This window comes from Triturus cristatus, chromosome 7, assembly GCF_964204655.1.
Source record: "Triturus cristatus chromosome 7, aTriCri1.1, whole genome shotgun sequence".
In the NCBI taxonomy this organism is placed as follows: Eukaryota; Metazoa; Chordata; class Amphibia; order Caudata; family Salamandridae; genus Triturus; species Triturus cristatus.
Genome location: NC_140590.1, coordinates 1,047,518,168 through 1,047,590,256, shown reverse-complemented (window position 1 = coordinate 1,047,590,256; position 72,089 = coordinate 1,047,518,168). Strand labels below are relative to the sequence as shown.

The 72,089-nt window shown below is 43.3% G+C and overlaps 1 protein-coding gene across 1 annotated transcript; it reads right to left on the bottom strand.

Moving 5' to 3' along the window:
* Positions 1-12,047: 12,047 nt before the first annotated feature.
* PLAC8L1 (PLAC8 like 1) lies at positions 12,048-58,577 on the bottom strand. The gene is made up of 4 exons (XM_085615033.1): positions 58,438-58,577; positions 40,871-41,013; positions 14,638-14,687; positions 12,048-12,191 (listed from the first exon to the last, which is right to left on the bottom strand). Exons 1-4 carry the CDS (start codon positions 58,575-58,577, stop codon positions 12,048-12,050), a joined length of 477 nt encoding a protein of 158 aa, XP_085471159.1.
* Between the last annotated feature and the right edge of the window lie 13,512 nt (positions 58,578-72,089).

The following is a 72,089-nucleotide window of genomic DNA, read 5'->3' as shown; positions in this document are numbered from 1 at the left end:
TGTCCCATATCACCTTACAGCATACAATTCTAACCTCTCCTTTCCTTGACTAGCTGCTAAAACAAAAACATTACTATTCCTACGAGAAAGCTTCTCCACCTGCAAAGAAAACATGAGATAGTACAAATTCACAGTGCACATGAAATTTAACGTTCATTCAGAAAGAGAACTACCAAGGACTGGTATTTCAGGCCTACATCTTGAGGTAACATAAGAATGTATTTCAAGCATTCATGTTACATAAATTGAGTTTAGCACAACTACATTATAATTCTGCTAATGCGGATTATCAAACTAAAATGAAGCATTAGTTTAAACCACAACTAAAACATTATGAATGTAACACAGGTTTGTTCAGATGAGTAATTCCAGATGTCATGTCTATTTAGTATGTTATTTTGTTCATCGTCTAGATAATTGCTAAAATATGGCATGTAAATGCATTAACATGGTTTACATTTCTAACACACATGTTTGCATGAAACATGATTATATGTGGGTGCGCTTGACATGTGATTATGATGCACCCCATCTAGTGTCCAAGTTTACAGCTACTTTTTACTTATTCACAGGGGCCATCGATTGACCCAGTAACTGGCAGAAAGGCCAGCCAGCATCACTAAAAGACTCAAAGCACTGCCCTACTCCATCACACCACTTGGATCACTAGATCATTTTCTGTTATACAAAATGAATACAGTTGACCAGCTACTCCTCACACCATTTTTTAGGCTGAAAGAAAAAGAGAAAATGCAGATTAAAACTTTAGGACCAGATAAGCCTGAAATCAAGCTTGAACAATCTACAAAAGATCGTGGAAAAGATTACACTAGAAAATTCACTACTACATGGTATACAAAGAAAATGTGGTTTACTGCTAGCACTACTAAACATTCGCTGTTCTGCTTTCCCTGCTTACTATTTGGTGGTGAAGTACCATGGACAAAAACAGGAGTTACAGATTTGAAGCATCTCTCTGAAAAAATAAAGAAGCACGAATCATGTAAATCTCATCTAGATAGCTCAATAAAGCTTGCCATGTTTGGAAGAATGAATATTGCTTCACAGCTGGATGACAGCTATCGCATTGGAATAAGGAATCATGACCTAGAAGTTGATAAAAACAGGTACATTTTATCTAAATTGATTGACTGTGTGCTTTTTTGTGGTGCTTTTGAACTGGCATTACGTGGTCACGATGAGCAGGAAGGCTCTCCAAATAAAGGAATCTTTAGAGGCCTAGTTGAATTTGTTGCCAGCTTAGACAGTGCAATGGACACTCACTTAAAATCAGCAACAGTTTTTAAAGGTACTTCCAAAACCATCCAGAACAAACTCCTGGACTGTATGTTGGAAGTAACAAGAGACGTCATAATACAGCAGCTACGAAGCTCTGAATTTGTGGCCATTCATGCGGATGATACTACTGATGTTTCCACACAGACTCAGTCCGTACTGGTTTTCCGCTATGTTAATGCAAGAAATAAAGTTCTTGAGAGATTCTATTGTTTTAATCAACTAAAAGATTCATCTGCTCATACAATTGCCACAACTTTGCTTTAGGAACTTAATAATATTTTCCCAGAGACCAGTGACAAAAAAAAAGTAATTGCTCAAAGCTATGATGGAGCTAGTGTGATGAGTGGCGGCTCTGGGGGAGTCCAGAAAACGTTAGAGATGTTTACCCCAATGCACATTATGTGCATTGCTATGCTCATCAACTTAATTTGATTATGGAGCAAGCAGTATCAAGGATCTCAAAAGTAAAACATGTTTTTGCTATTCTGGGTGGCTTTCCTGCTTTTTTCTCACGATCTCCAAAAAGATCTGAAGTTCTCCAAGACATCGTTTCTAGAAGACTCCCAAGAGGGGCTACAACTCACTGGAATTTCCACATACGCACTGTCAATATGATCTATGAGTACAGAGAAGACTTGAAAAAATGCTTTAGGGCCATTGAAAGTAGCGGTCAGTTTGAATCAGTTGCTGTACGCGAGGCCCATGGATTCACCAGAACATTGGAAGACAGAGTTTCTTTTCTTCCTTTTTTTATTTCATGACATAATGCCCCATGTGGACATTTTGTATAACCAGCTACAAAAGAAGGCCATAGATGCCTTATATGTGCAAACAAAAACAACAGATTTTGTCACCCACATCACCCATGTAAGGGCATCTGTTGACAATCTTGATGCTAGATTGCCGGTGGAATCTGTGTTTTCAAGCCACAGAACTGATATAAAGGTCTTGGTCCAAGTTGCCAAAGAAGTCTGTGATACTATCATTGTCCACGCCAAAGAACGCTTTGAATTTACCAAACATCTTGTCAGTGCTACTTTACTCCAAAGTGACCACTTTGAAAAATATGACAAATCATTTCCAAATCAAATACTCAATGAAACTATAAAGGCATATCCCATGCTAAACAAAGAAAAATTGAACTCTGAACTATCAATCATATATGGGAGGCATGAATCACGAGGAGCTACTGGTGCCATTCCCTTATTCGGTTTATTTGTTGAAAACAATCTACAAGAACCATTTTCAGAGACTATGAATCTGTTGAAGATTCTGATCACCATACCCATGACCACAGCAGAGGCCGAGCGGTGTTTTTCAACTCTAAAGAGAATAAAAACATTCTTAAGGAACACTATGATAGAGACTCGTCTGAATGCATTGGCCATGTTGTCTATGGAACAGGAACTTATCAGAGACATTCCAGAATTTAATAAGCGTACTATAGAGAAGTTTGTCACTCTTAAAGATCGCCGTGCAAAATGTCTGTACAAAAAGTGAACATGGTTGACACCCAATAACCTTTTTGGAGGGGGCTTGACTCATACAGCTAAATCACAATGACACATTTTCAGCATTTTCCTAGTGCTTTACAAATCACAATCAGTTGCTGTTATAAGCTTTTTGTATTCCTCAAAAAGATTTGAGCACTTTTCATTTTTCCGTCTTTTGGGTTTGCATAGTTATTTTTCTGTGTGTGTGGTCTTTATTTGCCGATGCTGCTTAAAAGTTTACATTTTATAAATTACTGTTGCTCGTTAAATATTATTGTTCCAATATAAAGAGTGGAAACCAAGCTTTGCCACTTTAACATATTTGTGTTTATTTAACAATATTTTTTTAACCATGTTAACCACTTGTTGTGGTTTTATTTATTTGTTAATGCCAAATTAAAGTTTACATTTTATACTTCACTTTTCTTTTGTACTTTACGGACCTCATTTATGAGGACCCTTGCGCTGCCGCAATGTCTCTTTTTGTGATGTTCCGTGGTGCAGGATTTTTATTTACGAGGCAGCACTAAGCCACTTTTTTTGGCTTAATGCTGCCTCGTAAATATGTTCCCCTTTCACGCAGTTTTCTGCGTGCAATGTGTGTTGCTGGGGGCGTTCCCAGCAACATCCATGGCTTTTTGACACTGCCCCAGATTTACGAGAAATCGGTAATCTGAAGCAGCACCAAAAACTTACAGAGGTACAACGCGGAGAAATCTCTTTATTTCGCCTCATTTTTCTTTTTTCTATGCATATTGCCTTCTGCAGCACACAGGGAAAGAGGAAAACGTCTCTTGTAATTGCCCGCAATGCAGGCACCAGTGCACCATGGTGCAACAGTGCCTGCATTGGCGCACAGCAGCTTATTGTGTGCCGGTGCAGGGGAAAGGACAGGAATGCGCCGTATCTGCTGATAGATACGGTACATTTGTGCCCTTTTTCTTTTGCTGTAGGGCAGGGCAGCAGGAAGGCCTACTGTTCTGCCCTACAGCAAAACCTCATAAATGAGGCCCTAAATGCAAACTACTTTCTTCACTGATTTAAATTTTTTTTCTTGTAATGCTCTACATTTATATGTTTTATTATTTATGTTTCAATTTAAAAATTAAACTTATTGTGTTAACTCCTTTTTCTCTATTGTAAAGTTTGAAACACTTTATAAACCATATCTGTCTTTTTCAGTATATCTTTGCTTTCCACCCAAAATCTTGTCGTCAGGTTTGTATGTTTTGCACCTCAATTTCTGTTATGTGGACTTTCTCTCAGTGTACATTTATAGTATATAAATGCTATATTTTACAAAATAAACACAGTTTGCTGAAATATAATTTCTGTTTGTCTGGCTAATCTTAAAAAAATCAAGGATGAACTGCAATCCTGGGATGGATCTCTTTCGCCATCTAATTTTCAAAGTATTTGCAATGTACAGTCTTACCAATGGTGTGAGCCTTGATGACTTCATTAACCAATACAGTAAAGAGGAAGAGATGTGTTACAGGTAGAAAACACTTAGGAGGCCTCTTCCCATTGGCTGTGTGTGCTTGGCTTGGGGGTCGTTTTGCAAGCAGACCAGTTAGAGGATTGGGCACATTTTTGATATGTTTGTAATGTTTACTTCACACTTGTGCTTTAAAATGCTATATTTGGATCCCGTTTTTGCAAAAATTTACAGTAAATATGTGGTGTAAAACCCACCATTTGAATACATTTTTTGCTAAATTTTTGTGCGGGGGGAAACCCCCACGCACCCTCCTTTTTTCAGTTCGGGCTCGCTCGCTTCGCTCGCTCGCGCATTGTACAAGGTTACAAATTTTTCGCCTCACCAGTTTCAAAATCCACCAGCCGCCCCTGCATAAATGTGTTCCTAATTCATTCCAATAGAGGCAGAAAGGCACACTAAACAGGCGGTAGAAAATCTCAGAGACACGTGGGCTGATCCAAGATGTGAGTGACAGCATCTTAAGCCAAGGGCTCAATGTTCTGGAGGAAAAGAAGATAACGGCTTAAAGAGACTGACCTAACAATATAACATGTTCACCATGATTGGCACACATGCCATACACGTCAACCTGTCAGTTGGCTAATTAATCACCGCTATTGCCTTTGACCAGAAAATTGATGCAGAATAACTAAATGGCTGAAGTATCATTATCTCCAACTGAGAGGGAGACAGCAATTTTGTCACCACTATATAGGATTTTTTTTAATTAACACATAATTAGAGTAATCAATTGTACTGAGTTAATTTGGATTCTCTACTAAAAACCATCCGAGTCAGTTTTACACCATGCTACATCCAACATGTATATGTGCTTTATTTACAGCTCTATGCCAGTATGTCATCAGTACAAATATTGTCTAACCGATATACCGTATCCTATCTATTATTTAAAAGACTATCCCCACATTGGGTGTAGATTTTCTATTATAGCTACATTTGAGCCATCATTATGTACACGAGTTTTAGGACACACGCTCTTTCTGACATCTTATATCTTGGTTGCAATATTCTGGTGCTTTACATTCAGTTATGGTCAGCCAGCTCTTTCCCAGCGGTAGGACAAATGATGAATTATTCTAATCAAGATTTTGGAATAAATTAAGTAAACAGCAGCTTAGAGATAAGCTAGTACTGTGAAATAAATGCAGTGAGCTATTCACATGGGCAAGCTAATGGCACTGCAAAATGTTTAACAAATACTTACTGTTTTCAGTGAGATAAATGTGGCACTTCCAACAAAAATTAAATTAATCCAAATAAAGTGACTCGAAGCTATTTTACCTTCTTTATTGTTCTTAAACCAATTGTAGAACCTACAGAGTAAAACATGGCTGTAATACGTCGCGAACTGGTCGAACATTTAAAAAAAATCGCAACACTATAAAGTGACACAATACACTTCGATTACTAAAATACAATTGACTCAAATTCTACTAGCACGCTGTGTGTAATATGAAAAAGACAACTATAATTGACAATGATAGAAAGGCATGCTAGGTGCACATTTTTTATTGTTTTTTTGAGTTTTATATAGCGCGAACTTGACCCTGTATCAGGTATCAGAGCGCTTTACATAGCACCAGTTGTGTTACATGAGGACGCATTCATTTTTTTAAAATTAGGCACGGGGAAATTAAGTGATTTGCCCAAAATCACAGGATGTTCAGCGTCATTGCCTTGACTCGAACCCGGTTCCCAGATTCCAGGTCGACCGCCCTAGCCGTTAGGCCAACTCCTCTCCCCAAACACACATGAAAATGTGTGTTGGTTTGGACCAAGGTATGTCTCTCAATTATCAGCACTTTTAATTAAAGTGGACCTTTTTAAATGACTGCTTCAAAAAGTGCCCTTTTGAGGCAAACCAACATTAAATGAACGTGCGACTGTGAGGATATATTCCCACTGTGTTGCACGCGTTATATCAGAATAGTACCACATCCACTACATTGTGTGCCATTACATCGTCAAAGTAAGTAGATGTGGAGTCAAGAATAGTAAATATATGCTTAGGTAAGACTAGTGGTCTATGAGTAGTGGATGCGATCTTATTGTAGCTTGACATTATCAACCTCCATATAGTGTCATACAACTGACTGTGAGGTTTCAGTCTGTTGTGAGCTCTGGAAAGCACGTGACTACATCGAATGCCTATGAATGTGCCCGATAAAGTCTTTTCTTACTTACAAGAAAGACTACTATGGGGCCTGCAACTAGTAATCCTTAACTCTTAGGTGCTATCATTAGGAAAATGTATGTAATTAATATAATGAGTTGTAAATGCATAATGCAATCCTTACCAAAATGGTTGTTGGGAGAAGGGTTTTCAGATCAAAGGCCCCAGGCTTTGAGGTTGAAGATCTTCCAGCCCCATGAGGCATGGTAAAGGGCTAATCATCTCACGGCGCCTGTGATGCACCCCTTGTCTTATGCCTGGAATGTCACCATCTGAAAAAAAGCTAGCCCACCTGTCAATGGGAAATTGGGCTCTTCTAACCGGAGGTTTGTTGAGTCCTATTCCTAAGAGTTTGCTAAGCGGAGTTCTGGGAGCAGTGGCAATGTTGGAAGGACAGTGCAGGTCTAAGGCACTAACCTCCTAGGATCAGGAAATGAGGTGGTGTTTCCATTCAGAGTCTGGCAGGCTTTGCCCGAAAGAACTGGGGTACTAATGGAAAGTATCTTCCTCCGGCTAGCTATATGTGCCTACTCTAGATTCCCTTGAATGAGAATGGAGATCTTCTGTTGTTTTTGTATGCTGTGTAACTTTTTGTATCAGGTCTCCTGCATATCCTGTACATCTGTGCCTTCTTTATGTTTTCTTTGAGTTGTTGCCATGCCCTCTAAAGACTAGTCACGGGTTCCACAAATCTATCAGTGGATGTAGGCTAAGAAAGCTAGGTTTTATGCACATAAATGACATAGTCCTTTTCTGACACCGACACATAAAAAAAGGTAAGCCCTTCGTTGGGCAAGTTTCCTTTAGTATCTTCCGAAAACAATGGCAAATAAGGCTTTTGGGTGGAATCACCAAATTCAAAATAAATACAACACATATCACTGTGACCAAAACTATGAAAATGTCATATGTGCAATATACCTTTTTGAGATTTTTGAGATAAGAAATCGTGGAATCATATACGATAGCATTATTGTTGGGTAACTGTGAATAACGTGCAATGTCTTTCACCAAGGTGTCTCTGCATGACATCACATTGAAAAGAGTGAGGTGTCCTGGAAGTCCCTCAGAACCCCGACCCCAAGGTTGCTAACATACAGTTGGCATTATCATACAGGATTTGGCAGAGACGATGTAGTAAAAGAGGAGGTTTTTCTAATAAGGCACACAAATTAAGTTTTAAATAGTACATTAACTGCCACTTGCTATACAAGTTACATGTTGCCTAACACTCGTTTAGTTTTCTACTGCTACTACACAATCCAAAAAGGAGCTTGTGCAGGTAAACAGGGGCACATGGCTTATAGTCTTTTCATGTTCTTGATGTCTACCATGGTAGGGGACACAGACGCATTTCCAGACTTGGCACGCTGCATGTTCCCGATAGTGGGCACCCAAAAACACAGAAGGAACCGCTAGAGCTCATTTGGAAATGTATAGGTGCAGTATGCAGGAAAAAGATGCCCCATCACCTAAAAACACAGGAGATTAGGTTTTGGACATGTTTTCTTGTTCAGTATTTACAATCTTCTTTGCAGTTACAAGAGAAAGCTCTCCTTCACTGTGTACGACCTCTGCAAATATACAATAATCCACTTTAAAGGTCTCCTTGGGGGGTTGTCCGTTTGGTAGGTGGCGCTTCCTGTTTGAATGCTGTGAACGAGCCAGCACCTCACCTCTAAAGTAATGCAATACTTTAGCTTGGAAGCCACAGCACTAGTCTGGAAAACCCCAGTTTTTAGTTCATAATTTTTATATAGGGCACGCGCAAAGTGAACAAGTTTGACATAGGGGAATATGGGATGTGGCTAGTGATCCTAGGTGATATAGTCTGACTTATTTTTTTTCAGTTGGGGCTGAACTATTCAACTGAGGGAAAACACTTGCATCATTGGAGTGTACTTTTTTTTAGATTCTTTCTAAATCTTTGCTTGCGTCAGAGAGAAAATGTGACTTCAAGGGTGATTCAAGTTAGGGGTTGGAGACGGAGTATCATGGTATGGTTCAGGTCTGCTTTGAATACACATTGGCATCACTACATGTGTTACTCATAAACTTGCTGCAGTAGAGACACTGGGTACCAAAGGTCTCCACAGATGTACTGGAGAGAAAAGAACACAGCTTTCATGTTCTTTCAATCTTTGGCCAAGTACTTAACAGAACACAAAGAAACATCAATTTTGAACCAACTCTAATGAATATTGGTGAAAATTCTGGACGGATTTTAAGTGACAGTTACAGAATTGTGTACTATACAGACAGCAACAGATACTTTTACGAAGATGATACCTTGATTAAATGCTTCTAGCTGCCTGCTTTCAGGATTGCAAAGGATCCCTTGCAGGGCCGGACTGGCCGTAGCGGGCACCGGGCAATCCCCCGGTGCGCCGCACGGGTGGGGGCCGGTTTTGGGCCCCTGGGGGCCGTTTTTGTTACAGGGCCGTTTTTGCAGCATAGCTGCACAATCGGCCCTGTAACAAAATCAGCCGAAAACCGGCCCTGGCAAAGAGCTCGGCGGCACCCCCAACCCCCCGCGGGGAGGGGGGGGGGGGGGGGTCGAGCACTTTGCCAGGGCCGGTTTTGGTTCCCAGTCCGGCCCTGATCCCTTGTGAGGAAGGTGCTACATTTTGCAGACCTCATTCCAGTGCCTCACCAACTTGGGTCATTATCTGACATCTATGCATCTCAGACACCTTGAGAACACATCTGATTTTTTTGTTCAAGAAAAGATACAGCCACTCACGAGGGCAGTAGTTACTGTGCACGATGTTCCAAGACATCCGTCTCATACTGTACACTGATTTAAACTGAAACTCGGCCAGCCAGGTGTTTGGCCACATTCTGTCTTCTAGCTTTGGTTTGAGATGTCCCAGGTCTCCTGCTATGTCCAGTCTAATTAGCCCAGTCTAATTCAATCCAACTAAATATCACCACATGGTACATTAATGTCCATCTAAAAAGGTAATTTCAAACAGTTAAATGTTGACTAAATTATCCATTCAGAAATTGACGAAACATCCGCAAAGGTACTCTTAGAGGTTTAAGAGAGCTGGTGATCCTGACGAAAACAAGAATGAGGAAACTCCAATCTCTGTCCGTTGCCCTGAAATACTCATTATTTTAAGCAGGCACCTTAAATTCCGAGTAGCATAAACCTCAGAACAAAATCCTCTTCAGATGCAAACTAAAAACACACTTACTTCAACAGTAGCGCCTCCTGCTACCCCTCCGCAGCAAACCTTGCATATGCCTGCCCCTCTTGCACAAGCTGACCTTCAGCCTGCACAAGGTTGCAAATGTACAGCAAAATTAAGTAACTGTTGTACTTGTACTCTGGCCATATCATCATCCGCTGTATCTTTGTAACTATAATTCCAAGGACAGATCCCATGTTATTAATGTAATTGTATCTCTCTTGTGAATATGTAACCATACTGAGACTCTCCCCTGTATGTGTGTCCTGTCATACTTGTTGTATGTCCAGTAATGCTCTAAGAGGGAATCCCCCTCTCACATGTAAAGCACCTTAGCGAGTGCTACACATTTCTCAAAATTACACAACCACTTAAATCTAAGTAATTTGCACGTACACACTTTGGTCCTAAGGAAAGCCAGTTTTAATCATAAGGGCCTGGCTGAAACATGTAGACCACACCTGGATGTAGGAAACCCTAATTAACATTCCTATAATATCCAACAGCCTTTTTTAATGCTAGCAGTGACCCAGTTATTAAAATATAATTTACCCTCGGGTACTGGGATCCCTGCATAGCTTTCAAATTGTCACCTTCACGTCACTACACTGCACACTCAGATACATACCTGCTCCGCTGTATCCAGGCGTCGAAGCACACCCGGGACACACTCGGTGTCACTGGGTGGGCCCGATGATGAAGCATGCCACCAACTAGGTTGGTGGGTGAGGGCTTCATGAACAAACAAAATGGTTTGTACCCTGCCTTACAGTCTTGAGTCTATGTAAATTCACAAATAGGCTAGTCCTTTTTGATCTCACATTAATGTAATTGTAACTGTTGTTTTGTTCACCAGCCAAGGGCCAGGGTTAGTGATTGTAACTGCGACCCTCAGCCCATGAAGGTGGGGCTCTCAAATCTCAAAAAAGAAGTTTGTTTATTCAGTAGTCACTCAAAAAAATAAACAGAAACAACCGTAAGTGCATAAATCCACATGTGCACCTCAGAGTCTTGGGGCCAGATGTAGATAATCCATAAATACCGAATTCTTAATACCGAATTTTACCGATTCGGTATTAAGAAATCGGTATTTCTTATGTAGCTAATGAATCGGTAAAAAATACTGATTCCTTAATATTCCTTATTACCGAATCGGTAATACCGATTCGGTAATAAGGAATACCTACCCATTCATTCCTATGGACTTGGAGGCCCATAGGAATGAATGTAAAGCCATTCTGTATTAGCGATTCGGTATTACCGAATCGGTAATACCGGGAGGTATTTCAAGGGTGCCAGGGTGTCCAAAGGACACCCTGTTGCACCCCTGAAATGTGCCTGTGTGCACATGAGGAGCACATACATGCCCTAAGGACATGAATGTGTGCCACATGGCACTTAAAAGAAAATTCGAAAGTGAATTTCTAAAGGAATTCGTTAATTACCACCAACTTGAAGTTGGTGGTAATTAACAAATTATTAAAGCACATAAGCACTCTTTTATGTGCTTTCTACATTGCATTTACCGATTCGGTAAATACAGATTTGTTATTTACCGAATCATCACCTACATTAGGAATGGCTAAATACCGGTCGGTAACCCTGAAATTTACCGAATTTCGGGGTTACCGACCGGTATTTGGCCACCTACATCGGGCCCTTGATCTTTACTGGCGTAGATCCAACAGTCACCAAATTGCCTTCTAGACTTTTATTTCCGAACTAGCAATAGGTGGAAAGGGGCAAGCAAAGGAGTGTGATAACTATCATAATGAGGCACCTATAAGAAATTTGGTACCTAGCAAATGTACAAATTTCCGTCACAGGCTATTGCTTTTTATAGACCAGTCAGCCAATGCAAAGGCCAGTACCATCAGAAAAAAACCTGATAGTTTCATCTAGTATAATTTGCATCCTCAGTCCTTGACGTTCAGTTAAGTGAGCATCACATGTCAATAAAGGTTGGCCTACACAAGGCACCTACAAAGTGTACCAAAGAGACCACGGTCTATTGTCATATTGATCCACTGTCCAATTTTATTTAATCTTTTCTTGTGTTGATTCAGTGGCTACTAGTAGTACAGGAAGAAGTGGCATGAAAAGCCCAATTATAATAGGACAATGTTGCAATTTGAGAGAGTTCACAAACGGCCTGATGAAGGAGGAAAATTGGAGAATATTGTGCACAATGCAAACCACAACAAAGATAAATAACCGTTGATCTACCAGGAACCCAGATAAACAGAAGTCCGTACAAATTCCTTCTCTTCATTCATCGGTAAGTACCACAGACAGTGATAAAATATAGTTTTTTTTAAAAACATAGCCATTCTCTAACAAGAAAGGGTTCTATATCTGTCATTCTCCCTGCTGTCGATGTCTTTTTTTTACGCTGAAGGGTCTTTCATGCAAAGTGTAGGGTCCATTTGGTAGAGCTGGGTGGTGGTCCTTCGTGGCAGCTCACGGGCCATTTGACACACAGCACAAGGACAGCAACACAAAACTGTTGCCCAGTCCTCACACAACGTTCCCTAGAGAGAACAACAGGTACATATTACTTAATTGTATAGAAACTCTTCACTTACTACATCAGTCCTTGCGCAAATCGAGCTTAGAAAACGAACAAATTTTTCAAGTGATTCATTTATACATAACTTTGAATACCACGTTTGTGGTCAATTGTATTCTGTGTCACGTTAAAGAATAAAATCAGAGTGCAAGACTGAAACTGAGAATCCTGGATTGCTGCTACAGTAATTTGCATAACAAGCGTTTCTTGGACATACTGTAGGATTGGGTCTGTTTAGGCTGAGTTTCTGTGAAGATGAGTGTCTTATTTTGAAAATGTAAACCCGACGTACATTTTAACCTCGTGGAAATGTAGCTTGTGAATTAGTACATTTATAAAAGTGTTTTTTTTCTCAATTTACATAGTGCAGATGGTGAAAAGAAACCGTTGTGAACATGGCCTCAAACTCCGAGAAATAACATCCATAGCAAATAAACTTAACTTAAATTTGCGGATTTCTCCAAATGCAATTTCACTGCCTTCTGAGGAGAATCTGCTAGGAGTGAATAGAAAAAGGGCAGCCACGCAGAGTGCTTTAAACACTCATGCAGTCCGGAACTGAGGGTATTTAAAAAATGTTTGCAACTGCAAGATCGATAATACCGCAGACAAAAACGTAAAACGTGTTTTCCATGATAGAAAAGTGTATGGAACAGACCCATCTATATTCCATCAGAGTGGCAGGGCAGAAAAAATATTTTGGCTGTGGAATGTTTTTTTTTTAAGTTATGTGTGCACATACAAACTACTTCCCCCTTACAACCTGTACAAATAAGTACTGAGTCATAGGAAAAAGAATGAGAATCTATAATGTACATACATTCGATGCCCATACAAATTTTTGTAACTCTCAAATAGTCAGAAATTTGGAAAACCACACAAATTATAGGAGGAAACCTATGATGCTAAGATTCCCAATGTATGCTATTTGTATTTTGTTTGTGAATCTGCAACACTAACATTCTTGTGTTTACTAGGATTACTATCTTGCCTTTCCCTTTGATTTAGAAAAAAAAGGATACACAAAAAAAGATTATTAGTCCCATCCACAAGGGCATCTTAATACTAAAGCCTCAGAGGCATCCTGAAACCTGTGGGCCAGTCAGTTTGGGCCAACTTTAAAGGGTGGTGAAAACCTGTACACTTACAACTTTATGGGTATTCCAAAACACTTTGCAAGTAGTTTCCACCTTTAAAATGTTTGTCATTGTATCCCTGTTAAGGATAGGAAATAATCTATTTAAAGGATGGAAAAAGGAAGGTTCGAGTTTTGGAGAAGAGATTTCTCTATTACAAAATTATTTCTCCATTGAGAAACAAGAAAGGTTAAGCAAGCCCAAATATATGCCAGCATTACTTTTCATTAGACAAAAATATTGCACACTTGTGAGTATTCCTGGAATCTACAACAGTTTGCAGAAGTACTTCTAAAATGCTTTATAAATTCCAAAAATTCAGAAATGTACTAGAAATGTAAGCGTGTGTGAGTATATTTCTGGCTTGATTTGCATGCTGGAACTTATGTGAGAAATTTTGAATAAGCAGTAGCAATTTTAACTAGGTGAAATGCATTCTTAAAATTATATTTTTTAATGGAAGTGTGTACATCTTAAGAAAGGTGAAGTCATATCCAAAATTCTCGGCAAGAAATGTTGTGATGTTCTCTCCTAAATAGATAACTAATGCAGAGACTTTTTAAGGCATTGGCAAAGTGGGCAATTGCCCAGGGCCTCCACCTTCCAAAGGGCCCCTGTGAATGTGAACTTTGTTGCTAGTTCACCTCTTTCTGTTTGTCTTTCTTGTGCTATGACGTGGGAGTTAATATTGTTCAGTATTATGGTGCTTGCATTAGTAGAAAGTGGATAATATAATTCAAAGCTGTTCCGAAATGGGGCCCTAAAATATTTCTTGCCCGGGACCCCCAAATTGCTTAAAATGACACTGAACTTATCTCTTAACTTTCAAACCACCTCTTTGTCAACTCTTTTATGAGTGAAATCAAAACTTGGCTAAGTTGATACAGTTCATATAATTTAGATCCATTGGACAACTGTTATGCGTCCTCTAAATTTACAAGAAACAACAAATATTTTCCCAGATATTGAATTTCATCCCAGAAGTCTAGTTCCTATGAAATTTGGAACCCTTTTTTGTATTGAAGACCTTCACCAATTATTCAAAAAAACTCAATATATGGCAAGCTAATAAACACAGTTGTTTTCCAATAACACCACTTATCTAGGACTTATTCACCTCAACGCAGCATGATAACATCGAAATACAATTCTGGCAAACGTATATATTGATGAGACAGTTATTACTTTGTGACATGTAATTACAAATCCAAGATATGTATCTTTTTCTTCAAACAAGCTATGCTTTCTACGAGAAGAAAATAAAAATCTTACCCGAATTCTGTATCGCTCTCTGATTCCTGTTCTCAGTGCCAGAGTAGAACCTGGTAGCAACGGCAAACACAAACATTCCTCATGATGCCTCGCAAGTTTACTTTCTAGACACAAAAGGCAAAATGTACCACATATACCTGTTGATGGTCATAAAAACATGAAATGTAACCTCTGGCGCCTGCCATCAATGCACAATAAGCGGAAAATGAATTTACAAAGAAGAACAGATAATATAAACAAACAATGACCACCAGAACTTTCTAGACTGCCCACTTCCATACTACTGTCGACCCATATAGTATCATGTAGGGAGCCAAAAATAATAATCAATGGTATTTGTGCCCCATTTTAGCACTGTGTTGATCACCAATGGTTCAGTAAAGGCACTGTTGCAGTCTGTTTGTCTATTGGCTTTCATTTGGGGGTAAAACTGAGTGCAAGATGGCACAAATGTAGTAATAGCTAGGCACAAAAACTATTTGTGTTTGTGACTCCCTCATTTCGTGCAGCCTGCGAAGACATTCACAAAAAGTCAGTGAACACCAAGGATGTACTCTGAGCCAGAATAGTTGTGCCACATGAACCAAGATCTACCTCAGTGAGAAGTCCTAACAAGGGGTTGCTTGTGTTCCCTTCTGCAGAAGGCCTCACCTAGCTGTTCAGGATGGACTGGACTAGTGACCATGCTGCAGAGCATGATCCCTACTGATTTGCAAAGGTGGACGTCTGTCTGGAGTGGCACAGTAGGCAAAAGATAATGGGTAGGAATGCTACCCAGAGTGATTACAAGTGGTGTAGACGATTTGCAAGCTATCCTCTTATCATTTTTTGTGTGTTTGCCAGACAGTTGTTACTTCAGATTGTTTTACAGTACTGCAGATGAGTGCCATCATGGCCAACACACAAAGGTATATACACATTGTGCACAGTATGCTGAAACAAGTACACAGTTTATGACATTTTTGCTATTCACATACCTTCCATTGGTACTTATATATATGTTTGTTGTATAGGGCACACAGATGCATGATATCCCCATGCAATGTCTCAACATTATGATTGCTCAGAGTTGGAAAGATTTTGGAATTGCACATTTGTTCTACCTGCACTATACTTTCTTGTAATAAATACATTATACACCCATTCTTCCATACATCCTTCTAAACTGGACTTACTAGTTGGTTTTCCTATACTTTCTGTATTACTGATACAGGATCAATTTGTGTTTAAGTAAGGCACTACGATACATGTAGGGTGCGCGCATGCCTACATGTTTCCGAATGTGAAAAAGATACTTTTTTGGTGTGTGTCTGTATTTGTGTGTAAATCACGTGCTTCTAAAATAATGCTCATTAATGCTCCTGAATTACCCCTTTGTCACTGGAGCTTAGTATAAAAGTATTCCAACTTTTCCAAAGTATAATTTAACAATGGGAAAAAAGTATTGTAGAAAGGCCTCAAAGTGATCTCCAGATTTCCACTTGCTTTCACAATATTTTTTCCTTCATTAAATTAAATGCCTTTATCATATCTCTGCCTCTTACATTTACTCCATTATGCACATGTTGAATTTCTCGAGCCTCTCCGTATTGGCCGTGTTGTTTTAACTTACTTCTATGGTGAAAAATTGATTGTTAAACTGGTCAATACCTGTTATCAATTTCCCCAAATCCTAAATTTGCTTATCTCGCTCCATATGTTTTCATAGATGATTTCCCAATGCTCTCTCCACACTTGTAGGGTGTATTTTCGCAACTCCTTTTTCACTCTAAGATGTCAGATGGCAGATGTTTATTAAGTCTGGCCAAAGTGAAACTCTCTGTCAGTCTACCACGTGCACAACGAAAGGTGCTTTCTGCAAAAGCATACGGAAATGTGTGCTATACAACGTTTTTCTGGGGTCCTGTTAAGCATTCGCCCTTCACTTGCAAACATCATGGCCTGCAATTAGATTGAATGTTGCACCTTTAAGCTGTGCCTGCATCACAGGTATACTTACTCGGCAGATCATTTTGAATCCTAGGGGCCCAGATTCCTATCTATACATTGTTTCAACACTAACACACTGCTTTCTAGGCATACTAGAGCAATACAACACATTGCACCATGATGACACTAACCCACAATATTTCATATTCTAGAAGCACTAACCTACCACACTGCACCGAAGCAGAGGGACATTAACACAGGGTATTGCATCCAAGACTTACTACTGCCCCACCACACCGCACTACAACTAAGGCACACCAGCTCACCACACAACAGCATATTATATGGACATTGTTCTGTATGCTATGGACACGAGCACTGGAAGAAGAATCAGAGAACATTGTTACAAACACTGTCCAGCCACTAAGACCACACAAGCTGCTCCACACCATCTCCAAATGTCCGGGGAAACATGGATCCTTTGGAGAACCGGCAAGGAAATTGTCCTCCATTAACTAGGGCCCAACCTAGGAATCCCAAAGAGGACACTTACCTGCAGCCATAAAAAACACCAGATTAGAATTTTCAAGATGTGAATGTTTTGTGATGCCAACCAACAATGCTTATTGTTTACCTAATTCACGTAAGGAAGAAGATACGAGATGGCTCATCAAAGGGTAACCGATCAGCAGAAGAACTGACAAGACCACACAGGCCAGACCTAGACTTTCTACCCAATCATAGATCTCTGCGTCCCAGTTAGACCATGAACAAGAGTAAGCAAACACCCAACATTTAACAGCCAGTAAACACCCCTTGTATTAAACCAATGAAAGAAAATGTGGAGGTGGTACGCCACCAAAATATGTGCACAGAAAACTATTTGTTGCTCAAAATACATGATCCGAAGAGCAACCATTGAGCCAGTGGAGGATAGGGATACAGCATTAGAAGTAGGTCATGCATGGTCACATTCCCAACAGAGAATGAAAACAGACATACATAGAAAGATGAAAATGGTCTGCCAACTCAAAGCAGGCCCTAACCCGCATAGACAGAGATGTTCCACACATTCGCAAGCCTGTGCGGGCACAAATTGCAAACCTTGCCAGGACCGTTCCTTAGATCCCTCCTTCCATTCAGCCTATATTGCCACATACAGCTGCAGCGGAGAGCACATCCAAATCTGCAACCAGGAAAGGGAACATAAAAGCCTCATGGCATCTAGTGGCCATTCAGAAATCTATTCTGGATTTCCTAGCACGCACCCCTACCAGTGAGGAAAGTAAGAAATAAAGAGCTAACCCTCTCTCCTACTATCTGGTATCCTGTGTTTATGTTATATTATTCATACTCTTCCAGTATTAAATTGTAATTGCATTTATATAGCGCTTACTACCCCTGACAAGGCGTCAAAGTGCTTTAGGGTGAGTAGCATGCTACTCCTGAACCCTAAAAGGATTAGTGGTGAAACAGTATAGGGAAATATGAAATTAATTTGAGTGATGGGCAGGTGATATCATCGTACCGCTGTTATTCTCTGTAAAGCAGTCACTATCGCTGTGGTGAGGTCCCCTCTAAAAATGATGATACGTTGGGCCTCGGTGACAAAACCAGGTGTACGGCCCTGAAAGGTCATAGCAGTATAGTAGAAAGAGGTTTGGGTCAACTCTTGCCTATTTTAGAACTTCTGACAACTCCGCTTCTTGGATTTGGCTATGGAGCCATTAGCTGCTTTGTGAGAGGATGTGCCACCTGTCAGAGCTCAACTGGGCAGGAGTCCTCCCACAACCGTCAAGGAAAAAGATCTTAGTTTAGATTTGTTTCATTTTATTTTTTTATCAAATCAGTAATTTAGAAAAGCAGTGGAACGAACAACTGCCAAATCGCCTAATTTGAACCAACCGAACTCCTGACCCTGGCCATGCTGATATGGTCTGTGTGAGGGTAATGCTTGCAGGACTTGCATGTGAGCGCCTGGCACAGGGGTGGAAGACCAATGCTGGTTCACAGTGTGTATCATTTCTATTCCAGTCTGTTCATCTTAATGTAGTATTGCATTACTTGCCAAACAGGGGTTACATTTCTCAGGGTTGCATTTGTAATTTTTATTGTGTATTTGTTGAATGACAGGTAATAGTGCAGTTCTGCAGAAATTTCTGGAATAACGCAGCCAGCGCTTAGATTTTCAAAGAATTGGTGCAGTTTTGCTCATGTCGGAGTGACAAACACCAAGGCTGCAGGATGCCTCCTCGCGCCTCTTTCATTCACCACAAGGTGCTCATTGTCCCTTTGTCTCACTCTTGCAGGTTCACGCTTTGGTAATTTCTTTCTTCTTTCTCTTCCTCTCCTTGTGCGTGTATTTCTCTCTCTTTCTCTGGGTCAAAGCCAAACGAGGAAAAATAAGTGCTGGTCCTCAATAATGAGTGCTGGTGGGCCCCACCTGCAAACATCAGCTCAAATTAAGCACTGCACGCAGCATTCAGGTTCTATGAAGTCGCAAATGACATGTTTGTGTGTTTGGAGAGTGGAAAAGGTGAAAGATTGGCACGGTAGACAGAAGTGCAGTTGTGACGAAAAGGTGTCCAGGGCCTCTCTTGAAATAGGTATGATTTCTGGAACATCCAGAAGTGTTCTAGTGATGTTAAAGAAGAAAGTTGGACCCTAGGATGAATGAATCCCAGCACCCTGTTATACCGCCATAAAAAAATTGTTGTCCAGAGATGTTAATTTTTGATTTGTGTTTTGAATCATTAGAGAAGTAATTTAGCTTGGGTAAACATTGGTGATCCGGGCTGAATTTTTCTGGGCAACATTTAAAAAAATGGTGGATGTGTTGCAGTGATGATGTAATATTTCAGGAACAATTAAACCTAAATTCTTTATTTTGGTGTCAAAATATAGGTTTTAGGGAAGTAGCCTTATAGAGACAGAAAATAACTCCTCAGAGTTTCCAAAATGGCAGCTATAATAGAGGAAGAAGAGACATATAGAAATTAAACAAATAATAATGCTTTTTAAACCTTTTATGTACACACCAAACAATGTTTATGATCTGGATATGAAAAAAAAAATAATGTTTATCACTCCTGTTTTAGACACATTTTCATAATTCACTTTATTTATTTGTTTCACCAATTGCTCGTGGTACATTTTTTTCCTGCAGCTACTTCATTGGTACAGTCTTGAAAAAGCACCAGTGTTTTAATTAATGCAATTATTTCACATGTAATAGCTCACGTAACATCCAAGGGTATAGTCAGTGCATGGAAAAGGGCACATTGGTGTTGTCGCTGGCGGCAAGAGCTCAGCGCAAATGGGTCCTTTCGTGGTCACGCAGAGCCCAAAACTTCAGGATTTCACCCTTTTTCTTAGAGAAGTGCACTCTGTTTCAGTATTTAATTTGTAAAAAAAATAAGTGGCAGGGCCCTTGTAAGGAAGCCACTGCAGCCTGCACAACCCCATTGCTGTGCCAAAGCTGCCAGTAACAGTACAAACACAACTACTAACCATCACACTCCAACAAATGTAACAGTTAAGACTATTCCATGACCGTAAAGCTAAAAGACTGGCTGGAGTGGCAAGTATTAGTTAGGCGCCAGTGTTGACAATTAAGTGCCAGTTCTGAGCACCAGCTCCACCGGCTCAAATTAAGCACTGCTCTGTTCCCAACCAATCAAGCAAGGGCATCGGCTGTTGGCTGCACCTCATGCTCACTTATAGGGGGTTTGGCGGGTTGGTTGGGTGTGTTGCTGGGGCCAGATGAGGGACCTTTGGGGTGCCATGGGGACCACTGACCATCATGAAGAAATATAATGTGCCCCCTGCTGCCAAGTAAAGTACAAAAGACAAAACTGCCCAGATCGGAGCCCCGACCCGGTGGCCAGTGGGTCAGTTGCAGATGTCTCAGACAATGCGGCGTTCTTGGCAGCCAAAACAAAGTCATGCAATATGCTCAACTCCAAGATCAGAACGGTGGGCTCCAACAACACTTTGCTCCTTCAAGATCTCAGAAGAGCGTTGGAACGGATGACAGAGACAAGACTTTTCAGCATTGAAGACTCGGTCGCGACCCTACAACAAAAGGTGAATGCACTTACGGTAGGCACAAAGTAGCTTGTGGCACGGGTGGAGGATGCTGAGGGCCGTGCTCGTAGTAACAACCTACGATTCATCAGCTTCCCGCAAGGGTGCAAAGGCCCCTCCATGGTCATATTCTTGGCACAGTGGAAGCGATTGGTGGTAGCCACACAGTCCCTCTCATCGTGCTTCATGGTAGAGCAAGCTCACAGGGCGTTGGTGAAAAATCCCCCCACCCCAGGGTGTGGTCTAGGCCTGTGATTGCCAGGATCCTAAATTACATGAAGAGAGACGCAATCCTTAAACATGCACGGCTTTAAGATAAGATCACCTACCAATCTCTACATATCATGATACTCCCCAGCTATACGAAAATGGTACAGCAGCACCAGTCCTTTACAGCAGCTAAGTAACGCCTACGGGAACTGAAGATACAATATATGCAACTATACCCAGCACGCATGAGAGTGATATTCAACTCCCAAACTCTATTCTTTGATTCTCTGGAGGACGTTTTTCGCAGGACAGATAAGACGGTGACACTGAAACTTCGCACCCCCCCACGCCTTGACTCTGATTTGTCACACGGTAACAGGCGAAACATCGCAATAGATTCAGATCCTCCTGGTGGAGCTCCCGATGCAATGAAGAGTCCTAGACCCAGACATGGCCGCCCCATGGGGCTCCTGCTCACCCATGAATGATTGAACTGCACTGAGACTCTGGTAACGTTTGCATGCCTAGCTGTGTGGAACACAGTATATACGACCGCAAGCCATGGAGATTAGAGTTTCAGAATCTCGAGTGGTGAGTTTTAGTTGGGTGTGGGGATTCATTGGGAGTGTCCATGCAGTGCCCCCCGTTGGGGCTCTGTGTCGACGCATTGTGCAATCAGTAATTCTTGTTGGTTGAACTATATGGGTAGGGGAAAGGTTGGGGGATGTTGTATGCTTTTTTACAGTTGAAATTCACAGACCCTGTCACATCCATTTCTGGGATCACATGCGGTGGCTCAAGCTCATCCACCCTAACCCCTGACGAGAAATACGGGTCTGAGGGCCCTGCGGGACATCTCCGCATGATATCTTGGAATGTTCAGGGGGTTCTTGATAAGATCAAACGCAGGGAGGTCTTACAACACACCAAAACGATGGAAGCAGATATACTAATGATACCTGAGATGCATCTCCTCAGCACTAAGGTCCCCTGCCTTGCTAGATATGGATATACTCAGATATTCCATTTCGGTTTCACAAGGGGGTCCAGAGGTGCATGCATATTGATCCGGTGGAGTAACTCATTTATGTCAACCAAAACATGGACAGATTACCATGGTAGATACACGATAATTACAGGTACCATCTATGGCGAACCCTCACTCTTGGTTGTATATACGCTCCTCCTCCGTTAGGGCAGACCTTTGTGGATCTTGTTGTGTGTCTGTGGGTCAACCTACCGAGGGGACTGTCAATGATCGGGGGAGACTGGCATGATGTAATAGATCCCCAGGTGGATAGGTGACATGCTCAGGGCAGCGTCACGGAAACGGGCAGGTACAAGCGTAACTCCATGACATCTGTGTTAGGCCTAATGGATGCATGGAGAACGTATCAACCTGCCAGACATTGTTACACCTATTTCTCCACGGTCCATGATTCATTATCTTGGCTTGATTATTTCCTAATCTCAAGCACATAGGTCCATAGTGTGTAAGATGTTAGCATTTTAGCTAGGAGATTATCCAATCTCTCCACAGTGGCCCACAGACTTCCCATGGGGCCCAGGAGGCTGGCATTTCGGTGGCGCCTCTCGCCGTGGCAAATGCAGAATGCCGCATATCCACTGCATATTTCACACTCCATCCTCAGTACTGACAAGGCGGCTTCTGCGACGGTGCTGTAGGAGGTCTTTAAGGCAACAGTGCGAGGAGCAGACATCAGATATTGTACAGAGGAGCGCAGGCGTAGCGCTCAGGGCCTTGTAGACCTTGAACTGCATATGCAGACCCTCTAGGACACTGCCTGGGATCAGCTGGGTGAGGCGATTACGGAGGAGGAGCTCTCGTTGGCCCTTGCAGAACAGCAAACAAGCGAGGCTCCGGGTCCCAAAGGATTTCAGTGTGAATTCTTTAAAGCATATATGCCTCGATTTGGTAAACACCTCTTATGATTGATCGCACTTGAGGGTGCGTCGCTTCTGCTGGACTGGCGGCATGTGGAACGCGTGGTCTTCCCTAAGCTGGGTTGCCCACCGGACGAGAACTCTTTATATTGCCCTATTTCCCTTCTGAATATGGAGGTGAAGTGAAACTCCTAGCCAAAACATTGGGCAATAGGCTGGTGCAGTATATTCCAGACTTAGTCCACCCAGACAAGGCAGGCTTCATGTTAAACTGGGCCACACGACATAACATTAGAAGTGTTTATAAAGCCTTAGCTCTTGCAGATCGCCTGGGGAGGCCGGCAGCAGTGCTCCTGGTGGACGTGGATTAGGCATTTGACTTTGTCAGCTGGGATTACCTATTTATTCTTCTACGGAGGTTAAATCTGGGTCCCAGATTCCTCTCCTAGGTCCAGCTATTGTATACTAACTTATCGGCAATGGATAAAATTGCCGGTGCCTTGTCCAACCCATTCTTGATCCACTAGGGAATGAGACAGGGGTGCCCCCTCTCCCCACTGTTATTTGCACTGGCCATGTAGGTGTTGGCCGTGTGGGTCAGGATGGATGCCCAAGTGAGGGGCTGTCTGATAGTATTGCCCTCTACGTGGACGATGTCCTGTTCTTCCTTACCGACCCAGAGACATCAGGGCCAGGTATCCTACAGATTATGCATATCTTTCCCAAAACCTCAGGTCTCTATATGACTGCAGCAAAATCCATGGTATTCCCCATAAATGGCTATGCAGGGACTGCAAGGTGGGTGCCAGGATGGGGTTTTTAAATATTTAGGGGTATATCTCTCCCCAGACGCGACATTGCCATGTTCTTGTATTCTGGCGTCAACATTAACATGCGTAAAAGAGGAGGTGAGGGTCTGGTCGCTCCTACCACCGTCCTTGAAGGGTAGGTCGGCAATCTTCAAGATTGTCTCCCTGCTTTGATTGTTGTATCAGTTACAGAACGACCCCTATGCCGTCCTCCAGTAATGCTTTCGGAAGATTAATACAGTTCCTGGTGGGTTACTGTGGGGGGAGGGGCTCTCAGAAGTTGTTTTCAATCTGCGTATTGTGGAGGCATATCCGCAGCTGACATATACTCATATTACTCTGCATCCCATCTCTCGTTTCTAAATTTTGGTGGTATGGCCACCAAAGCGTCCTAGCATATGCAGTATCGGAGGGAACAGATATAAATGGTTGCTTCTATTTCTGGGTCTAACAATAGCAAAAAAAGACATAGCCAGGGCATGGAAGGCAGAAACCCCTCCATCTTTTGCAGTGTGGAAAAAAGGGATGGATCATTGTATAGGCTGGAGGTTGCGATGTAGCAAGTGAGGGGACACCCCCTAAAACCCCCCAAAATGATTTATCGATGGTGGTGGAGAAGACGGTCTACAACGGTCGAGGCTGCCCCAAAAAATGGGATCACAAATGGGGGCGGTGGAACAAATATCGAGGAGATATCATCATTTCTCCCACAATAGAACTCCGACGAGAGAGACAGGCCCTGCTGGACAATTTGGAGTAGGTGCGATGGCCTAAATTCTTGGAATAATCTAGCCTAATAGGGCGTGTATAGGGTCCCCCCTGGTCCTAAACTGATCCGGGAATTACCTCCATATTGTTTCAATGCTTGTTCTGTCTCAGTGCTAAATGCCCTTGATGTATTGCTTATCGTCTCTAATGCCCAACATGTATTCTGTCTATGTAGGTGCTACTTGTGTGTCATGACTGCTGTAATGCTGCTGATTTTGCTGTTAATAAAAAGTTATTTTTAAAAAAAAACCAAAATCTGGTTGAGGTGGGCAGACTATAGGGAACCTGTTCGCTCCGTTGGGTCATTCCTTGTGGAAGAAATTCGGTGGTCTAGGCCTGAAGGAAAGGAATATGCTGCACAACAAATGCTCAACCTGTTGTGGGACATGTGTTGTGTCGTATTATGCTTGGGTGGGACGGGTGGGCTTGACTATGCAAGTTTTTTGTTTCTGTTCATGGGTATACTTACGCCATCATCCTATGTGTATTTCTCGGCCTATGCGGCCATGTTTTTGTTAAAACCTAATAACATTTATGAAAAAAGGCTATGTTTAGTGGATGGCACAATGACTGCTGCAGGCCCATTAGTAGCATTTCCTTTACAGGCTCTGGATACAAGTAATACCACTTTACTAGGGACTTCTGAGTACATTAAATGTTTCAATTGGGTGTAAGCCAATGTTAACATTTAAAAGAGAGAGCACAAGCACTTTAGCACTTGTTAGCAGTGGTTCAGTGAACAGAGTCCTAATGAGCCGGCAAACACGGCTTTAGAAAACAGAAGGGACAGGAGGGTGAAAACAAAATATTTGGAGGTGAGAGTGCACACACTTCCAAGACCAACAGTGTGTATATTAACATGCAAGGTATATTTGACATCACGGACAGTCACTCAAAACAATACAATTAAATACAGAGAAATATATGGATTACTGTTTGAATGTATCTGTCAAAACAGTGACAACAGAAAACTGGAAGCCTCACAAATAATGTGTTAAACGGCTTTTGTAGTATCCAAAAGATTGAGGTCAACTTAGCCTCAGCCATTTCCTGACAAAGTGGCAATAGATAATAAAATGGGATGCTTCCAGTTACTATGACATCGATTAATAGAAACTAAATGATTACATGCTGAAAACATACTCAGTAACTCCAAGGGTGAAAGGACTACTGCAGTAGCATCCTTGGGGAGCCTGATATAGAAAGGATCGATTTTTGTTGCAGTTTATGATACCGGAGAAGATAGTTTTTGGTCTGGATTTCAGAAGTTAGTTAGTCGTATTCATAAAGGTGTCTGTTTGGTTCTAGAAATTGTCGGCTGGCTACTTAAGCGGGGGTGCAATAAAATGTGGGAATATGAGTGACCACAATATCTCTTATGAATTGAGGGAGATAACACTTTGAGAATTATGTGGGTGACATAAGATTCTAAATTCAGTTCTGTCAGAGATGAAAACTGGTGACGAATGGGACAAGACCCCAAAAGCCTTATCTTTCTTCCATAAATGAGAACGCATGCAAACAGATAGTTTGTGTGTGTTTTGCATAGCAACAATGAAAGAAAGACGATGACCTGTTTCAGGCGAATTTGCTTGATCTGCACAGGACGTGCATGGAGCATCAACTGCAATGAACTAAAGATAAGATATACATGAGAAGATGACAAAGCAGTTTATCCTGAAAGGGGGTTGACAATGAGTAGTTCGAATTCCTGTTACCAACAGTTATGCTGGTCAGCGGATAGGTGCGACAAATAGAGGCAAGGTGGGAAATAATGTAGCAGAAGAGACGGATCAGTAGACATAGCTTGAAAGGGAGTACAGCTTGAATGAGCTAGTAGTCATGCACTTCTGGATGGTATAGAGGCATGATATGAGAGGTGATGTGGCATAGCGGCTGGAACTGCCAACATTTGAGCACAGGAATCCCGGCCTCGACACTTGGCTCAACATCGTGTGATTCTGGGCAGGCAAACCACTTCATCTCCTGTGCCTGAAATGTGAAAGGTAATGTGTGAACTGTAGTTGTGCAGTCCTCACTGGATGTACACGATCTTGAAGATCGTCTCCGTTTCCCCAAGTAATGTACAGCTTTCCATTGCTTCCTAGCTAGGTTTGCACTATATAAATACACACATATACATGACTGTAATTTTGGATACCGCTTTGATAACCTAGTAAAATTGACAATTTATGAGTGATATGTAATCTCGAACTAGCAGATGTTTCAGAAAAGAAGACAAATATAGGGAAGTTAAGGGAATTGCAGAGGTGAAATATTTCTGTGGAAGTGAAATTCACCCAGAATTTCTTGGCTTAGTTAACAGATTAATCTCCCCATACTACTTTCTCCCTGTAATTGAAAACATTTCTCTCTAGCTTTTAATTTATTTTACTTGTTCATACGTGCTATCTTTATGCTTTCTTATACTTCTTAGATATCTTTATCTTTTTTTGTTTTTTTTTTATAGTTTTCTGATGAAGTACACATTTAGTTTATGATGTAACCATACTTATATTTTGTAGTATTGACTTTAGATTTCTGTGTTTTTTTTTAAAATTATCATAAAAAAGGATTTAGTTAAAAAACAAGCATTGGCTAAGTAAATAGGTCTGGCTAGCATTTTGTCGCAGTCAGTAGTGGGACAAGAATTATTAAGAAGGAATGTTTTCTCCCCTTATCAAAGGAGGATGGGTACACTATGAAATTCATGCCTCTGCATTGCATTGTTTCAAAATGGCTAGAGTGGGCAAAACATATGATTCGATTTTAAATTTGATGGTTGTTACCTAGGAAATCTTCAAATATTGTCACAACAATTGCCACTCTATTGTGTTTAGAGAGATTAATCGGTGGGTTCTTAAGGAGATTTGGAATATAAATAACATGTAGAGGTAATATATTCCATACCCTGCTTCTAAAAACGGTCTCTGAAATATCAAAGACTTGCATATACAATCATTTGTTAACAACATATTTGGGATTGTACTCTAAGCATGTTTTGTCCTCTTATAATATTTGATTGCTTTCCAAGTGTACTCAAAGACGATACCAGTCTTCACTGTATTTTCTAGATCCGTTATTGAATGAAATCGTCATCAGCTTACAAAAGTCAACTAACGTGTCTACTTCCTTCTTATAGGAACTTCCGCAGGGCTACTTGATTAATCATATTCAGTATCACCAAGATCCAAGTGCTAAGTCTTTCATTATGGTGCTTACTGTCTACATATCTCAATTATAAGCAAGCAGTCCAGACACTGGTAAACCCAGCAATTTCTTGGTAGAACAAAATATTTACCTGCCAGGGACAGTATATGTTACAAAAACAATGGTCACAGTGGAAAACTGCTTTGACATAGAATCATATCATCACCTCAAAAAATCAATTAATTCAATGTATTCATATTCAGGACATACTTGGGTTTATATTCCATGGCTCCAAGAAAGGGAAGGAGGAAGTGCTCTACAAGGTGTGCGCTTGTGAGGGTTGTAGAAAAGGAAAGGCGATGTGCAGTACAAACATCAGAGACTGATAGTGACCTATCCAGCCACATTGAAGGCTAAATATGCAAGTAACATCACATTCTCAAGACACAGTTGTGAGAAAGTGCCATCTTCCTTGCATGGTATGCCCCCACTTTTTGCTGAATGTACTTTGACTGAGTGTGCCCTGGACTCCTGCCAATCAGGTGCCCAGGGCCTATGTTCCTTCCCTAAAACCCAAATTGGCAAACCCTGGCCACATATCAGCCCCTGGTAAATGGTACCCTAGGTACCCAGGGCCTTGTGACCAGGGAAGGCCTCTTAAGGGCTGCAGCACTTATTGTGCCACCCTTAGAGGCCCTGTAACCTAACACAAACACACTGCCTTTGCAGGCTGAGTGTCTGGGTACAAGACAAAACAAAGAGTCGACATGGCACACATCTCTGTGTGCCATGCCCACAAACCTACACTGCCCTGGCATACATCAGTAACCCCTCTAGCTGGGTGCCCTACACCAGTGGTGTGGGCACAAGAGCATGCGCCCTGTGCCCCTACAGTACCCAGGTCCATTCCTGGGCACTGTAAGTGCAGTGCTGCCATTTAAGAGTATATGGTGCTGGGAGCTTGTAAAACACGAACTCCACAGCACCATAATGGCAACACTGAAGACTGAGAAGTTTGGTATCAAACTTCTCAGCACATTAAACCCGCACTGAAGCCAGTGTGGGATTTAATGTACAAAACACTACAGAGGGCATCTTAGAGATGCCCCCTGAAACCTAACCTCCAATCCACGTCTTGTCTGAGAGGCTGCCTAGGCTGCCACACAGCAGACATGTTGCTGGAACCCTGGGTGGAGAGCCCACGCTCTCCTGGGCCTGCAACAATGCACATCCTTGGCGAGGTGCTAGGTCTCCTCCCCCAGGATGGGCAGGGAGAAGCTTCAAAGGCATGCCGTCTTTGTGAGCTTTTCCAGGCCACTTGCTGTACTCAGCAACTGGCCCCCACCGGTTCTGAGCCCCACTCTGGTGGGAAGACTGGCCGGAAACCCCAAGTAAGGACAGGGGACGTGCCAGCCCTGCCAACCCCACACCTCAGGTGGGGGAGGCGAGGTGAAGCACATCTCAGGGCCCTCGCCATCTTGAAGATGGGGAGCCCTACCCAATCAGGACTAGGCCACTGCCCCCCTCCCAAAGGATAGGGACCCAGTGGTCCCTGCCCTTTACCTACCTGTAAACACCCCTAAATTTAGTATTTAGGGGCACCCCGAACCTTCCTTCCTCAGATTCCAGATTCTAAAACAGCAAAGAAGATCAAGAAGAAAGAAGACCTGCCGTGCAGTTGCTAATAAGAGGAAGACAACAACTGCTTTGGCCCCAGCCCTACTGGCCTGTCGACCCTCGAACCTGCTCCTGCTAAATCCCGGCACCTCCTGTGGCCAGCAACCTCACAAACCCCGAAGGACCTGGTTACCTTGTGACTCTGAGCACCTGGGACTCCCACGAGCAGTGGCTCTGCTCAAAGCAAGTATCTAACCCCTGGCATCAGCCCAGAAACGCGAACCCTGCACACTCTGCACCCGACAAGCCTGGCTTGTGCCGGAGTGGACTAAGACCCCGAGGACGTCCCCCCGGTGACTGTGACCCCGAATCCGGCACCCAAGGACCCACCTCGACTCTCCTGATGACGCCTGCAGCCTCAGAACCAGGGACCCCCCCAACCGCGATCAACAGAGGGTAAGATTACCCAACACCAAAAGGCACCCCTGCACCCGGAGCCCTGCGGCCCCCTGTGCCCGACTCCTGGGTACCTACCTATCCTCCAACTACCCAACTTACCTCTCAAAGTGGTGGTGGCACCTGAAGAATCTTTGTCCCCCGAGCTTGCAGCCTTTGTTCGTCCTTGAGCTTTTCAATAGCAATCCATTGAGCGCCCGAAGGCTCATAAGCACCCTGCGCCCAGCCACCAGTGTGGCCCTGGCAGTGCAACTTCTACTCCTTCCTACTTCCCCATTTGCCCTGAGCAAGTGACCAGGAGCCCAGCTCTCACAGCTGCGTGGACTGCTAGTCAGCAGCCATGAACCAAGGGCCCCCTGCCTCCCATAGGATAACATTGGGCCTAACTCACTCTGCACCCGGCCCCCCCAGTGCCGCTGAGGGTGTAACAACTGTACCTACCTGACCCTGGGAGACCCCTGAGTCTATGCCCAGAACCTCAACTCTGCCAGTCAAGTACTTACCCAAAAGCCGAGAACTCACTAACTTACTTTTCTTCCATAGGGTAACATTGACTGGTTTCTCTTGAAATTTCTTCTAAATGTGGAGTTTCTAAACTTTAAAATATTCACCTAAAATCAACCGAGTAACGAAAACGGAAATACTCACCTGCTATAAGATCTAAGTGCCCAGCACTGACCCTGAAAAGTACTTACGACCGTACTTACCACTAACTCAATTTTCTCCCATAGGAAACCATTGACTGTTTTTCTGTGAAATTTCTTCAGTTGATTTTTGCAAACTACAAATATTCTTTAAAAATCGTACCAACTGTGAAAACTTAATTACTTACCTGTTTTAGATAGATGTCCCAGTACTGAGCCTAGGAGCCCAGCACTGGGTTACAAAAGTAACGAGAACATACTTTACCCGTAACTTGAATTTTCTTCCATAGGAAACCATTGACTGTTTTTCTATGAAATTTCTTCTAAGTGTCGATTTTGAAAACTTATAAATATTCCTTAAAAATCGCCTGTATAACTTAAACGCAGTTTCTCAACTGCTTACAGGTGGTACACTAGTGCTGGAACTAGAATCTAACACTGACCTAGAAAAAGTAACCATAACCCCACTTACCTGCTAAGTGAATTTCCTTCCGTAGGATAACATTGGTAATTTGATTCGAAAAAGTTTCTAAGTGTCAACTTTTAAAATAGCAAAATATTGTTTAAAAATCACAATAGTAACTAAAACGAATTTACTCACTTGTTTCCAAGAACTGTCCTAGGACTGAATCTAGGATCCAGTCCTGGAGTTAGAAAAGTAATCCTGAAAGTAATCAATTGCAAATAACTTAAAATTCCCATTGAGCTCAATGTATTATTGCTGTAACTATTACCTGCAAAAGTCAATTGCCTATTGCAAAGTATTTAACTAAAGCATCTCATTCTGAGAAAGTATATTTTGATACCTATTGCTGGTTCTAAAATAAAACAACCATATATTTTTTATACAAACCATTGGCCTAGAGTTCAGTTCTTGAGTGTGTGAAACCATTTGCTGACTGAGTGTGTACAACAAATGCTTTACACTGTCCTCTGATACTGCCTTACTGCTCGACCAAGCTACCACTTTAGAGAGTAAGGTTATATCTAACTTTAGCCTCTGCCAAACCTTTGGGGACTGTGGACTCTGTACACACTGTACCTATTTGGGAACAGTATATACAGAGCCACTTTCCTACAACAGTAAATCAATATCGTTGTCTGTGCGTGAGAAAACAAGAAGGACCATCGACGTTTTGACCCCCTGATGTGTGTGGGGTATTTTATCCTTGATATGGGGTCTTCATCAGGAGGTGTGGAGACACCTAAGGGTAATTATAAATGGTTCTTAGTAAAATCAGCTGATGAAGATTGTTAGACCTGTCTGCTTCTGAGAGTCCCCTAACACCATGATTTATTTTGTTCCCCCGTGCCTCCTAAAATGTGTCGCTTTTTATTTGTCTACCAGGACCTTTTTGTGTGTTGTCCCATGGGGTTAGATGCTCCTTGACGCTCAGTTGCTCACCAAGTTCCTGGCACCTATGTACAAGGCGCCTGACGGAACCGGTGGCATTACACACTGAGGTTGTCAACCCTAAAATGGTGGACACCATTGTCCCCTATGAGAGTGACTCCCATTGGAGTCCTTCTGACCTCTGTCCCTTTGGAGGTTTTGGCGCACTTTGTGTAACCTGCAAACCTGACAGGAATCCCCTCAGAAGTTACAAGTACACAAAATGGCTGCCTTAGGAAGCCCAGTATGGTGGCTCCTAATGACCAAAAAGACACCTTGGAAGGGCCATGTCATTGACACAGCCAGGGAAGGTTCTAGAACCTTCTGGCTCGTGCTGGCACCCCAGGGCACTGGCTATAAAAGGCCCAGTCCCTGGCGGCCATGATGAGAAAAAGTGGAGAAGAGAAGAAACATAGAAGAGGACTTGACACCAGATTGACACCTGCCCTGTCCCCCCCCCCCTGAGGCAGCTGATAGCGCAGGCAGAAGTACAGCAGAGGTTGTTGGCGTGGACCCTGACTGGCGTTCCAGTCAGAAGCGCGAGCAGTGACCTCTCGCCTTCAGCGCCTGGCCAGCGAGTGCCCAATTGCCCCTCAGAGACTTTGGCCATAGTTAGAGCCTCCCCGCCTCCCCCAGTGGTGAGATCGCGACTGCGACCCTTGACAGGGCCCCTTCAACTTAAGTGCCTCCTGGCGGGCGTTCGGACGTCTCTGAACCCACCGCCGTCGAAGCGCTGATCGTGGACAGAAGGTGAGGTGCTGCGCTGGGGCGGGGAAAGGCTGGCCTTCATTTGGGCGAGAGTACCGTCTCTGCCCTGCCCGAGTGACTTGGGGACTGTTGTTGTGGGCGGGAGCCCCCCCATGAGTGAGATCGGAGGGAGGATCGCGGAGCCCCTGGAACCCCCCTTCGCCCTTGGGAGAAGGGCCATACTGACTGGAGCGCTTACCGGCGCAGCTAAAGTGAGGTGGGACCGTCTCTTCCCCTGAAGTTGCCGCATTGTTCCGGGACTGAGGTGCGGCTCCAATTTTGAACTGTGCGCGCAGGTAGTTTGACCCCTCCGGCAGCCCGTTCAATGGTCTGAGGACTCGTGAACTGAAGCCGCCTTCGGAGACCCCGCCTGCGTTGACAGAAGCGCACAGACTCCTCCGGCCGCAGTAGTATTAAACCGGCTGGCCGCGGAGTGTAATTGCCGTAGTCATTGTATGTCTTTATCTTCCAGATACACGCGCAATATGCTTAAGTGCAACTAAAGGATTATCACGAGTATCTTGTGCCCAGAGAGCCCGAACCCGTGAACACTTCAAAAACTGTAAGAGCGCGCATTCCGCATTAAATGGCAATCTAAATGTGTTTACCCTGAAAGTGATTAATTGGTGGCAGCGATACCAGCAATGTTCCCTCTAATTTTTTTCCTCTGTGTGCGGCAGTGTTGGGTCTCTGTGCGCTGCAGCCAATGCTATGTGCGCCAAGAACCGGACCGCACATATGGGGCAGTGACAAATATCAGCTCAAACATCACTCCAAACTTTTGCTTGAAAAATGAAAATACGGTGCATTCCACACATACAGTGCCACATGATGGCTCTTATGGCAGGTTTTCAATTTACATACACATACCATGACATGAATTGGTTACACAGGCAAGCACACTTCAGCTTTAGAAAAGCACAGGACTCACAACAGTGGTACCAATATAAGATTTCAGTAATTATTCTCAACTAGAGCTCTGTTCACAGGGTGTGGAAATGTCTGGAGCCTATAAAAGCTTGTATAGCTGGGGAAACATGCAGGGGGGCACATGTTATGCCCCCCTGTGTGCATGCACCCCAAGATCCTGCAGGGCATGACCTTGGCAGTCCATGCCCTGCAGGAATTTGCTTTGGCGTTCCCATTTCGGTGCCTTTTTTATAGGTACCGCAGTGGGACAGCCGGGCACTTTGAGATCTGTATGTTGCACATTCTTTGCATCAGGCATATTAACCCTCTGCTGTACCTTAGAACTTGCACTAGAGAAAACTCAGAGAGTTATCTTGACATATTTATAATTGCATGAAAATTGCTGGAGTCAAGGAACATAGCAGCAGGTGCTATTAATACAATAATATACTTGCAAACACGGTGTCCCCCCCCACCCACCTGAAGTCTGCACCCGGTACAGTGGCACCGGTCACACCTTCCTAAGGCTGGCACTGGCCCCGCGGCTGCGCCCTATTAACCAAAGAAATGCAGCAAGTCTACCGGGTACATCTTAAGGATTTTGGGGTCCCTGGGCCAAACCTATTTTGGGGGCCCCTGTTCAGAACAGGTATGAATTTATGATTTAATTTCAGCTCTTTCTTGCCCTCTTAGGCCAGGTCACTGAGAGTATACAGGCGCAATTGTCTGGATTCTACATGTGTTTACATCTAAATGTTCAGGGATAGTGATGTGTGTTATCAATTTTGTAACACATCAGCAGTTCACTAATATTACTGCAAATAATATCTGTGACGCTCCCATGTCTCATGTTTGGTCCTATTGCGATCTAAAAGAAACCTTTTTATGGGTGTTGAATGAAAAATAAACATTTCTCTGCAGAATGGCAAGAATAGACTCTCGCACATCACCCACCTTATAAATAAATTAAGGGAAAATGGTATTCAAAACAATCGGTTTAGTAATTTTTCAAGGTCATCATGGCAAGACTATCGGGAGCCTCCCCTAAAAGGCTGGGGCCCTGGGCCAGAGCCCACTTTGGCCATGCCTTAACTCGCCTCTGAAGTCTCAGCTATGTCAAGTGCCACGCATCAGGCCTTAGACTAACACATTTCAGTGTGTTGGTCCGTATCACTGCCCTGAAATGCAAAGTCTGGGCTTGTCAATCATTAGGGGCAGAAATGATAGTGGGATTCTGCACTTTTCTGGCTACATCTGCACAACGTTAGTAAAAAAGGTACTGTTTGCGGGCGGCGCTGGCACAATCATGGCGCTCAGCTCGTGGTAGAGTTGCTGCTCTTAATGCTCGGGCTGCCCATGCTGAGGCGGCCGCCACCCACGGCAAATTCAATTATATTGCCGAGCCTGGGGTCCAAGGGGCATATCAACAAGGGCTTTATCTCTGCTTTTTTGGCTTTAAAAGCCAAAAAAGCAGAGGTAAAACTAGCACCCTATCAACAACAGGGTGCTAACATGCAAATTCGCATGTTAGCACCCTTTTACTCTACGCTTCCCCTTGCATCTCTAATGAGATGCAAAGTGGGCGTTCCAGAGTAAAATAATAGGAGAAATGTCGCTAAGCGACAATTCTATTATCAAGAATATCGCTAACCCTGTTAGAGACAAAAAAAGCAGCGCTAACCGCGGTTAACGCTGCTTTTTTACGTCTGGTATTTTTCTGACTTAGCCATGATATCCTATGGAAGGAGGATATCATGGCTAAGTTTGTCTGTCCCTATCAACAAGCTAACGTGAGATTATCGCTGGGTTTCCAGCGATAATCTCATGTTAGCCACTTAGCGTGAGGATTTTTATCGCTATTGAGATAAGCGTTGCTAATAGCACGCTATCTCAGCGATAAAAATCAACGCTAGCCGGCGATAATTATCCTAGCGCTAAGTGCACTTAGCGATAATTATCGCCGGTTGTTGTTGATATGCCCCCAAGTCTTGTGCAGTCACGGAGGCAGTGACTGACTTTCACTCGGTTGTGCAGCGACCCCGGGCCGCCAGGACAGCTGACCAGCCTGGAATAAGGAGAAGGGCACCGGCATACTGAAATGATTGCTGCTCGCTGCAAATGGGTAATAATTGAAATAATTATTTTTCATAACGACAGTGAGCAGCTGTCTGTGTAATTCGATCTAGACTACAAATGACATTTTTTTAGTTGATGGGGACGTTTACCCACAGGGTGTGGATACTTAACGCCACTTTGCTTCACTCCAGCGCTGCCTTAGTTGCCCCTCACCCAGCGTAAATCCATATGCACCCATCAATCACTTTATAAAGAGTCGGTTGCAGGGCCCTGTCCAGCTGTACGCAACACAAAAGGAGGGGAGAAAACGGAGTGACTGTCACATACAGGCAGAGTTCGGAAAGCTGTAATTTGCTTCCCCACCTACCCAATAGAAGTCAAATGTCAGAAAGGAATACAGCCCAGACATCTGCTTACGGCAGACACCGTGGGAATGCATCCTCACTGGGCAGCGTGAGATTTTAGTGCCGTCAGCCTTAACTGGGCTGAAAACAATTCACACGAAGATGACGTACGCTGTGCATACCTCGAAAATTCGAAGTTCACATAGGATGATATCGCTCGTAAAGATACACACAGTCACGTTTTTAAGCTTATCGGTTAAAATGAATTAGGTTGACATCACATTGCTGAAATAATGCTGCTCTCGCAAACCAGGCCCCCAGTAATTGCTGCTGCAGCTCAGCGCTGGCTAAGTTAAATTACAGGAAGACCGATGCCTGTCTTCGACCTCCTGACCTCGACACACAAGTGCGTGTTCGTGCCTTTCTATTACTGGTGCTTTACAGCAGTTAAAATCTTCTTTGGGTTGATCATTGCTCAAATGTGTGTTATTTCTATATTTCTCTCAGCTTCATTGCGTGTTTAGCTCGCGAGAATATGCCACTCAAAGTTGTTGAAATGTCACTCGTAATTAACCCAAATTTTGCATCGAGACACCCATTTCGGCTCTCTGTCCCCTGCTTGCTCGGTCTGCCTTTCACAAATGAAAGGCAGCAAGTCTACAAGCATGATGTGCTTGTAGACTTGCTGCCTTTCATTTGTTAATAGGGCACAACACTGAACAGCCGAACAGATTGTGTGCCTTTGTTAAAGTAATCATGTTAATAGCAGCGCTTGACGGGCGCTGCGATTAACATGATTACTTACAAAAGGGACACAATCTGACCGTTTTCGGGGCCGCACGCATTTTAAAAGCGGCGGCGCCGAAGTTCCTCAGTTGCCTGTGCGCGCTTTGTAATTTACAGTGCGCGCTCCAGGAGATATAAGTGCGCGCCCGCTCACGCGCGCAGGTTGGAGGGAACAGTGGATACCAGTATGACCCTGAGATATTTATGTGAAACGATCGGTATCTAACTTGCTATGCAACTGTGATGTTTTGCTGATATTTATTCCAGTCATTGCTGATATTTATTCCAAATGTATTGAATCCTGATATTTATCCAGTATATTTATTTATTAGAGTCCAACCATTTATTCCTACGCAACCAGTACACAGCTAATCAAACCCATGTAAGAAAGGTGAATGTGATTAACTAATTGAACTTCTTCCAACCCAGTGAACTTTTACATAAACAAAACGTATTTATCTATAACAGTGGTGTGGTGTCCTTCTTTTTATGTGGTGTGCAGGGAGTTATTATTTGGTCATACCCGGCTTAACACAACAGCCTTCTACCGCCTTGTCACTCGAGCCAAGCTACCCCCCTTTGTGCTGGGCTTGCCCATCGCAGGTCCAACAAAGATCATGACTTTGGACCCTGGACGAATCTGGCAGTGAAATTCATGGGCCTGTTGGCCCCTCCGCCATAGAGGCGAGCAAAGCAAAGCCACAGGATGCTGAAAGTGAATCAACAATTCTAATCAGCACCTGCATCATCTGGGGAACTGAGGTCATGACTATGAAATTAAGAAAACCAACCCAACGTACTTGGTCACGGGTCAGCGTGGCGTCAGGGTTAAATAATCCCAACCACTCTCTACGGGCCCTGCAAAAGGAAAAGGCAAACTCGATTAGCCCAAACTCACTTGAAACAACGTTGCGTACATTCAACGTGGACAATATCCTTATGTAAGGCTGAAAGGGAACATGAGAAAAGGTTGTTTTTTACTCATGTATGATCGCTGAGGTTTATGCATTAAAATGAGCAATTGGAGGCAAAGAGGTATTACATTTAAAAACCGCAAAATACCTATGCGTATGACCGCGGCGAGTCAGTGATAGATGTCTTGGGCAATGGGTAAAATGAAACCGTAAAATGTACAATGGCCTGGAACGAAGAAAACAGAGGGGTGCCTGGTTAGTGGCTGCAATGGTGGATGGCCCAAGGATCACTGCGGAGGGGGCCGGGAGCTGTAATACACCTGCGCTCTCTGTCCGAGTAAATCAGCATATTGACGCGCGGGGCCAGGGAGTGCTGCCGGTTACGTCAGAAACGAACGCGTGCACGCATTGTGCGCAACCTGGACAGCCGCTTGATGCTAGCAGCGACGCTCAGAGAATGGCATCTGTCATCCTCAAGGAATGACGATACTTCAGTAAACGGCAATCTAACTCGAGCAAGAGAAAAATTCCTTTCCATTCGGAAATGGTCTACAATTCTCGGATGTGCCCGATGTACGGACAGAATCATTTAAAGCACACAACCGTGCTAAAAAAGTAGAAAACAGCGTGGGTCACTGATTGGGTAATAAATAACAATAATTCCAAGTGAATGGAAAATACCCAAAAGGGTTAGTTGGGAATTGGGATGAAATCTGCATTCTGACTTTTGGTGGTGTGAGTAAACAAGGAGTAAGTCAGGGGTGAAAGAGTGCCCATAAAGATCAAAGCAAAATATGTCTCTAATACCTGCAGGAGACTCACGAAAGGCAATCCGCCATGAACAGACTACATTACATCATGTAAATAGCTCATGGCAAGTTAGTGTTGGATGAAAGATAATAAAAGTGCAGTACCATTAAGAGTAAGCCTGGGCAAAGCACTATGCTACGCTCATGTAGTTTGCGAGGTTTGCGCTACTTCGCACTTCGCAAATTGCACGTAGCACAGTGCAAACACGCGTAGCGGTCATTTTTTGCTTGCTCGCGGTCCTCAATGTCAAGTTGGCGACCGCAAGCAAGCAAAATGACATCCCGGCGAGAATTTTTCCTCGTTCGCAATCGCCATCAAGTTGCCGATTGCGAGCTTGGAAAATAAACCTCCCGGCGAGCTTCTCAACGCGGGGAGGTCAGGTTTCTCATTGCGAGTGGTTGCGTATGCTCGCGATGAGAAACTACCAGTCCGCGTTGAGAAAGCAGCCGCTCGAGTAGAAATCTACTCGAGCGGCAGAAAATGACCGCTTGTACTGTGCAAGATGCAGTTTGTACTGATTGCACAGTGCGGACAAGCATCCAGCACTGTGCAATCAGTGCGAACAGCATCTTGCACAGTGCACTACGCAGTTTGCGAAGCTTCGCGTAGTGCGAAGTGCACTTCACGTAGCGCTACTTCGCAAACTACGCCCAGGGTTAATTAAGAGCATGTTACACAAAACTAGAGATGCAGAAATACATATACACATTGTTGTTGCAGACAGTTCATTCATTATTCAAACAAGCCAATTGTGTATTAGTGGCGTCCAGTTCATTTAGACCATCGTGGACAGTGTTCATGGAGTGCATCCATTTACATTCATGGACATTGAGGACTGAGTTGATGTGCCCGCCCCGGGACAGTATATGGGCAATCTGTAAACGATGGTTAGCATAGCAGATTAGTATTTATTGCTGTGAAATCTGCAAATGCTTCAATAATGCAAGAATACGGTTCAATGAATCCCCATACCTTTGAGTTATGGGTTTAAAATGAAGCAGGAAAGGCAGCTAGAAAAACATTAAACCTTGAAAATGTATGAGATAGATAGGTCTGAGTCAACATGGCTTACAATGAATATCAAAGACAATGAATACAATCATATTGATTGTAATGAACAAGCTTGTGATCACATCAGGACCTCCCCCTCTCTACTCGAGTTCTGCAAGAAACTGAAGATCTGGCAGTTCAACTAGGGGTACGATTAGCCTACACATCTGTTCTAGCCCCTGGATACCCACTCGGTTGATATGTGAGCTATAAATGTTTTTTAAATTTCTTGATAATCTGATATTTTAGTAATGACTTGTAGGTTCTCTGAGAGCTAATGAAAATATAAATAAACAATTGGACTCGTTGGTCCTGGGAAACATTTTTTAGCCATACATCAATGGATTTTTGTAAAACATGTTACATTAGCATTTAATCTTAAATTATAGGTTATTTTGTGGTAATACTCCAAACATGATAACAGTTCAAGGACATTTGATAATCAGAGGCCATGACAGAAGAATGTCTTTTCGAGTTGTGCAAGGGAAAAACATATACTCAATTTTAATTATGGAGCTTTTGATTTGGTCAGAAATTATTGGATTGCTTTGAATGACAAAGAACACATTTACTCAAAGGTTCCCCAGTAACACGTTCTGTGACAGGCATGGATAGGAACTAAGTGCAGTCACAAGTTCAGAACTACTTAAGGGAGTTGGCGATTATCAAATCAGCCTGCTGCTTTTTCTGTGAAAGTCAAGGATTGTCTTATTAGACAAAATGAGGGGGTGCAGCTGTAAAGGGGGGCATTTCCAGAGAGAGACATATTTTATCTTAATGTTTATGTTTGCTAGTCTGTATGTCAAGGGATGACTTCTCTCTACTATGTAGGCTTCTTATCTTGAACCAGAGGAAATTTGACTTGACATGCTTTGGTTTCAGAACTTTGGCCTTTCTGATAAAACAGAGGAAACGTGTTACTTACTATTGCCAGCTTCACTGGGGGCATGTTCAACAAAGGCTTGTCACAGGTGTAAGTTGCTAGATCTACAAGAAGATGTTCAAGGTGGTCCGAGGGAGCCTCGTGTACAACAAACCTCTAGTTAAGAGACCCTATTGAACGGATCACCCTATCCTGAGCTTCCATTCCATTCATCCAATTCATTCTACACTATCTCCTGAAGCAGTGCTGCAAGGTACACACAAAGTAGGACAACACAAGCTATTTGTGGTGGGAGTGTAGATGACGGGTCGGGTGGGGGGCACAAGTGGGAGTCGCGCACCACTTTACTATTCTCACTTTTCAAAGACACATTCTCTGTAAATCATCCTAACACATCTACTGTTGCATTAGGTGATGTGACTACCTCTGCCACTGACATCTCAGAGGCACCGCTGGCCACTCAGGAAATCCACTGCTTTCCAGGTAGGTTAGAGTGCCTCTGACTACTACTCGTGCATTAAACGGTGCTCACAAATATCCTTTTTGTAGGTTACTTCCTGGTTGATGTTAAAGGTCTATAGGATGTTTTTGGCAGTGATGCAACCGGGTTGTCTAAGAACTCCATTGTGCTGTATTACTGCTTGCCTTTTACCTCTCTTTCACCATGGCTGCCTACGCCCCTAATCTTGTTAAGATGCACTGAGAAGGGAAGACCCAACTCTGAAAAACTTGCCTTTAAACCCTTACATATTTTCTTGTCATGGCAGATGCTGAATAGGCCCGTGCTCCATTCTCCTCCAGTCTGGATGATGGTGGTGATAGCTGAGCTGGTGACACCACTGGAGCTGGAAGGCTGAGTCACCACAGGTAGCACTGATTTTCTGCTCCAGCTGTAAAACATAAGAAACAAGAGGTGAACATCTTCTTCTACAACCAGGCCACTGAAGCATTATTGACTTCTGCACCATGCAACTCATTAGAAAGCAGCAGTTCAAACTAGAAAACTAAAAAACAAATGCATTTGGTTTCATACTACATGTAATATTCAATAATCATTATAATATTCAATGGTAAGTATGACTGAGAATTACATTTAAATCAATGGCATATTAATGCACGTTACCTAAATTCCTCGTCATTTCTAGTAGGATTACATTCTACGTATATGAGAAAGTGTTTAATAGCAGTGTCAAGTCATTAAATGTTATTTACATGACTTAGCACACACATTTAGAAAGTCACATTTCATCTCTATGGTGAGTACATTTTCTACCAAATAAGGATGATTCTATGTCAGTACCAAAGACGAGGATTAAGCCAATTCTCACTTCGCTTTCTTACAATTTTTCAGAACAGCAGCCATTTTCTAAAATCAACAAGGAAAGAAAACTACTTTTCCCAGAAACCCAAAGGAACCATGTCAAGTCCATCTTCTTATCCACACAACTGGTGCCAATATAGTCAGTTTTCTATTTTTAGGGCTCCCTCTTTCTTCACTGCTGCAGCCAGTTAAGTATCTTTTTTTCACTCTGCAATGATTTTTTGAAATGTGGCATATGAGTAGAGTTTGTTGGCTGTTGTTGCAGTTCTAACCTGTTTTCCCCTAACATGACCCATTATCTGTTGCGGGTCTGCCTCGGCACACCTAATTCGACTTTCTTTCCAACACAGACACTGCGGTGTGGTCTGCCGCCTATTAGGGGCATGGCAGAGCGACGAGTTACAATGGCTTCTCAGCGCGCGTTTCCTCACAGAGCTGTCAAATGCGTGCTGCAGGAGCTCTGTCACACCGCAGCCTGTCCGATCTGCTTGCTATTCCTGTCGTGAGCTGTATTTGCCCACTATAACCTATTAACATCCCTCTGGGGTCCGTATGCCTCATATTAACGATGCCCTGTGGGGTCAGTATTTGCATGGCCATGTAGTGTGGTAAATAATTTAATTACCGGTACTTAATTTGATGCGGAAAATTAATAAGAATAGCTCAGTAAAATAAGAGGCAGAATCCGTGGTATTAGAGATTCGGAACGGGCTTTATTCCAATAACAATTCGAATTGTGGGCTTCATATTCCATCACCACGGAGGTTCAGGAAGTGAAGGGCAATACATTATTGACAGGTAATCATTTTTATAGAAGAGGCATTACAGTGAAACAGATGCAGGAGGCGTAACAGTTGATAACAGAGATAAAGACATACATGCGTAACTAAAATGGGTGTAACTAGGCGTAACTAAAGAACGTCATTAGGTATGATGTCACAAATGGGTGGTTCCATGAAAGAATTTCGCAATGTCAGCAAAAATACTTGGCAGAGATGCGCGCGCAGCAGCATGACGTGTGATTTGACGTGCAACTAGGGGGAGAATGGGACTTGACATTTAGCTCTACATGTGGAGACAGAAGTCTGGGGTTATGTCAACCTAATCCCAAATCATATCTAATATCCTATGTTTAAGGAACTGTGTTATCCAAAAAGAGAGGTCTCTTAGGATAGAATCTTATTCTATACTGACTATACTGACTGTTAGTGCGTGTACAAGCGTCTAAGTGTCTACACTAGATGCGAGGGGGTAGGAATATTCCATGGTAACGGGGCTATGAATTACTTGCATGAGGACAGCGAGGCCTGGCCCCTTTGCACGGTAGCTGGAGGAATGTTTACCTAAACTGCTAGACAGGAATGCATCGGATGAGGGGCGGAGGAGATAATCTTGAAGGTGAAATACAGTTTTCTGGCAGGCTACGGGCTGGATCAGGCACCGTTAGCCGCGCAGGGAGTAAGACAAAGTTCATGGTCACAGATGCAGGCTCAGACTGGAGCTTTCAGAGGCAGAAGGCAGGAAAAGGCTTGGTGACAGAATTCGGGCCTACTCGCCTGAATCTGTAAAATGTGGAAAGTGAACCACATAAAGTCGGTGGCCTTTCATACTTAGAAAAGGAATATCTGACCCATTCATGGTGGATCTGAAAGAGGACATGTTGACGGTGGACGCACATATATTTGCGTCTTCAAAACTGGAGCAGGAGGGAACATACATGTACGTATAGCATGTACATGGAGCCGTTGGGGTCTACGATAGGGGACATAACTGATCACAAAATTCATATTTCCTCATTCCCTCCTTGTCCCCTTCGGACCATTAGGAGATATCGATCTTCATCAATCCATCGATCTGTTCATATAACATCATTTGTTCTTCTTTCTTCTTCCGGGATCTCGAACGAAAACTTGGATGTGGGATACACAAGGTGGCACACAGACCACAAATCGCTGGCCCACATTGTAGACATAAGCAGCAACTGAATAGTATGAGAAAGCCAATACCTAGGAAGGAGAGCATTCTCCATCCCCAGGCTGACAACACGCCCCAGAACCAACCGGACCAAGTCCAGGTGCCTGGACTCTGGTGTATCTGGCTTACAATCTTATGAAGGCGGGTTATGGCTTTATATACTGACGGCGAATTTTCTGGTATGAAAATGCAACAACTTGATCCGATGACCCTACAAGCTCCGCCCCTATCGGCCAGGATGACGTCAAGGACAAGACGATTTTGAAGCACAACAATCCGCATAGCAGACTGCTCTTCTGTTAAATTGCCTAAGGCGGAAATAGTTTCGTTCACTACTGCTTCAAGGGTTCTGGTTAATCTACGTATCAACTTACTATTAGTGACTGTACCTATATAGGGGAAGAAACCTTTATTGAAATCTGTGTATTTTTCCCATGCTGTTTCAGTGTAATCGACGATTGGGAGATCTCTCTGCTGTCTATTGTGTACTAAATGAGTATTTCTATGATAATCAGGAGGAGCTAGGAAAACAGGTGGTAGGAGGAATGCTATGTAACAGGTACCATCCCAGTCTAGAGGTAGGCGTATATATGCGGTCTGGCCACATATAAAGTAGGAATGACGAGAAGCTCTAAATGTAGACTTGCCTTGATCACTGAATTTTATCACAGTGGTGCATTTACTATGGCCCATGTGTATGGAGCCATTCTTTCTTATACATAGTTCCCCTTTTACTGGGAATACGGACATGGCGGGCAAGATTGGTGTAGCTTCAGATTCAACGTTCAGGATCATGAGGTTAAGTGTAAAATTACCTAATCCGTATACTTCATTTTCTAGATCAGTTCCTGTTCTTTTGGGAAGTCCCTCCTTGTTAGGGTAGCAGACTTTAAGCAAAACTAAGTTCAGGTTTCCCCATACCCAGTTGTCTTGATAAGCTACTGAGTTTGAATCTAAGGAATTAATTAAACTAAACCATGCTCCACAGGAGCCATTGTGTGTGAACGGATATGGAAAGAGAGGCAGAATTCCCTTATAGTTCTGATAGGGAGGGAGTCGGCCACATATCCAACAATTTGTAGCATTGCTAGTCTGATGGGAATGATGTAACATACTAATAAAAGTGTTATTGCGCAGCGCAAATCTATAGGACAACTCATGCGGGGGTAATTCACTAAAAGAATGTTCAGCAGTAACATTGTAAACATATTTAGAAATAGGATAATATATGTGCAACAATATACTTGCAGCGATTATTAAAAGACTTAAGAAAAACAAAATTAATAACGTCACTGTGCAATGACTACGCAGTGATTTACAGTACGCATGCTTTTTCAACTGCATCTTTCGGTTTCTTTCTCTATTCAGGTCTAGGGGATACATGTCAGAGACAAATTCGACCGATTCACCTTGGAGAGGACTTAAACAATCAAATTGTCTGACTTACTAGACCGTAATTTTAGTTTGTATAGTTCCTTATCGCTTTGTTCAACCAAAGGAAGCTTTGAGTCAATCGGTGAAGACACGCGAGGTGTAACGTTTACATCAGACGGTAGTCCATGAAATTTCTTGATATGACTTGAATGTAACCATCCTTTGCGACCTTCGATCTTCACGGCTGTCCTTGTGGTGAGTAGTACAAGTTGAGGCGATTTCCACCTAGGATCCAGCTGAGTCTTCCGGTCAAAATTCCGCACTAACACCAGGTCCCCGGGAACTACGTCATGGGGTTTCACCTCGGTGTTGTCGGGAAAGGCTGCAGCTACCTGTGAACGACAAGATTGTAGTGCAGACATCAAGGAAGCCAGGTAATCTGTCAGCATATTACAGTCAACATCAGTTATTTTGCGTGGTATAGGCGTCCCCCACATATTTGGTGGTCTGCCAAAGATCACCTCATAAGGGGATAGCCCTGTTCGAGAGTGCGCTACCATTCTCATGTAAAAGAGTGCAACTGGTAAGGCTATTACCCAATCGACACCTTTCTCTCTACATATTTTGGACAATCTAATTTTCAGAGTTTGGTTATGTCGTTCCACGAGACCTGCTGCCTCGGGGTGTCGGACACAGTGAAATTTCCATTGATAGCCTAACAAAAGTGAAACGTGTTTCATTAGTTCGGATGAGAACGGCTGGCCGTTATCTGAGTAGACAACACGTGGTAAACCGTACCGTGGGAAGAATTCTCGAACCAACTGTTTGGCAGTAGTCGGGGCAGTGTAATCTGAGACCGGGTAGGCTTCCGTCTAACGGGAAAGAGCACAAACAACTACAAGAACATATTTGAATCCTCGACATCGTTCCATCTGGATATAATCCATCTGGAGGACTTCAAAAGGGTGATCAGGAGGCTGAAATCCACCCTGTTCTACGGGAATGCTTTTACCTGGGTTAAACTGACAACAGATCATACAGGTACGAACTTTTTGTTTAGCTGCTGCTCGTAAATGTTTGTTGAACCAAATGTGTTGAATGCTGTCTAGCATAGCTTTTTCTCCTAGGTGCGCTGGACTATGTATTGTATTAATGATAACTTGAACCATAGAGTCAGGAAGGAACCATACAGATTTTTCCTTTGTCATCCATCCTTGATTCGTTTGGATCCCTCCTAATTCAGTCCATTTCTTTATTTCATCTGGTGTAGCATGTGTCTGTATGTCAATTACGTCAAGAGCGGGATCCTTAACCGTCATGCAATGTGTTGGTGTCAGAACTATTGTCTTTGTCATGTCAGATGTGTGAGTTTGAGCAGTCTGTTTAGCTGTTCTGTCAGCTAGATCATTGCCTTGGGAAATGATATCAGTAACTTTCGTATGAGCTTTACATTTCATAATTGATATTGCAGTGGGTAGATGTATTGCATCTAATAAGGCATGAATGAGGGGTCCGTGCTGAATGTGGGCACCGTGAGAAGTTAAATAACCTCTCTCTCGCCACAGCACGCCGAAGTCATGTACAACTCCGAATGCATAACGTGAATCAGTGTATATGTTGACTTTCTTATTTGTGGCTTGAATACAGGCTTGTGTCAGAGCGATGAGCTCTGCTGCTTGAGCTGACAAGGTATCTATACAATTTGTTTCAATAACTTCAGTGTCTGTTGTGACTGCATAAGCGGCCACTAACTCGCCTGTACTTGTTCTCATACATGAACCATCTACATACAACGTCAGGTCTGGATCTGACAATGGGACGTCTGTCAAGTCTTGTCTGGGTTTCGTCGTGATAGTAATAACTTCAATACAATCATGTGCTAGTGGGTCTGTTCCGTTTACTGGCAAAAGTGTGGCAGGATTCAATGTACTACAACGTCTGATTTCTATGTGTGGCTGAAACAATGTCAATTCGTAACCGGTAAGTCTTGCTATAGTCAAGTGTTGTGTTTGCGTTCGGTTCACAAGAACCTCTACTGCGTGTGGTACTTGTACTGTCAATGGATGTCCTAACACTATGGCATCGCTTTGTCTGATTGCTAAAGCTGTCGCTGCCACTGATTTCAGGCACGCAGGCAGAGCCTGAGCTACGGGATCTAATGTACTAGAAAAATAAGCACATGGTTTGTGTGATCCTGCTTGTTCCTGTGTGAGTACTGACAAGGCAGTACCTTCGCGTTCTGTAACAAAGAGCGTAAAATGTTTATTGTAACATGGTGTTGCTAGAACAGGTGCTTGACATAAAGCTTTCTTTAGGCTTTCAAAAGCTTGTGTATGTTCCTGAGTCCAAGGGAGGACAGTCGATGTGGCCGCCTCCTGTGTTGTCAACTGAATGAGTGGTTTTGCTAGAAATGCATACTGAGGGATCCACTGCCTACAATATGAAGTGAGGCCTATAAAAGCCCGTACCTCCTTTTGTGTCTTGGGTATTGGCATGTTAGCAATTAACTGGATGCGATCTGACGTAAGCTGCCTTCCCTCCTTGGACAGCGAGTGCCCAAGGTAAACAACTCGCTGGACACAGAATTGCAGCTTAGAAGGGGACACCTTGTGCCCCTTTTCGGCCAAAAATTGTAAAACCGTCAGTGAGGCTTTTTCACATTCAGGTTCGCTTCTAGCGGTGATCAGCAGATCATCGACATATTGAAGCAGGGCAGTGTTGACTGGCATGTGGATACTGTCAAGTTCTCGTTTCAGTGCTTGGCTATAGATGCTGGGGCTTTCTGTGAATCCTTGAGGTGCGCGTGTGAATTTAAAGCTTCGCCCATTTAAACTAAATCCGAACAAGTATTGGCTTTCCGGATCTATTGGGACGCTGAAAAAGGCATTCTTGAGATCAATTACAGTAAAGAATGTTGCTTCGGAATCAATGGCTGTCAGTAATGAAGAAATGTCTGGGACTACGGGGTATTGTGGTACAATACATTTATTTAATTCGCGCAGATCAATAACCAATCGATATACTGGCGGGGCTTTTGGATCAGTTCGTTTAAGAATCTGAATTATCGGGGAATTACATACATTGGAGTCTGTTTCCACAACCACTCCTTGGGTAATAAGCTCGTCAATGATTTGCAGTAAAGCCACTACAGCATCTGGGGGTAACTTGTATTGTCGCATTCGTGGTAGTACCACTCCTGTCTTTAGTGTGACTCGATATGGTGTAATGTTCATGCAACCAACATCTGTAGGGCCTTGTGCCCATAAATGTGTGGGTAAAGTCTGCAGTCGGTGATCCATGTCTCGGGACACATAGTGCCCTTTGAAATCACGTAAAAACAATCTTACTCCTTCCGGAGAACAACATATTATAGCTCCTAGAGCTTTCAATGTTTTTATACCTAACAGGTTTTCTGGACATGATTTAGTAAGCAATAAATCTGTAGTTCGTGTCAAGGGACCAATCGTAAGTGGAAGAGGCTGTGATACTTCGTTAATGATAGGTTTTCCTGAAAAACCAAGGGAAATATTCTGTGAGCCTGAGAGGGGTGCCCCTGGAACTTCACTCCGTTTTATGGTTGTTCGGCTTGCCCCTGTATCAAGTAAAAATTTTCTATCTTGGCCTAATAGTTCACTGTGTACATAAGGTCCTTCTTGATCCACAGGGACCTCGATAAGGGGTAAGCCAACTTCCCTCTCTAGGCTGTTTCATGAGTATCGTTGATAATCAGGATAGTCATACTGTGCGGTCTGGTACATCTGTCGTGTCGTTGTTTGTGTGGCAACAATAGGCTGCGGTGGTGGGGCTGGCATAGACTGTTGCGGAGCTGGCATGGACTGTGCATGCTGCGGGGCTCCTTGTTGGTTCTGATCCTGTCTAAGTGGCCGTGGTCTTTCTTTTGTAATACCTGTGGCGATATTATGTTTTAAGACTGGACAATCGTGTATATAATGACCTGGCTGTTTACAATAGTTGCATGTCCCTTTTACAGACCCTGCTGAATCACTGTGCTGTGTCATACCCTTTTTATGACCGTCAGCTGGAATTGTCTGGGAAACTAGCATTTTCATTTTCGTGTCTTTCATGCGTCTTTGTTCATGTTCTTGTTCCTCTCTAATTCTATTGTGATGGTACTGTAGCATTTGTAACATTTGTGACGGAGTGTTACCTTGCCAGGTACTCTCGAATTTCAATACTCTATTCTTAACTTGGGGCAAGGAATTTTCAACTAATTTTGTCACAAACAGATGTGGATACGATTCGCTACTTGCTTTTATTCCACTATTTATACCAAAACATTTTTCGAATCGGGCATAGAAATCACTAGTGTCTTCATCTTGCTTTTGTTTACAGGCTGAGATTGCACCCCAGTCTTCCTTTTTCGTAGTTAATAAACGTGGCAGTACCTGTACTAATAAACCTGGTAGTATTTTGGTCTTTTCCCCAAGCCCTAAACCTGGACCTCGAGCTGTTTCTTCGTTTTCTAATGCTGTCCAATCTATCTTTTGGTCTCCCACCTCCCAATCCTTTTCTTTGAGTTTTTCGTAAATGCCCGCAGGCATTAATACCTTTAATATTTTCATAATGTCGGGATAGGTATACTCTCCCATGAGCAACATGTCTTTAATTTCATGGTGGAAACCCGCTGGGTCTTTGTCATGACTGGGTACCACTTTCTTCATTTCTAATAGTTCCATTTTAGATATGGGTGTGTATACAAACACACGTTTAAACTGATTGTCATCACCTTTTATCGGGTGGACTTCGCGTAAGGGATTCTGTCTATCCATATAATACGTCGTTCTTTCCTTGATGGGCAGGGAGACATGTTCGGGGCATACAAAAAGAATGTACTGCTTTCTGGATTCTAGTATTTCTCTAATTAACTCAGTACCTGAACCTCTCCATTTATTTGTGAGTAATTCAGTCAATATATCAGGTAAGGGACCAGGATCGGAGTGTTGGCTTTTATATAATATAAGGAGTTGTTGAATCATGTAGATACCAGCTAAACGCTGTTCATCTGGGGTGAGGTTCAAAAACGTGTGCGCTAGTGTATCATCACTATATTTTCCGGGACTGTCAACCCAGTGAACGGCTGACCTGGCTAATTCTTGTTCGTCCATAGAATCGAGTATATGATAACCCCTTCGTTCTCGGAGTAATTTGTCAGCGGCTTGGAACGAATGTTCGGGGGACCTTATATTTATTATAGGGGTTTGGAAATTTCTGTTATTATCTGGACGTATCGGACGTATCGGATCAGTAAAGCATCTAGTATTATTACAAGATCTTCCTCTACCTACATAGGCCATGGTTTCTAACTGTCCTGTGGGCAGTTCTAATTCTTCCTCCTCCTCGTTTTGTTCAGGCTGGTCTACCGCTAATCTTTCTTCGTGTATTCGTTCTACTTCTTTGCGGATCTTTCGGCACATAGCTACTATACTTAATAGTCTGTCATGTCTCCCCTCTGATATATTCCGACTCCATGTGGTAAGAATTCGCATTTCTTCCGGATTTACCCCTGGTCGGTCTTGATTTCTGATCACACAATTTATGAGGAAACGTAACAGTTCCCCCTGTATCTCCACTTTCTGGTACTCCATGGCTCTATTAATACTTTCAGAATCTCGCCCTGACTGGACAAAGTGATATATATTTTCTAAATGTGTAGTCATTCCTGGTAGCCTCCCTAAATATATTGCAGCTCGTCGGATACGTAATGATGCCAGCAGCATTTCGTCCTCTTTGCCGGGCACAGGGTCATATCTACAATCTACTAGAAGTTCCTTAAGCATGTCGGGAGTTACTAGTTTGGGCGTACGTTGGTGGGCTAATTCTTGAAAGGAAAGTTTATTTACTCTGGGTGGCGTGGAAAAAATGTTTGTTGTACCTCCTGTAGCACCGCCTGGGGTGCTGGATGTGAAAGGATTCGTTGAACGTGATATAGCAACCATAGGTGTGGGTACAGCTGTAGAAACAGATGTGCTTGCCGGAACTTGTGTCGGAGTTTGTTGTTGCGGAGGTACAGACGGAGGGTCTTGGCGTTGAACCCCCTCGGCAGGCGGTCTATGTGGTGCAGTATTAGCATACTCGGGAGCTGCGTCGTCTAAATAAGAGGAAAGGAAAACATCTTCTGCGGTTCTGGGATGCCCTTTGGGATGTGCTTTTATCGGAAACAATGGAGGTGGCAAGTCTTTTGGTATCTCCGGAGTAGCCTTAGGTAACCCTTCGGCCAGAAGAGGATACATACCATTCATAAGGGCATTTCTTTGTCTGTCTACTTGTTCTGATTTTGCTCGGGTACCTTCTTCAATTAATAGATTTTCTCGGACTTTATTTGAATTCTCCTTACTTTTCTCTTCCTGTCTGAGTGCTTTTTCTGTACGTCTATATGATTCTTTACGCCATAATTCAATGGCATCTTTCTGTGATTGTCTAGCTTTCTTTTTCCATAATTCTTCCTCTACTTTCATGATGCAATCTGCATCCCAGGTCCCAGCTGCGGGCCACCTCTGACTTTCTGGTAATTCCTTGGTGTAGTCTACCCATAAATCAAGAAATAATATGGCGTCTAGGCCATGTTTATGATACATGAAGTACCCTGGAGTGTCCCTAGGAGGAATGGGAACAGCTTCTTCGAGTACCCCTTTTCTAGTTTTGATCTGTCTTAATTTCGAAAAGAGCGGCATATTGAGAACTGATCTGATACCTAATTTTGAACACGTTTAATACAACAAAACACAATAATGAACAGTCATTCACACCACAATATGCAGAACGTATTTAAAACATTTAACATTTAACATTTAATGAACAACAATGATGGCCATTTAGGGAACTAGTCACTAAGCATAATACTCGGCACTAACTAGGTAATTCTGAATTATATACTAGACATACTAGATATACTGCTAAACAGTACAGATACACTGCTGAAACAGTGCAGACTGGATTTGTGTACCCAAACCCGTCTTGACCGGCACAACCTATGTGCACGTCAGAACGCCTCCCCGTCAATGGTACTCACCGGGTAGCTCGGAACGGAAGGCCTCGGAACTGAACTGGACTGGACTTGGACCGGACTGGACTCGACTCGAAACTTCGGAACTTCGGAACCTGGTGGGCCTCTGTATACCTCGGATCTTGCTCTCTCAGCTAGGCTCTGGTCGGGATACTTCGCACTTCTCACCGCCTCGTCTGGGTGTTGATCGCAGCCTCAGTTACCCCCGCTCGGCAGGAGGGAGATACAGGAAATCCTGTGGGTACGCGTTGTTTGTCCGTCCGGCTGTGGCAGGAGACCGGGCCTGCAACGCACCTCCGGCGCGTGAGATGAGAAAGTGTCCCTGTTCAGGCGCCAAATATGTGGTAAATAATTTAATTACCGGTACTTAATTTGATGCGGAAAATTAATAAGAATAGCTCAATAAAATAAGAGGCAGAATCCGTGGTATTAGAGATTCGGAACGGGCTTTATTCCAATAACAATTCGAATTGTGGGCTTCATATTCCATCACCACGGAGGTTCAGGAAGTGAAGGGCAATACATTATTGACAGGTAATCATTTTTATAGAAGAGGCATTACAGTGAAACAGATGCAGGAGGCGTAACAGTTGATAACAGAGATAAAGACATACATGCGTAACTAAAATGGGTGTAACTAGGCGTAACTAAAGAACGTCATTAGGTATGATGTCACAAATGGGTGGTTCCATGAAAGAATTTCGCAATGTCAGCAAAAATACTTGGCAGAGATGCGCGCGCAGCAGCATGACGTGTGATTTGACGTGCAACTAGGGGGAGAATGGGACTTGACATTTAGCTCTACATGTGGAGACAGAAGTCTGGGGTTATGTCAACCTAATCCCAAATCATATCTAATATCCTATGTTTAAGGAACTGTGTTATCCAAAAAGAGAGGTCTCTTAGGATAGAATCTTATTCTATACTGACTATACTGACTGTTAGTGCGTGTACAAGCGTCTAAGTGTCTACACTAGATGCGAGGGGGTAGGAATATTCCATGGTAACGGGGCTATGAATTACTTGCATGAGGACAGCGAGGCCTGGCCCCTTTGCACGGTAGCTGGAGGAATGTTTACCTAAACTGCTAGACAGGAATGCATCGGATGAGGGGCGGAGGAGATAATCTTGAAGGTGAAATACAGTTTTCTGGCAGGCTACGGGCTGGATCAGGCACCGTTAGCCGCGCAGGGAGTAAGACAAAGTTCATGGTCACAGATGCAGGCTCAGACTGGAGCTTTCAGAGGCAGAAGGCAGGAAAAGGCTTGGTGACAGAATTCGGGCCTACTCGCCTGAATCTGTAAAATGTGGAAAGTGAACCACATAAAGTCGGTGGCCTTTCATACTTAGAAAAGGAATATCTGACCCATTCATGGTGGATCTGAAAGAGGACATGTTGACGGTGGACGCACATATATTTGCGTCTTCAAAACTGGAGCAGGAGGGAACATACATGTACGTATAGCATGTACATGGAGCCGTTGGGGTCTACGATAGGGGACATAACTGATCACAAAATTCATATTTCCTCAGCAGGCCGGTGGGGACACCTTTGCAGGCAGTACTTGTCCCCAGTGACCAGTAGGGTGTGTGCGTCCCTTGGGCTTGTGCCTGTCTATTGTGAGCCTCTGATCACCCATAACCTATGGGCTTACTCTCAGACCACATTTTTACACCCTGCGTGTCCCAAATTTAGGCTCAGCCTGTATTCTTTGGCCTCCCCGGGCCTCTTATAGTAGACAGGTACCCAAGTCTTGGCGCTACACGGAGCACCAAGCGCCATGGAGTGTGATTATTACCAGGAGGAGGACTCCTTGCATTCCTCCAATGGGACAACAATATTTACGAGGCTGTGGAAACCTTGAGCACTGGTCAGCCTGGACGCAATGGGTTTGTTGGGCTTTGCAACGCTGTGTGGAGCCCATTGGCACAGACGTTGTCCATATCCTGAATTTTATGTCCTCCTTGGCTAAGGAAGGGTTGGCCTATTCGTCTATTAATGTCTTTAGGTCTGCCATTTCGTCAGGGCATACTCCAGTTGATGGCAGCCCAGTGAGAGAACATCCTTTTGAGGGATAAGACTATCCCTCCCCCTGGAACCTCGTTATTTGGATATGTGGGAAGTCAATCAAGTCCTTAGCCTCCTTCTTTCAATTTTGGCAACCAAATAGTTTTTACCCTGAAAGGAATTGTCAGCAAAGTTAACAATGCTTCTTTGCCTGGCCTCATGCAGGCTGGTGTCTGACGTGAGAGCCCTGGACCTTTCAGGCAGAGTGCTTTCCCTAGATGGGTTGTCATTTACAGTAAGTAGACTGACCAAGTTTAATACCCTTGTAATTCCCTACCCTGCCTTTACAGTTGTACCCAAACTATGTGTGGTTCAGTGCCTCAAAGCATATGAGGATTTGACGGTGGCGATTCACCCTCCAGGTGACTGACAACTCCTCATTGCCTTAAGGAAACCGTACAAAGCAGTGTTTTCTTCCACTATAGCCCACTGGGTGAGGTGGGGTATGCAGAAGGCCAGTATTGATATCAAGAAGTTTGGGGCATATTCAGTAAGAGGGGTGAGGGCCTCGAAGGTATTCTGCCTCAGAACTCGCTTGGAGAACATAATGTGTGCGGTGGATTGGTCCTCAGACTCCACCTTTAAGAGGTTCTATTTTAAGCCAGTACTGGATCTGGCACAGTTGGGTGAGTAATCTTTAAACTGCATAATCCTCGCCTCTGGTCCTGACCTAGAATGAAAACGTGCCTAGCTATAGTGAAGGTAAGTTTCAATTCTATTAAGGACACAGGGGCAAGGATTATCCCACTCAGTGGTCAATTTGAACACTTACCCTCCCCGTTGGCATTAAGTAATGCTTTCCTGTTCAATGTTAAGAAATATACAAGTAATGCCATTATGATGTTCCGTTGAACCACATGTTTTACAGGTCTATATGTTGATTATGGCAATTTGTGTTTTAATTCTATTAGAGGTCTTGACACTGACAGGCTTGTTCGGAATTGTCATTTATGGGTTTCCTCTCTTCCAAGAAATGATGGATCGAAACAAGACGCATGATGACTCCAGTTGAGCATGATTCATGAGAAGCAAGAGGGAGCCCTGAAAATAGAAAACAGACTATATTGGCACCAGTTGGGTGGATTAGAAGACGGCCTTGACATGGTTCTCTAGGGTTTCTGGGAACAGTAGTTTTCTTCCTTGTTGATTTTAGAAAATGGCTGCTGTTCTGAAAATTTGTAATAAAGTGAAGTGAGAATTAGCACAATCCTTGCCTCCGTGTCCTTTATAGAACTGAAACTTTCTTCACTATAGCTAGGCACATTTTCATTCTTTATTTGTCACAATTAAGGCAAGACATTTATGTGAGTAAGTTCTCTAATCCTACAATGAAGGCACTCTTTAATAAATGTCAAGTGCAACACTCACATTAGTTTGTTAAACCATACATAAATCATGTGCTAAGTGCACTTTCATACCTTGTATTTCATAAGTGTCTGTGACATTTGTGACTGATAAAGAGTGGGCAATCTTTGCGCTGCACCAACTGTCACTCCACCTTTGGCTTGTAGACCCACATTCAACATGGGCTGAGGGAAAAGGATAGCAAGAGAGAAAATCTGCATAGCAAACAGGCAATGTTATGGTTCTTAACATTGTATTACCATTAATATGGACTTATAGTGCTGTCAGCTTCAGGCACATTTCCCAGGCTGAGACTTATGGTGTGTTATTGTTGTCCATAGCACCCCTTTAAATCAGTCTAATTGAGGGAGTTGGGTGAATATGGGTTTAGAGTGTAATTAAAGTAGAGTGCTGATGTGGGCTTGAATTCCAACCACATGGTGCCTCATATCTGCGTTAGACACAAGTTTCTTGTTCAGACGAATGTATTCTGTTGGAAGTTGTTTTTAAGTCTTGAGGAAGGCTCCAAAGATGTTCCAGTTAGGTACAGGAGACTATCTCCTTTACTTTAAGCACTTAGGTACAGTGTCAGGTATCTAGTTCTGGACCAGCCTTCATCCTCCTGGAAACTGGTCGTGGTTACTTTCACGGACACACGCACACACAGACACACACACACACACACATTGTTATTCACTCTCAGCATGCAAGGACACCAATTCAGACATACAGGAAACGAGAACACACAAAATACTACTAGTTGTAATTAGTATAAAGGCAGCACTAACCTTGCATTAATAGATTGATTGTGTCACTAAGGATTTGTATAACACTTAGATCTGCAAGTATCAATTGCTTACAGCCAGCAGCACCCCTCTCAATTAATTAGGCTATCATGCGATTCCTGCCAGATGCAATTTAGTATGTTTTGCAATTGATTCTAAATTGCAGCCTAATATCTGAAATTCCGGGAGATTAAAACTATGGGGCATATTTAGCAATTGTTCATGCAGTGCAATGCAGAAAGCCACCTTGCTGCTCTGCATGAAAGGTAAAGGCCAGGAGTGCGCAGTATTTAACATTATACAGCACACTTTTGGCTGCCTAGTACCAATGCAGGCACCCTAGCGTCAGTTTGAATGGGTGCCTGCGTTATAGGCAGGATTGCTTTTGTGCAGGAAGGGGTACCTTCTTGTACAAAAAATATCCTGAGAGTCATTTTCCTCTTTCTATGTAAGCCGCAAATTATAGCACACATAGAAAGAGGAAACAAAGAGGAGAAATACAGATCCTTCTCCTTGTTAGGCACATTCCCAGGTCTACCACTAATGGTAAATCTGGGATTGTGCCAAGATCCATGGGTGGTAGCGTGGGAACACCCATGCTTCAACCCATGGAACTCCTCTGCAAGGTGGGCTTGCGTGGTTTGATAAATCTCACTTAGGTTTTGCGTTGCCCTTGCGCCCCCTTGCGTGGTGCAAGGGCAAAGCAAAACCATGATATATTTGCCCCAAAATATATAAAATTGGAACTGCCCCATAAAAAATGTCAAATGATGTTTCCTAGAAGGAGACTGTCCTGTAAAACTACTCATTATCAAGACCAGTAGTGGTCATCCTGGGATATGCAAGACCTATTCAGGGGGTCTGTGACTGCGTTACAAAATTAAATAATATTAAAATGAATACAATCAAAATAAATAATGTGCAAATATAAAAGCAAAATTGAATATGTGAAAATGTTTTGTACATTTGATAGTTAAGTAAACAAAATATTTAAATATTTGAGCATTTTTTCGGTCTTTACTTGTTTTTGTATTTTTGTGTATTATTTTATAGTTAAAATTCTAGAAATAGCTTAGGCCGGGGAGTTCCCCAGCTTCCAATAATGGATCATTGGGGGTCCCGAGATTCCAGTAATGATTCAGTGGGGTGTCCACATAAGTCAAAAGGTTAAGAACTGCTGATGTAGACCTTCATCGTAATGTCTTCTTCTGTGCCTAGTTCACAATGCCAGAGTTCAGCCGCTCCAGACACAGACCTAGCACATTCAAGGATGCCCCTAAAATGTCACACCACATAAAACGTGTGCTTCAGGAGTAGGACTTTGGGAACTGCTGTAATAACATTGCTTCATTGATGTTATTTCACAAATAGTGTGCATATCTTACTTAAATGATGCTGTGCCCTTGAATTGTTTCAGGAATTATTGCAGGAATTACAACATTCCCATGAATTATGGGGAAAGCCTAGAAAATTAGATCCATTCTTTCATTTCATGCTCATTATCTAATAAGGTCTCATTCACAAACCCAGTCAGAAGCGCGTGTGAATTTATCTATGTAAAAAGTCATCGATCACACCTCCGGTCAAACATCCAAGACACCCATGAAGAGGCTGATCTGCAGCTGCAGTAATTTGTGAAAAGTATGGAAAGCGTCCACATTCACAAGGGACACCTAGATGTGTCGAAATGGACACCCCAAGGCAGCGATTGGTGATGTTCATTAAAATGCAATGAAAATGAGGTGAGCATGCACATGGTTTCAACTTTGGGTAGTTTCACAAATAATTGCATGCACTACTTAAATGTTCCACCATTTATGAATTGCTAATAATTCCCCCATGCATGACTTATGCCATTTTCCATCAGCAAGTCTAACAAGTATCAAACAGAGTTTTGTGAATCTCTTTAAACATGACTTTTCTAAATTAAAAAAATATCGAAAAAAAACGGTCTGCTTAAATCATTCCTTTTTTTCAATCGCCATTTTACCATAGGTAAACAAAATATGTCAATTATTAGCTGAACATTGCAAACTACATCTGACTAACAATTAAACATCAAAAATTGCTTAGGTACCACTTTCTTTCCTGCTACCAAATTGTATCTGTATTCTGTATTTTAAAAAGTGTAGTTGACCAAAAAGCCGGTACCAATCGTTGGTGACCCAGAGGGGCCATTAGCCCCGGGGCCCAAACTCAAAATGGGTTTCAGATTTCAGAGGATTGTTAATTTGTGACTTTGATGAAGCTTAAATGTTGTGCCTCAGAAGCTAAAAGTGATCTGAGCATAACAGGGAAGGCCTATTAACAGTATGGAAACTGATCAAAACATTGTAGTTAATTGTTCTCAGTGTGGTGGTATATGGCGGGCAGGGCCCTGCTCAGGGCTCTTTGTGGCCTTTACAGCTATTGTAGACTGCTCACCAGGGTCCTTGTTCAGAATCAGAAATTAAAGTGACATCGTCTTCCGGTCCCAGTAACGGAAGTTCGGCCTGCGAGTCCGCGTCCCACCTGGAATCCCCGGCCGTATCGCCTTTGAAGCAGAAGCCTGCACAGCGATGCATTGCGCGAGGAAATGACCCTCGAGTCTTAAATCCAGTGTGCAGCAAGTCTAACTCGAAGCTGCGTCACTGGACCTGGCATTGTGATGTCACAAATGTATCCATTAGCAGCCATAACTCAATGAATGGAGTGTCCGATGGAGACGTATCTGGAAGCTACACTATTTCGCACATTAAAGGTGCTTAGCTGACTGCAAAGTGTGTTTGAAGATTAGTGAGAAGATACAAGATGTGCAAATATTGAGGTCCAGTTAAATATCAGATTCAGGTTTGGAAGGCATCATCTTGTGGTGTGGTGATGAAAGTCACTTTTGTTTAATTTTTATTTCATTAACAGTACAACTAGCTCTTGCTCCAAAACATAGACATAACTAGCATTTGCAATGCAATCGGTCTCGCCTTTGAGACCTTATATGTATTTAGCCATGCAGCACATTAGCCTGGGTGCTGAAACATCTACTGTTCTTTAACAACGAGAGAAAGTAAGCACCAAACTGCGTGACAAGCCAGGTATGGGAACACATGGAGAGAAATATTGCCTTTCAACGGGGAATAGTATAGCCCGAAGCTTTTTTTTAATATAAAATCAGGTCCTTCGGTGGTCATATCACTGAAAATACAAGACGTGAAAAAAATATTATTGTCTACGGGTGCTCGTGGAAGACAATTTCTATGGACTGCAATCTAGAGAATGCTAGAGTGATTCTGGTATTTTACTGACCTCTGCTGGTCGTTTTCTATCAAGAAAGTTAAATAGAGGCAGTTGCCAGAAAAATAAACAAGAGAAAGTCTCTCAGCAGAAAGCAATTCTGGTATTTTACTGACCTCTGCTGGTCGTTTTCTATCAAGACAGTTAAACAGAGGCAGTTGAACAGAAAAAAAAGTCCCTAAGCGGAAGCAGACAAGTCCTAGGGCTGATCTCCAGAGCCCACAAAGTACATGCACATATAAGTATATAAAGTGTATACTAAAGTATATACAAGAGGTCTTGAATGCTCAACCTAAAAAACGACAATCAGTACAGAAAGACTACTTCAAACAAGTCTTTATCCTCTGCACTGCAGGCAAACTCAGTATCTCCAAGATCTGAGATCAGATTTCATCAAATACACTTTACCATCCCTTGTTCTTGGATGACACCCGCAAGCTTCACTCATTTTAGAGTCCTTCTAGCCAGCTGACCATGTTCCCCATATTAGCAGATTTTCAAGTCTAAAAGCAGCCAGCCACTGTTACTCAATAAAGTCAAAGCCTTTCAAGTAGTCAGGACGTGTAACTGTATCACTGCCTGACATACGCTTCTTAAACAATTTTCTTTATGTGAAATTGTGGCCAGACTGAGATTCAAGGAAAATTACCCTAAGGACTCCATCATCATGTTCCAAGATTCTTTAAAAATTCCAGAAGCCTGTTCGGTCTTCAGCTTTCATCTCAACCTATTCAACACTCCTTTTTAAGAGTGAGATACTCTAGCGACAGGCGAATGCTGATCCAGTTGCAATCACGTTGATGCAATTATAAATCCCCTCATCCTCTCTTCCCAAGTTGCCTACCCCAAGATACTGCACCTTCTGAGGAAGGGTATATACATGCAGCTGAACCTGGCTGCTGCCACTGGCAGGGTCTGAGAATAGGGGTGGCCACAGAGCAGTAGGGAGATAAAATCGTGCTTTGCCAATTTTCAATGTGATTTGCTTGGAACCCAATGGAAGAGGGTTCAGGTAACTGAACATGCACACCGACAAGGTGTTATTGAAGAACTGGGGCTCACCCTTTCCTTGCGACTGTTCCTTCATCAGCAGAGAAGCCTAGAAATGTATATATTTTAAAATCCTTGTCGGACCTGTTACTCATCAGGTCGCGTTTCCCTGAACTTAAAGCCCACCTATGTTTTGTTGTCCTAAAACATCGGCCGAACTGGCACTGCAGACTGATGGGTGCGCGGGAAACCTCCTTTAGGTCAAAGCCGGAATCACGCTGTGATATCACAACGCCAGCAAAAGAACCAATGCGTCGTTAGCACGCATTTGTTCATCACGCAAGTTGTTACAACGACTTGCTTTAGAGGGTGTGCATTGGTGGAATGGTGTTGGATTTAAAGGCCAGCACCTTCCCTGCTGGTGCTCAGATAGGTGTTGGAAAGTAAATGATCCTATTCCAAAGTCCAGCGCTCTCTAAAGCAAATTGTTAAAACGGCTTGCGTGCTGAACTAAGTCGTACTAACGACGTGTTCGTTCTAATGATGGCGTGATGAAGGCATGCATGCGGGATTCCCTCACACATTTAGGTGCACACTGGCATTGATTGTAAGTAAACTCATGAGCAGCTTGGCATTGCAAGTGTGCCTACGCACCTATGGTGCTCATGATTGTGTGTGCTGCTGGTCAACGCAGGCTAGTGCTTGTGCACCGACACACATATTAAACTGGTATCCAGTCTGCTGTGTAGACTCGGGTGGGTGCACTGGAACTGCTGGTGCTGTGAATTGCGTGTTCCTCATGCCATCGCAAGGTCAGAGTGCGCAACAGTGAACGTGCACTCAGGTAGTGAGGAATATATATGTGTGTTTTCACTACCCACAAGGCCTGCTCTTTCCATACTTTAATAAGGGGATGTAGTTGACAATATGTCGCACTGCAATGGTGGATTGCAGTGAAGCAACCTCGAGATGTTTCATATCAATTGTTTTGCAGTGTCAAACCCTTTCCATTGGTAAAGGTTTCTTGGCATAACTCACTTAGAAATGCCACTTATAGAACATGGACATTTCTAAGCTCCAAAAGTCTCAGGGACTGTGGTGTCTGGCTTCAGTGGACAACAGGTCGGTGAGAGCACACCTGTGCTTTCCTCAAGCGACAGCCATAAAACATGGGCATCCTACGGAAACAGCAGACCTCTGCCATTTGAGGGCCAAATGGGATAGATTGAAGATAGAGGTTGTGACACTTAGCCTCTAAGGGCCGGATCAAGGCCCCACTAAAGATTAAGATCTGTATTCCAAGGCCCCAGGCAGACAGGCCTACGATTTAGGGGCGACATCTGTGGATCAAAGAGAAAACTCCCTAAACCACCCAAGTTCAAAGACACACAACAGTATAACTATGGGTGTTATCCTTCAGCAAGGGGTGAGATACGCATGTGGGGCCGGAGAACCCAGACTGCATGGTGCACATTTTCAGAGGACTCTGTTGTGCACATGGAGGATAACTGTCCGAATAGAGACTGGCCTGGGCCAAGGACCTGCTGAAGTGTGGTGCCCTGAAGTGTACTCTCCAAGGGCCTGGCCATGGGCATCCTGTTCTCTTGGAGATCTCAGGGACATCGAAGATCTCCCCCAAAGGACCTACACCATCTACCTGTGACTTCTGGAGAGCGGTACCCTCTCATGTGTCCACCTTTGCTACTTAATCCAGAGTGGTATGAGCATGGACCCAAGACTTGTGTCTGGAGACCGGAATGGCTAGTGAAGAGCCCCCGAAATCTTACCCGGATCTAAGGCGTGTGATTCTTGTACTGCGGAGACCTCGACACTCATAAGCATGTAGTGGTGGTGAGTGGATTCACCAGTTGCAGGACCCAGCGTGGCCTGTTTTGTCATTCATGCTGCATCTCTCTCATGCGACGTGCTAACTGCGTGCGCTGTCCGATTCACAGGGTGCAGACCTCAGAGTTGAGGATGTACCTGGAGTAGTGCCTCATTCTAAACTTGCCCCTGTTTGTGTGCGACCGGACTGGTCTGGGGCAACCTGTATCATCCTGCACTGGATGTTGTGCCTTATTTACATGAAGGTATGGAATTGCAACTCTTTGCTGTGTGTGTGACCGGAATTGCCTGGTGCAACCCAACTCGATGTGTATCGATCATTGTGCCCCCTTTCCAGGGAGGTACGGAATTTGCAACTCATCGCGTTTTAAATCTGAGGTACCTTGTGCAACTCATCCCTACGTGCACCTGACGCTGTGCCCGGGTCATCCTGTACAGATCAAGCGCCTCATTCTATCGAGAGGCTCCCCTGTGCTACTCCCCATTCATTTGTTGTCCCTTGTTGACCCTCATCATGGCGGACCCACTGCCCTCTCCACATCTCGCCCCTCTTAAAGACATCTTGGCACCAGGTAGTAGATAGAGAGATTAACTGGGTTGATTAAATGTTTTCAAGACAGTTCAGAAGCGGGTCAAGAGACTGCGTGACTCCTTCGTGTTTTGGGACCTGTGGGTGAACTTCCATAGTGGCTGCTAACCTCTCAATTGTTTACGTCAACCTTCTCATTAAAACTGCTACATATTCCCATCTCCTTCCCGAGGACCCAGACTAAATGTGACTTCGGCTGCGTGTGGGCGGGTTATCTTACATCCGGGGGTAAAGGACAATTGTGGTGAACTAGAGGGTGGAACCGCATTATGGCACTGAGTGCATATGTGTGAGTCAAAACATGCAGTATGGACTGGCTGATACCTGTTGCACCTCATAGTGGTGCGGGGTGAGTGGGAAGGATTGTGTGTGGACCCACTGTGATTCATGACACTGGCCGGTGGTGCCGCCTTATACGTTGCTTGTTGCCAAAAGTACAGTACCTTTTAACATTGGGTTTATCTCACATGGCTTCGGCCGCAGTGTTGATGAAAAATGTTCTATTTTTGTGAATGTACATGATTTTGATATTGTGCACCGCATAAGGGGGCTCTCTATATCTCAATTAGGAAGGATTACATTAGGAATTGTCCACACTGTGCATATCAGTGTAATCATAACAATACAAGTGGGCCTAGTACTGCTAGTAATATTTCCAAATCTGTTTTATGCCCAAAAGTAGATGATGGTCATGTTATAATGATTAAATATGTGCTGAATATAAACATTTTTACATACATCCTGTGTGAAGCCTCTTTTGTGATACTCAGTGTATTTATCGCAAGTGGCTGCTGTGCCTTTGCTTAACACATTGACTTTGTAATGACCCTGAATGCTCTGCGCTAAGCTACCCAGTGAGCACAAGTTCTACAGCAAGTGTAATCACCTGCCCTTGAAGGGAGCGGTAGTTCTGCCTGGCTGGGGACATCCCTTCAGCCAACCAGACACTCCCTGTCCTACTTCCTCCTTGCATGTAACGTAAATGTGTATGGGATGTTTACTTCAGAAAATATGGCTAATTAACATGTACGTGTTTCCTTCTCATGACACCCTGAACACCCAAAATCATCTTCAAACTAGTCATGAAGGTTTCCTGTATTATAAAAGCTATATTACCAAAACTAAATTAGTGCCATTTCCAGGTCAATATGTTTCACAATATTGGCACATCTGTCATCCTTGCTAAGATTCCCCTGCAGGACACCCCAGGCTATGATGTTTATTTTTCTAACAGTTGTTACATGCTCAGGGTGGGTGGTTGCATTGTTAAATGAGTTCCAGGGGACTGAGTCTCACTCAGTAGAGGAAATTAAAGTAGACATAATGAAGATGTATAATAGAAAAACACTGGAATTGTGCATGATGTGCGGCTCCATCATGGCTCATTTGCTGGTTAAGGGATGGACATGAATCAAGGTAGGCAAAGATTTCAACACTCTAGGGAGCTTCACCTCATGAATATGTATACTCTCCGTTCATTCTGAAATTGTAGAATTCTCAATGACTAAGTTGGTGGTGCCAGTGGGAATACATCATGTACAGAGCAGTATGACAAGTTTCTTACCTTCGGTAATGCTATTTCTAGTGGATACTCTGCCGAACACAAATTCCTCACCTTGTGAATGTTCCCTAGGCATCTGACTGGATCTGGAAACGTTTCAGCAGTACCCCTGCATGCCAGTAGGTGGCTTCGTGCTGCTCTGCACTGAAATTGTTCGGCTCTGGAAGTGACATGCGGAGCACCACTCATACGCGCTGATGTCAGGTTTCTAGGCTGGCCCCCCCTCCATACAAAGAGCACAGCAGCAGATTGGTTTGATCAGTGTGCAGATCTCTAGTTTTCTGGCCACATATTCCTCACCTTGTGCATAGACACCAAAGCCATACATTTCAGATGGTAGGTCTGTGAAATCGTCCTGCATTGGGTAGCAGATTTTGATGTGAGAACAAGCTAGTGGGCGATTGTCCTTTTCTGCACTGCCTTAACCATCTTTGTCCCAGTGAAACCAAAAAAGAGTGGATTGTACATGTGATGTTCCTTGGTGCAATCAATGTAGAAACTTAGGGGCATATCATCAAGCCCCGGAGATAAAATTATCGCCGCTTTAGCGTCCGTTTTCGGACGGAAAGCGGCGATAATTTTATGATGATAATTTAATGAGATGCAAAGTGGGCATTCCTGCCCTGACATAACTGGAGAAATGTCGCTAAGCGACATTTCTCCGATTATCAATGGGCACGCTAACCTGCAGAGCGACAAGCAAAGTAGCGATAACCTCCGTTATCGCTACTTTCCTTACGCCTGCTTCAAAACTGACTTAGCCATGATATCCTATGTAAGGTGGATATCATGGCTAAGTATGCCTTGCCCAATCAGCAAGCTTTCGCCAAACCTTGTGTGATTATAGCTGTATTTCCAGCGATAATCGCACAATTGTCAGCTTGCGCTCTGAATTTTATCGCTTTGGAGATAAGCGTTGCTGATAGCACGCTATCTCCGCGATAAAATTCAGAGTTGGCTGGCAATAATTATCCTCGCATTAAGAGCGCTGACCGATAATTATCGCATGGCCTTGATGATATGCCCTTTAGTTCTCTCATAGGATCCAGCCTATGGAGTGTTTCTCCTCTTTAGAATGGTGAGGTGGGGAGAAGAATGCCTGGAGGGAGACTGTTTGCCCAACATGAAAAGGAGTGACCACCTTAGGTAGGAAAAAAAAGCTTGCAAATTTAGCACCAGTTTGTCTGAAAAGAACGTTGTGTATCGACGGTTCACAGAGAGGGTTTATAGTTCAATCACACGCAGTGATGATGTTAAGGCAATGAGGGAATGTCTTTCGAGTGGGGAGCCGCAATGGACAGCTGTTTGGTGGTTCAATAGGAGTACACATCAGGAATGTGAGGACAAAATTAAAGTCTCACTGAGGCATAATGAAAGGTGTAGGTGGTAAAAAATGCTGCAAACCTTTAAAAAAAAAAACATAGCACAACAGGTGATTTAAGTAAGGAAGGATGATCTGGCAACCACAAAAAAAAAGCCGAAACAGTAGACAAGTAACCCTTAACTGTGTCCATAGCAAGCCCTTGCTAGGCTAGGCACAACACAAAAAGCAATTCTTAAGATAGTTAAGCAAGCTTGCAGGGTGTCATCAAACGTTTCCCAACGACAAGCCTATACTGATTTCATTTAGGGATGACTAAGTGCCAAGAGGACATCTACGGCTTCAGGCGGAAGATTTAATGCAATCAACTCATCACTCAATCTCCAAGCAAGGAAATGAAAACTGAATACACCTGGGTGCAGGACACTGCCCTGCTGCGTCAGAAGATACACCCAAAACAGCAGCCTGATTGATGGATGGATACTTATACCCAGGCGTTCCAGCTACCACTCTCTCCTTTCCAAATCTGGTCCCACTCGGATGACTTGGACCTGATCATTCCTGATCTTGCTCAGAAGAGGTAGCAGCGTTAAGGCATACAGGAATCCTGAGCTCCACTGTAGGCGGAATGCATCTCAGAGAGAGAGAGGTATCTTGGAAACCCCAGCATGCAAAATTGCTGACATTACGCATTCTCTGCAGTGGCAAAGAGATTGAGCCAGTTGTGTAACCATTAGCTGAAGATACCCTACAACTACACCACCTCCTGATGTAGCAGTCATGCTTGGCCTGCTAGGCATAATGGTGGGGTTCAACATTCCAGTCATTTAAAGATCCTGCCAAGTGGTGCGCCACCAAGAAAACTGCTTGGTGGGCCAGCCAGTTTCAGAGGTGCAGAACCTCTCAACCCCGGACCTGCGACCCCACACTCACTGCTTGTTGCAGTACCATATGGCGGTTTTGTCCGTGAGCTTCAGCACCAGTCTTACTTTGATGGTGGGTAGGTAAGTCTTCAGAGGCAAGCGAATTGCCCTAATCTGCGACAAATTGATTTGTTGTTGCATCTCAGAGGCCCCTGATCTTCAACTCAATTAGATGGCTATCCCAATCCAGCAGTGGATGTATCTGTGATTGCTGTTAGCTCTGGGTGGGGTAAGGAGAGGAGCCTCCCACTGACCAAATCGCAGTCCAGTAGGCACCAGTCCAGATTTTGTTCAGTCTCCTCCGAAATCTGTTAGTAATGCAACAGATATGCCTGATGTTGTGTTCATTAGAATTTGAGTTCCCACTGGCCTCCGTTCTTTGAGCTCCTTAGAATGCATTTCCTTTCAGGACTTGCAAAAGTTAACGTCATGGGTGGAACCAAGGCACCAGAGACAGATGTCATCAGGGTACATGATGGACATATGACGCTCGCAGTCTTTACATGGCCTGAAACCAAACCGTTTGGGCAGCGACATTGTGAAGAAAAAGTGTTACATTTAAGGAGAAAGCGTCAAATAATGATCTACCCTCCTAATGAACATTGAAGAGCTCAAGAACACGTCAATGGAACTGAAAAAAAGGTGCTTGTAGAGGTATTAATCAGAAAAACTCACTTTGCCCCACTCAATTGCAAGAGCAGAACAGCACTGAGAGGAAGCTGGAGAGGAGGGGACAGGGATTAGAGAATCAGATACATGTATCACAACCTTTGTGGCCAGTCTGGTATGACCAAGATTATCTACGTTTGGTCGTGAGGCAATTTCCTCATCACTCAAGCAATCACAGGAATCAGAGAGAATGCATAATGTAGTGGACATTCCCATCTCAGATAAATTCATATCCCAGTGCTCCTTGCAAAGGAAACTGGACGTACAGTACAGCCAACAATGCTTGTTCTTGAAAGTAGTGAAAAGATCCAATGGAGGAATGCTCCAAATAGCAAAGATGTTGTGAATCGCATCAGAGTGCCACTGTGGTCGGCCAAGTGGCACCAACAGAGGTATTCGACCTTTACTTTCAGATAGCCATCCAGATGGTTGACCACCAGTGACACTGCGCAAGTCAGAGCCCAAACCCACAGCTTTAGCACCTCCAGACACAGAGGGCATGAACCCATGCCACCCTGCTTGTTCAGATGCCACCTCATAGTTGTGTTGGCCGTAGGGACCTGAACCAAACAATTCTAAATGCAGAGCAAGAATGCCCTTTACACCAGGTGGATCACCCGAAGTTTGAGCAGATTGATGTGGCACATCGGCTTCACTGAATACCAAAGTTCTCTGAGCAACATTTCCATATGAGCCCTCCACCCAAGAGTGGAGGCATCTTTCAGGAATGCGACTAATGCCACTGGTTGGTATAAAAGTCTCCCACTGATGAGATTTTCCATCCTCAACTTTCCACCGAAGATCCACTGCTGCCTCTGGGGAAATCTGGATAGTGTCTCTCGGCACACCCCAGTGCTGAGTCCACTTAAAGTAGTGGCACCACTGAGGTGCCTCCATGAGCCAACATGCACGAGCGACCAGCAGTATACAGAATGCTAGGAGACCCAGAGGGCATAGAACACTGATGACTGGAAGCAGAACCCCCTCCGGAAACATTGGAATCATATCCTGAATGTCCAGAATCCTCAGCGGAGGTGAGAAGGCTCCTTCCCATCTTGAGAACAATTAAGTAACAGAAGTAATATCCCTGCCCAATATTGTGCTCCAGGAGACCATGCTCTTGCTGAGAAAGGGCATGATCTCTTGCTGCAAGGCATGAGTGTGCTTGGCCAAGGTGCTAGAGCGATTAGGGGGTATCAGAGGAGGAAACTTCTGAAAACGAAGGGCATAAACATGTTCTATGGTCTGTAGAACTCAAAGGTCTGTCATGATGGTCATCCAACATCGCAGGTGGTAGAGAACCTTTCTTTCACTGACTGCATCTTCTACCCCAGAAGCAAGTCAAGGCAGTTTAGCGGGTGGAGCAGAGTGGTGGAAGAGGAAGAGGAAGGCTGTTGGTGACCATGATGATCACTAGAACCACATCACCATCTGTACTGGTGCAGGAATTGGTCCAGCTGTTGCATGAGCTGTGCGGGTCATGCTGTCATATGGCGCTCCGATGGAGAGCATCCAAAACTTGTGGTACATCCTAAGAAACTGGCAGGCAGGCAGGCAGGCAAGCCCAACCCCAGGGGATGAGTCAGAGCTTGCTGCTGCTTAAAATGTTTTAGCTCCAAGAAGTGTTCGATAGAGCAGGGAGGCCGTTTGTCCTTTTCCTGGTGAGTACGCTGCAAGCAATGCCTCTATCGTACTTAAAATTATGTTCTTAATTTCTGAATCAGATCTGTGCCGCTTTAAATAGCAGTGTACATGTTGATTGAGTTTTTAAAGTTTGCCCCACACACGGCGTTCAAATTATCGCCAGTTTAGCGGCAGAAAACTGCCGATAATGGGCTTGATAATATGCCGTGGAGAATTCCAGTAAAAGCCCATGTTCAAACCGGCGATAATTTTTAACGCCGTCCATGATAATATGCCCCTTAATACCCATATTTTGCCGTTCAAGTAGCAGACGCTAAAGTCTGTTCAATGCGGCTACAGAGAAACAGACAGTAGGTTTTTGATCCAAGTAGTACTAAGACGTAGCATTACATTCTGCCTCCGGTATGCAGCGAGGGCTGCACTCAAAATTATACTTGTACCTTATACAGCTCTATCGAGAATTTAGTATATAAATTTGTCAACATAATGCATTTTGCGCTTCATATGTATGCTAATATGATGCGGGCGCAACCGGACCCATGTAGTGGGTACCATCCTGATTTAAAGGTACGCCATTTAGATCATATTTGTGAGTGACATTTTTTACAATAACGTACAATGAGACAAACAATAATGTCACAAAACAATAAAGCTAACCCGCCCGTATCTGCTTCACTAAGCGATGCACGCTAAACGCTTTAACCAGCAGTGCACACCAACGGTTTTTACCTGTACTACACACTGGGTATCAGTATTGTGGCTCGATCGCTTTATATATGTAAAGATGTGAGTACTACAGCCTTTAAACTGCTTCATCTTGTAATTCTTGGTAAACAATTAATTTTACAATGCCATTCGTCCTGTTGGGCAGATGTAATTAATGTAAGCCTAAGCCATGTTTGGTGTATAACTTTGAAAACTATACCGTGGCCTTTTTTTTTATATTTCAGATTTTATTTTAACGCTCAGGCACCAATTTGACTTTCACACGACTGAATAAGGTATTTTTCTATTAAGTTGTCCAAATAAAACAGCAACAATTGCGAATTGAATTGAAACCAGCAATAACAAGCATTTGCAATGCAATAGGTCTCGCATTACTAAAAGTTTAAGCTATTGCCGTTGCATTATTATTTGCAACAGCAATAGCTCAAACTTTCAGTAAAGGGTCTTTGACAGGTATGAAGTGAAACTGGAGTGAGCACACTGCTCTGGAACTGCAGCGCTCTCTGTTCCTGTGAATGAAACAAAGTCAAGGAAAAGGGCATACAATAAGTATCCATGTGTTCAAGTTTAAACATGGGCTGAGTGACCCTGGGTGATAAATGGAGACTGCAGCCATTACCATTAGAAACAAATGTTTAAAAGATACGTTTAACAAACATACGACCCATTCCTTATGTTATGTACACGGCGCCTAAAAACCCGAGCGTATTAGGCGATATATAAATGTAGGTATTATTAGCATTAGTAGTAATAAGGCTAACCCTACATTACCCACGAGCATCAAAAAGAGGTTAAATAAATTTTGGATGAACTGAGAAGAAAAAATATGATAAGTAATCTAAATTGTGATTCTCTATTCCATTTCATTTATCAGCACATCTAAACTTCTTCGTCTCCTGGTTTACATTTATTTAACTAGTTCCATCAATGTTACAACTTCATAGTGAACATCTATATTCCAATCATACCTCCTACTATTTGTGGTCTCGGCTACTGCCCGAATTACATGAGAACTAATCAAAGACTTTATACTTAAATGTTTCTGAGAAACAAAAAAGACGTATTTCTGTCTCGAAAGCATTTGAACTATGAGAAATTTTCTGAATTGGCCGCTGGTCTCCATTGGGAAGTTATTACTGTGAAAATATTTTCCACAGTTAGCCCCAGAATTAAAATATTTGGACAGCTGTCCAATGGACAAGTTAAGCTAATTTCTGTGGTGTTCAAGCATGTATTGAGGAAAGTATAGACTTTGCAGTTTACATTTTAGATACTCTGATTAATCAAAACTATTGAAACTTCAACCATTAAACTGGTAAAGAAACTTTGGATGGTTTAACTAAGTTTCACACGATATATGTCACTAGCACAAAGCACTGTTGTCACTTTTAATGAAATGCTTTCATCACAACGGGATTTATTTGAAAATGTACAATTTCTCCCGGATGCTGACTTCTAATGAGCAAGCGGATTGCGAACTTCTGATGTCTTCTAAGGTGCACAACTCCATGCGTGGACAGCTCCATGTATGGACAACTCCTTGGGTGTACAGCCAATGACCTATCAGAAGGTCAGGATGCACTACATGACTTGGAATGAGCCAGATATCCACACCACTGAACCAACATTCAAAATTTACATGGACCAATCAATGATCGGAACACAGCACAGATTAGTGACACTGACATGAAGGAGACACATACTATTTCTTGCTGTTTTCAAGTGAACCTATAAGATCATTTATTGTGCTGAGTGCCTGCTACCTGTCACAAGCCCATAGAATTAAACAATGTTTACAGACTTAGAGACATACTGTTCCAATTGTGTATTATGGAAAGATGGTACAATTACTTACAGCATTTCACAGAAGCTTGATGCATGAGTCTGAAGTAGAACTGGGGGTTTACGCACCGGCAATGTGTTAGAAGGACAAAACACAAACCGCCCTTACTAGCCAAATTGAAAAACCCCAAGTGTGTGGAAAAAGTAGATTGTATTTACAGTTATAGAATGACTCGGCACGGCTGCCATTTTAGTAGGAGTTTGAAGTGCTGTCTCACTGTTCACCATAAGTTGAAGGAATGTGTGCAATTCTGTTTAGCTGCTAAAGGGTTGGCCTTGTGAATTAATGCGTATGCTAAACCAAATGCTAATCTAGGGTAATGCAATTCAGCAATCTTCCTGCAGGAAGACAGAGGTGAGGAAGCGAACGCACTTGTCGAAAAGTGATATGGCTGACAACTCGGATCAGTGCGCATTTCCCAGTAATGCCACCTTGTTTCACAGGTCCCAGGAGTGTTGAGAACGGCACTTCGGGATGCATAGTAGAGATGTTTTCCCAAATTCATTTCCTGTGTTGCTAACCCAGTGCCTGTGAAAGGGATTTCCGAAGGCAGCCCCCGCCCCCTCTCTTTTGTCACACTCGCAGCTCTCTGAACTGGTCCGGGTGACAGGCGAGAGAGCCTGCAATGTTACCACTTACACAGCCACATGCGGACGCTTTGTAGGTCATGTTTCATAAGCCCGTGTGCTGGCATG

What these genes read in the sequence shown, in the direction of transcription:
- PLAC8L1 (XM_085615033.1), bottom strand. Translation starts at nt 58,577, where the DNA reads ATGCATCGCTGTGCAGGCTTCTGCTTCAAAGGCGATACGGCCGGGGAT. An exon ending in CTGCCATGACAAGAAAATAT is followed by an intron (nt 14,688 to 40,870) that starts GTAAGGGTTTAA and finishes CGTTGCTACCAG; the next exon opens with GTTCTACTCTGGCACTGAGA. An exon ending in GAGAGCGATACAGAATTCGG is followed by an intron (nt 12,192 to 14,637) that starts GTAAGATTTTTA and finishes TGTTCTCTCTAG; the next exon opens with GGAACGTTGTGTGAGGACTG.